The sequence below is a fragment of the Amblyomma mixtum genome, chromosome 3 (genome assembly GCF_055824585.1).
Source record: "Amblyomma mixtum isolate Tamu chromosome 3, ASM5582458v1, whole genome shotgun sequence".
In the NCBI taxonomy this organism is placed as follows: domain Eukaryota; kingdom Metazoa; phylum Arthropoda; class Arachnida; order Ixodida; family Ixodidae; genus Amblyomma; species Amblyomma mixtum.
In genome coordinates this window covers 343,247,145-343,318,990 of record NC_143014.1, presented here as the reverse complement: position 1 = coordinate 343,318,990, position 71,846 = coordinate 343,247,145, and the positions used below count along the sequence as shown (strand labels likewise).

General features: G+C 48.4%; 3 protein-coding genes and 1 long non-coding RNA gene across 4 annotated transcripts in view; 1 reads left to right on the top strand and 3 right to left on the bottom strand.

Annotated features, from left to right (window-relative positions):
• LOC149356183 (uncharacterized) overlaps positions 1–969 on the bottom strand; it is an 8,177-nt gene extending 7,208 nt beyond the window's left edge. Inside the window, exons 1-2 of the mRNA XM_089576274.1 lie at positions 884–969; positions 701–800 (exon numbers count right to left, since the gene is read on the bottom strand). The gene's annotated coding sequence lies outside the window, so the exon portion shown is untranslated. The remainder of the gene's footprint in view (positions 1–700; positions 801–883) is intronic.
• Positions 970–18,816: 17,847 nt separating this feature from the next.
• Positions 18,817–19,947, bottom strand: LOC149356182 (uncharacterized). Its single transcript, XM_089577754.1, has one exon. The coding sequence runs from the start codon at positions 19,930–19,932 to the stop codon at positions 18,817–18,819; it is 1,116 nt and encodes a 371-aa protein (XP_089433880.1). The 5' UTR covers positions 19,933–19,947.
• A 9,377-nt stretch (positions 19,948–29,324) lies between these two features.
• Positions 29,325–46,291, top strand: LOC149356181 (uncharacterized; the record flags this gene model as incomplete). Its single annotated transcript, XM_089576273.1, has 2 exons — positions 29,325–29,487; positions 45,885–46,291. Coding segments are annotated over 2 exons (570 nt in total), but the record flags the coding sequence as incomplete, so codon positions are not given.
• A 6,937-nt stretch (positions 46,292–53,228) lies between these two features.
• On the bottom strand, positions 53,229–54,505 carry LOC149356180 (uncharacterized). Its single transcript, XR_016289795.1, has 2 exons — positions 54,225–54,505; positions 53,229–53,353 (listed from the first exon to the last, which is right to left on the bottom strand). It is a non-coding gene; the product is annotated as an uncharacterized LOC149356180 (long non-coding RNA).
• Positions 54,506–71,846: the final 17,341 nt, after the last annotated feature.

The following is a 71,846-nucleotide window of genomic DNA, read 5'->3' as shown; positions in this document are numbered from 1 at the left end:
GAAAGACTGAATGTCTTATAAAAGGAACAGTGGATGTTATTGGTTAGGCACCGTAATGCTTCACATTTCTCACAAATGAGACATGTGCAGCCTCGGTAAAGACAAATTATTTGCACCCGCCCAATCTACAAACAATCAAAGACTACCCTCTGGTTGCGATGCACTGAATTTGTGAACACAGACATCTCACTGAGTTTGTTAAGACTCGCAACTTTGAAGCATCTTTGCTACAAAATCTAAGTATGATGGACCAGACAAGGTTATTTCTTTTAGCATATTGTGATTCGCTCTTACAGATGCTCCCTCAGTGCCAACTATTCCTGAATGTGCTCATACCCAAACTATAATCTCAACTCAGCATCTAATGCAAACCTCCAATCCACTTTCTAAAGCTGTAAAACACACACTGCATTCAAGAGATCTGGAGATGAAATGATGTCTCTGTGCAGTTTGTTCTCTGATGCTCGGTAATAACCGTACTCGTATACATGCACACTGTCAAAATTTACTTGTGTGTAGACCGTCTTGTTGTCCCTAAAACAATGACATCAGTACGACATGTGGTTTTATTTGATCCATTCAACATTTACTAGAAGGGTACTTGTATTGAGGCACTGAAAAGTTCTATAAAAAATTAATTCCTAACAATGGCTAATTATAATCTGCCAATCCAATACCAAAGATTGAAATGAGTACCTACTTTTGCACTGCAGCTCTCGGGCAGGCACTTCATCAGTCTGTACACCTTTATCACTGTACGTTTTATAATAAGTGTGGTCCCCTGTGGATATTTCTCCAAGCTGAAAGCAACATAAATCAGTGCAACAGAGGGTTAATATGATTCCTTCTTCTTTAAAGTTACTCTGCCACTGATCCTACGCACCTGGCTTGCATCAGGTGATTGTGAACATGCGTCACGGCTTGATATATGGTCCGCTGCAATTTCCACATTGGCAGCAATACCCTGGTCAAACGCCAAGGAAATCTCAAGGCCACTTTCCTGTTGGAAAAACAACATGATGCAAAATTGTATTGCTCTAGAAATACCCTCTCATAGGATAACTCACATCGTCAGCTGGTGACATAACAGCATCTTCATCTCCATGGAGTTCAGCTGCCAGGGTGTCCTGCAAGGTGACACCAAAGGTGTTGATCAACCACACCATCCAGAATAGCATGCGTAAATCTCGACACTTCAATCTTGAAACATGTGACCAGCACGTTTCATAATGGTAATAAAGTTCTCAAAGATTTATCATCCCTTAAAATTAGCCTAGAACAATGTTCTGTTCCTGAATTATGACTTTAATATTAAGTTATTCTTATTAGTACTTTTATTTTATACAGCTCATACTGTTAGTGAAATTTCTGGGCATGACTGAGGGTTTCAAGCAAACTACCGCAAATAAACAATAAAAACTACATGCTTAATCTACGTCGCGGTCTTTGCGACTTCTTGTGAGAATGAAGACTTCAACCTGCGCTCTTCCCTAAGGCGGCGCACAAGCGTATCTTTATAGCGCCACTGTAAATTACGTTGTTGCCTCTGCACCAAGCATTACGAAGAAATCGTAATACAGACCCGCAGCTCGGCTACTGAGCCAGAGTTGCCGGGTTCGAATCTGGCCGTGGCGGCCGCGTTTCGATGGAGGCGAAACGCAGAGGCGCCCGCGCGGTGTGCGATGCCGGCGCACGTAAAGATCCCCATCTGGTACAAATGAATCCCGAGCACTCCACTATGACACCTCTTCCTTTCTTCTCTCATTCCCTCCTTGCTCCCTTCCCTTACGGCGCGGTTCAAGTGTCAACCGAGATGTGAGACAGATACCGCGCCATTTCCTTTCCTCAAAAACCAATTCTCAATTTTTAACAATCATAACACATTGTCATCTTAATACAAGAGCTGAGTACTCACCTCGCGCGCTCCAGTAGGTTGCTCAGCAGCAACAGCATCAGGTGGGCCTTTCGTTGGAGCTGCGTCGCAACGAAGCCGTCGGCGTTTTGTTGCGGCATTTACGAGAGGACTGGGCGCACTTTTGAAGGCACTCTGGTCAAAGTGGAGGGAGCAGACCCTGCGCGCAGTTAGGCTGGGCGCACCAAGGGCCTCTAGCCACAGTCTACGTTGCTCGCCGCAAGCCGGGAAGCGATGAAACGAAACTCCCTCCGAATTGTCGGTGCTCATACAGCCCGGGGCTGCGCACCGCCTTTTAGACATCGCACGCACACGTAGAGAACCACGTATGCGCTATCGATGAAACAAGAAAACAACGACGATAACGAAGAGCGAACTGCGGAGCAGCGGGGATGGATGAAAAAAGAGAGCCGAGAGAGCTCAGAAGCGTCAGTGTATAGATCAACCACCTCAGGTACTTTCGAAATGCATAGAGAAATATGTGACCTCTACTGATTGAAGCGCTTGAAGCAAATAATAGATCAGCGCAGGTAAAGTCACGTGAATTTTATTGATTTTTAAATATGTCTGTGTCAGCAATAAACGAGCGCACACAAAGATAAACCATCCTTTGTTTATTTTTCTTTCAACACCTTGCAGAAAGTTAACTTGTAAAGCACAGGGAGTAACTGAGCCAGCGCCCAAAAGAAAATAAACGTCACATCCGTTTCCAAAGATTGCCGTTGGATGCCGCACGCGTCAGTGCAAAATGTCGACTTCTGGGTCTGAATAAAATATTAAGCGTCACAATTTCGCCTTTCTCACTGGTCGTTGCAGCATCAATATGAACCATCCACCGCAAATAAACAATAAAAACTACATGCTTAATCTACGTCGCGGTGCCCCTTTAAGACGAGAAAAATGCGTGATTTTGTTGAAATAAGCGTGCTAAGCTCAAATTCACTTGTCGAGCAGACGGGTACACCAGACGAAATCTGCCGATGCGTGGCCCCAGTGATCGTATTAAGACGAGAGAAACGCGTGATTTTGTTGAAATAAGCGTGCTATGCTCAAATTCACTTGTCGAGCAGACGGGTACAACAGACGAAATCTGCCGATGCGTGGCGCCAGTGAGCGTATTAAACGAGAGAAACGCGTGATTTTGTTGAAATCAACTTCTCTGTTTTTCCGCATCTTTCCTTGCTAATAGCAATAACACTAGATTCTCTGAACAAAACTATATGCTTCTACCAAAAGTGAGTACAAATTATGGAAAACAAACTGCTTTTTTCTCCGCCATCAAAACCTGGAATTCATTACCACTAGCAATCAAATCCGCACGTTCGCAGTCCGCTTTCTACACTTTACTTAAAAAACATCTCTCATCAACCCATTCAGCTTCATGCCATGCTTAAGTTTGCCTTAATCTTATTTTCTGTTCCCCACTCTGACAGCAAACGGTCATATTGTTACTCATCTGGAACCTCTTTTTTTTTTCCTCCGCCTATGTTTTATATCTGCATTTATTCAATGACCATTGCTATCCGATGTCTTTTTGTGTTCTTTCTCTTGCTCTTATGCTTTGCTGTTTTATGGCATTTTTGTTAAATTATGCCCGCTAACTATTGTATAACTTATTCATTGGCGCAAATTACACTAATAGGTTTTAACTTAATTGTATACTTTTTTTCCATCTCCCCTGCCAAACTTGTGCACTTTTCTTATGTATTCCTGATGGGAGGTCCCCCAGACAGTTTTCACTTTGGGACCTCCTACTGTACTAACTTTTTTATGAAACTTACAACTCATTTGTATTTCGTTTTAATAAACCTTTAAAATCTGCGCGAAAAAAAAAACCGTTCAAGAGGCGACATGTGGAGTCATGGCACATCCGGTTCACAATGGCGGCGATGAATAGGACTCCAGGAACGCTTCCCTCCTCGTGCGTTAGTGCACTGCGCCACGGGCTAACAAAGGCAGAGCGAAGGCAGCACCCCGCTGCTGCTGGCACACTGTAGTCACCCCTGAAGAAGGGACCAAGTTGGTCCCGAAACGGTGGGCAAAAAAGTAAAAATATTGGTTGGCGTCAGTTTCCTCTCAACTATCTCAAAAACCCATCAAGACGGACTTCGGTCGAAGATGTTTTCGTTCCTACAATTACTGTTCTGAATGCGGCTTTCAACGCAGCACGAGCTGCACAGCATTCTTAACTGCCAGAAGAAAATATCTAGCCACTACGAAGTGACTGGGCAATAATAGGATGCGCGCGCATGAAGTAATTATTTCTGCAAGGCTGCTTCTGACGACGCCCGAATTTCGCACTTTTTTCGAAGCTCACCAAGCACAGCCTACAATTTCGTTGTTATCAGTTATTCAGTTCAACACTGCCTACCCCAATTAAAAGTGTCAATGTTGCGTGAATCTGAGCACACGTCGTTGGTACCTGTTAAGCTAGACGCCTACGGCGCCAGTAGGTTCCTTCCCCCTCTCGACGGTAACTACCGTGTCCATCAGAAGTCTAGAGGGGTTAGGAATGGTGACAGCGCGTCGCGCGCTTCGGACGCTCTCCAAGGCCGCGGGAAACGGGGACCAAGGGGCCGACGACCGTTTCCTATTAAAAAGAGATTAGCTCTCAAGTGGGTGGGGGTCAGTAAGGTTGGCGACTTCTGAAAACCCGGACTGTCTAGCTAAGGAGCGGACATTACTGGCGCCTCTAGAGTCGGGTTCTGGCGAGCACTGGCCGCCGCCCACTTGTACCTACAGTGCCACTCCAGCAGTATTGATTGAAATTGCGCGAGAGCAGATTTAATAATGCTCCGCCCAATTATCGACGGTATTAAAACCAGCTGCAAACAAAGAAGAGGAGCGCGCCGAGTCCCAATCTCGGCCGCTTTTCTACAGCCCTTTTTCAAACCGCCTTTTTTTAACCGCCTTTTTCTCCTGTTGCCTTTATTTTTGTTTCCATCTTCAAGAAACTAGTTTTGCTTCTCAAGAAGTTTGGAGTTGCTGCCCCAACCGGCAACGTGTCGCCGGACGAGTGGACGAAGGCGCGAAGCAGTGGCGGTCCGAAGGGCGGAGGGGGCGCTCGCCCCCCCCCCCCCCCCCCCCCTCCCCCTTCCCCAAAAGCCTTTGCATATCTTCCCGAACGTCCGTTTTCGGGCTCTCACAGGGCGAGATGTGATTTTTGACGTAAATCAGCAAACCTTTTTCGTCTGTGATATGTCCAGTAGTCCCCTACCTTGTACGTTCAACGTGTTAGCGGCAGTTTTATTCCACACAATTCTAAAATTCGTTAATTATTGTCGAGGCATCGGGGCCCTGCCATGCCCCGCTGTTGTCTTGCCTTGGCGCCGGCGCGGCGACGACGGCGGTGCCATTCACATGCGGTTGCGGTGGCCAGCAACCTCGTCGGGGCGACGTGGAGCCACTCATTCATGTCTTTATCCCACCGTGGGCGAGCAGGCGGGCTTGACTTCCCGCTTGCTCTTCGCTAGGTAGTGCACGCGTGGCATGCACGCTCCTTAGGTGATACCTCGGACTGTACGAGGCCGGGCGCCCCACCCCGGCCGCTCGTGCAGTGTGCCACGCGCGCGATTAGTTAGAGACAGGACGCTACGTAGAATTTGTCGTTTTCTGTAAACGATTGTGCACAGTGGCCGCTCGCGCGCTCTTGCTTTCGGACAGAGCCCGGACATTTGCGTGCGAGCGGCGCGAACTTCATTACTTTTTGTATTTTATAAATAGCATACAAAGCTCTTCCCTGTCCTTCTCCTCGCTATATTTTCCCTTTCACCTCCGCCGGCTGCAGCTCGCGTGCTTACGATACTAGATGGCCATTGACGCGGCCGGCAACCTTCTTTTCCTTCGCCTTTTTTTATTTTTTCTTTAAAATAAACCGCTACCACCTATCCCACCATGAGACGCAGCGACGCCAGCGTGGGGATCGTCCCTTCGGTTGGCTTCACAAGACGCACCGCCCAGCCGCCTTGTCGCAGGTGACCAAGGGCGGAACAAAGCCCCTTCCCCGAACTGGGTAATGAGGGCCGCCAATCGCACTCGTGAAATGCCCGGACAGGTGCATTGACCTTGCTAGACCCACCGTGGCGGGATGTCTCATCCGACGACCTGTTTCCCCCTGGCATCGAAATGAATATTGCTCACGTAGCCGTTAACATTCAAGGCAAGAGTTATGGTATAACATTTATATCGTTCATCATTTAATTTTCAAAAAAAAACGCGCAAAAGTTGTACAAATAAAATGTAGATAAAAAAATTGTTGTGTTTATTTTTTTTTTTATACGAAAGTTCGTCCGCACCCCCTAAAACCAATCTCTGGGACCGCCACTGGCGCGAAGTGCCCTTCGAACTGCTAACCACATGCATAGACGAGCCGGCCATTCCGACGACGATCCGGAGGAGAAACTTAACTGGCGCCGTGACCAGGAGGATCAGAGTTTCAAGTTAACTGGTGCCGTGACCAGGATGAGTATGACCAGTGTTTCAAGTTAACACGCTTATTTCACCAAAATCACGCGTTTCTCTCGTCTTAATACGCTCACTGGGGCCACGCATCGGCAGATTTCGTCTGGTGTACCCGTCTGCTCGACAAGTGAATTTGAGCATAGCACGCTTATTTCACCAAAATCACGCGTTTCTCTCGTCTTAATACGCTCACTGGGGCCACGCATCGGCAGATTTCGTCTGGTGTACCCGTCTGCTCGACAAGTGAATTTGAGCATAGCACGCTTATTTCAACAAAATCACGCGTTTCTCTCGTCTTAATACGCTCACTGGGGCCACGCATCGGCAGATTTCGTCTGTTGTACCCGTCTGCTCGACAAGTGAATTTGAGCATAGCACGCTAATTGCAACAAAATCACGCGTTTCTCTCGTCTTAATACGCTCACTGGGGCCACGCATCGGCAGATTTCGTCTGTTGTACCCGTCTGCTCGACAAGTGAATTTGAGCATAGCGCGCTTATTTCAACAAAATCACGCGTTTCTCTCGTCTTAATACGCTCACTGGGGCCACGCATCGGCAGATTTCGTCTGTTGTACCCGTCTGCTCGACAAGTGAATTTGAGCATAGCACGCTTATTTCAACAAAATCACGCGTTTCTCTCGTCTTAATACGCTCACTGGGGCCACGCATCGGCAGATTTCGTCTGGTGTACCCGTCTGCTCGACAAGTGAATTTGAGCATAGCACGCTTATTTCAACAAAATCGCGCGTTTCTCTCGTCTTAATACGCTCACTGGGGCCACGCATCGGCAGATTTCGTCTGTTGTACCCGTCTGCTCGACAAGTGAATTTGAGCATAGCACGCTTATTTCAACAAAATCACGCGTTTCTCTCGTCTTAATACGCTCACTGGGGCCACGCATCGGCAGATTTCGTCTGTCGTACCCGTCTGCTCGACAAGTGAATTTGAGCATAGCACGCTTATTTCAACAAAATCACGTGTTTCTCTCGTCTTAATACGCTCACTGGGGCCACGCATCGGCACATTTCGTCTGGTGTACCCGTCTGCTCGACAAGTGAATTTGAGCATAGCACGCTTATTTCAACAAAATCACGCATTTGTCTCGTCTTAATACGCTCACTGGGGCCACGCATCGGTAGATTTCGTCTGTGGTACCCGTCTGCTCGACAAGTCACTAAAAAATTCAGGGGGCACTTTGACTGTCTAAAGTGCGTAGAGGCGAAAGCGTTTTCCGCACCACTTTCAGTGCTTCTGCGGCACTGGTGGCGTCACATGTAAATGAGTACTGATTACTAAATGATGACAAATCACTAATTAATGGTTAATTACTGGTTAATACCTGAATACTAATTAACTGCTAATTAAGCTTAAGCTTCGCCTTTAGGAGTGGAACGCGACAGCGTGTTGTAGCGCTGCCAGGGAGTCCACGGAACGCCACCACCCGTTCGGCGCGATGCCTTGCCGTTTCAGCGCAACGGTTTTTGAGGAAAGGAAATGGCGCAGTAAATCTCTGTCAACTCGGTGGATACCTGAACCGCACCGTATAGGAACGGAGGAAGTGGGAGTGAAAGAAGAAAGACGAAGATGGCCCGTAATGAAGAAAATGAAAATTGTATTTGAGGAAAGAAAATTACGCAGTAACTGTCTCACATAGCTCGGTGGACACCCGTCAAAATTCAGGGGGGGGGGGCACTTTTTTGACCTAAAGTGTGGTCACTGATGTGTGGTTAAGATGTTAAGCTTCGCCTCTAAGAGTGGAACGCGAGAGCGTCTTGCAACGCTGCCAGGGAGTCCATAGAACGCCATCGCCCATTCGGTTCTACGCCTCGCTCGTCGTTAAATTGTTTTTTGAGGAAAGGAAATGTATTTCTCTCTCATATCTCGGTGGACACCTAAACCTCGCCAGAAGGGAAGGGAGGAGTATGGCAGTGAGCGAAGACACCGTATTCACTAGACGTGCCTTTGTTCATTCCAAACCATCGAGCAGGCATGGCGGAGTGGATAGCATGCTCGTCTCGCACTCCGAAGACCGGGGTTCGATTCTTGAGCTCCACCAATTTCTTTCTAGGTTTTATTTATTTATATGGCCTGACTAGAGAAGTTATTTAGGCTAATTTGGTAATTAAGCAATTAACTAAGCTCAGTCCCACTTACTTGGAGCATCACTATATGGTTCCTTCAATTGGTTGCATGGTTACTACCCAAAGTACAATTGGCCCCGTTTGAAATTCGCGCACTGTGACGTCACGACCGTTTTGACCAACTGAAAAGCGTGACATTCTCTGTCGACAACTGCTGCTTACAACGATGAGACATTAAAGGCTTTCGCCTTAAAAAACAATTTCGTAACCGCCGCGGACGTGCTCTTTCGCTTGGCGAACAATCGGCGGCCACTCTGGGCAAGGCTGCTCTTACGAGCTGGGCTGTTCCGGCGCGACAGCGTAGCTGTAGGCGGAGGAGAATGTAAAAGGGAGAGGGAACAAATAGTCTGGCCACACTGGGTTTTAGTTCACAATCTGGCAACCTTATAGCCTGGCAACACTGGGAGTCGCGCAAGTCTGGCAACACTACAGTATGGCAATACTGGGATAGCAGACGGCGGGTACGTCTCACGAAACTCTGCCGAAGCTTACAGATCTGCCAGTTCTTAAAATATTTCGATATGTGGACGATTACCTGATATTCTTAGATTGTCAAAATGATGCCTTTCTGCCTGGTCTTGACGCACGAAGAACCAGAAAATGGCTCTATCCGCTTTATCGAGCTACAGGTGCTTTTTTCGCCGCAACATGTCTGCTGCTTGTTCCAGCCTAGGGCGAACAAGCCAGTTCTGCCATACGACTCCGCACATTCGAAGCTTTTTAAGCGAAACATAGTCCAGTCTGCTTTTAACAATGCGCTCACCAAGTCCTGTGAGCACTGTCAGGAAACCAGTTTTCGGAACCAGGTGCAAAGACTGAGTCAATCCGGATACTGTCACGATATTGTGGGCGGCTTGATTTTTGGTTGGCGCCGAAATTATAATTAATCGGGCCAACCTGCCCACCACTGCACTCTCCGTAAGTTAGGAGGGGGTGGAGCGACAAACTTCTCCACCCCGTGTGCGGAAGATGAGGTTTGACTGCTGACCGGCGATAGGGGCCACGCCTGATTAGGCGTTGACCGGAGGCATGAGGCGTATAGGCAAGTTTCTTTAGCAACCCTTTTACTTGGGTAAGAACAAGAACCAACGGTTACAAAACAAACCAAGCAATACTGCGAAAATACACAAGCGCGACGCAAATTACAAACACAGAATGAGAAAGCAACACAAACAACTATTAACAAGAAGAGGAAAACAGCAGGGCGAGACTATACAGCAACGCTACACAATTAAAGCAATGTACAGAGAATAGGACGAGAACAGCGACAGAACAAAGAAAAGAGTAGAGCGAGTGGTGACAGACGGTGGCTTAGCTGCGTAGTGGCAAGGTCCGGTCGCAGGGAGCGTCGGGCTGCGGAAGCGCGCGGTGCTGATGGGGGGTTGCGGATACGGGCGAACTTGGGCCACGGGTCACGCGTCTTCCACGCGTGTTTCGGGGCCGCCGTCGCCGCGCTCTACGCGTCAGACACCCGCCTAGGCTCGCTTGCCGACCACTTCCCTGGCTGACCACACACACGTCCGCACGCACCGAAATTTCCAGGCCAACTAACTAGGTCGTAATTTTCCCGCCACCGCGTTCCCGTGACAAACAACAAAAAAAAACAAAAGCAAACGATTCCTCTCGGCCCCGTGCACCAACGATTTACAGATGTTGAGAAGGGGGAGAAGAAACACGGAGAAACTGAAGGGGACGTGAAGGAGAGCTATGGTCCTAACGAAAAGCCTTCGAAGGTCGGGAATAGGGGGTGGGGGCATTCAACCGGCCGCTTACCGTCTGTATCTCGTGAAAGCACTCGCTTCCCGGCGATAATCTTGAGGAGGGGGCGGCGTAGCCTTGACCCCCCACCGTCGCGAGGAGTCAACCGCTCACGCGGGGGGAGGCAAAATCATCGCCGCTGCGTCGCGACATGCCCGCATACAACCGGCACCGTGGCCAGCCGCGGCCACTTTGGTCGGAGAAGAAAGAAGAAAAATAAGGCATGCGCGCACTTTGTGACAGATACCCACCGTTGCTTTTAGTCTCGGTGGCTGAAAAAATTAAAAAAAAAGCAGTGTACAAACGCTTTGTGCACAATGGTACACAATGGTGTACACAATGGTGTACAAAATACCCCTCACATGTGGGAATTGCTACATAGGGCAAATTGGACGTTGCCTGAATGTCAGACTTCAGGAGCATCGCGCTGCTTTTGAATCATTGGCGGGGGGCGGGGAACTGGCAAAACATTGTCGTCATTGTAGTAACTCCACCCCCAGGTTCCGCGACACTATTGTCTTGAAAATTTGCCGACCCAGCTTAGCAGGGAAATTTTCGGAGCCTACTGCATAAAAAAACAAAATCACCGTTGCATTAGCTCCACTTCAGTATCTTTATCCAAGAAAGAATTTAACTATCTAGATGCCAACTTGTCCCACGCGCGCCCACGTGCCCGTGTTATTTGATGGTGTCGGCTGTTTATCAGGTGTTATTACGATTCCTGTATAAATGTGGTTTTCCTGTAGTAAACTTTAGTTGAAGTTCCGCGTCTTGTCCTGTGCTTTCCTCTCTTCGTCCTGCGTCGTTTTGCGCGGTTGCAATATGCACTCCATTATTATTAGTTGCCTTGACTTGCGCATGTGCCTTACAGTCACGGATTTTTGGTGCGGTATAAAACGTGCGAATCGTCCTCCTTCGAAATTAAAGTTGTTAGTTCAGCGCCCTGTGTGCGTCGTCTCTCCTTCGTCTCTCGTCTGCCAGCGCTGCATGTTCAGGATGTCAAACCAACTTGCCCAGCAACACACCCTGCTCACGTTAGAAACACTTTAAAGGACTGTAGACCTCAAATTGTTGCTTATGTGTTTTCTTCTTTCAAATTATGCGTTAGACATTCCTGTACGTGGAGGAACCTGTGGTAATTGTGTACGACCGCTAAAAAATAATTTATTGTTGAATTTCTTCGTGACGCTGTTTTGATTTCATCAGTCGAACGATGAATGTGACGTGTAGTTGGTGTTCAGGTCACATGAGGCATAAAATCGGCTATATAAATGCTGACAGGTTATTTTTGTCATTCCAGGTCTTGGAAGAGGCTGGATTAAATGCCGTAGAATGAAAACTATATATCAGCGATTATATTAGCTTTTCTAGTAGATCACGTGACAAAAACATCAACTTGACGTCAGTTCGTCGTTCGGTCTAAGAAATCGAAACAGCATGAGAGAAGAAATTAAATTACAAATTATTTAGTCGTTGCAGGCAAATACTGCCGGTAATTCATGTATTTTAATGCCTAATGCATCGTTTGACAGAAGAAAACGTGCAAAAAATTAGTTGTCTATAGTACTTTGAAATAAACATTTCGCTACCTATCAGAAGAGAGAGGACCATTACCTTCAATATTTTCATAACCATACCTTAAAACATTCCAATATTCAAAATGTTTGCCCAAGAAAGCTGGATTTGAATCTGAAATAAGGAAGCTATGCCCAGTGCATTATCGTGCCGCCTGCAACTTAGCGTGCAGGCCATCTGGAACCAATGCACAGTGGCTTGGCGTCGACTCCAGCGGCCACCGCAGCAAGTATCAGTGTATCACGAACTGTTCAGCGCGCTTGTTTCCCGAGAGTCGAAACGAGAAGACCTTGACGCTACCAGAGGGTTATTAGACAGCTCGCGGGGAAGTGAGGGGCCAGGAGGGTAGGAGAGAGCGGTCTAATCTTGCACATCTCCAATGGTGCAAAGCTTCTTCCACAAAGCCGGGCTGGGGGAGATGCAGGGACAGGGCGAGGGAAGGTTGTCGGTTGCGGCATCCCAAAGCAGACGATATGTTCCAAGCGCAAAGGGTTACGGAGCACCACGCAAGCTGTTATCTTTCCCGACTTTCAGTAGGCGCGCTCCCAGCTGCAGGGTGGGTGTCTTGTCGAACACTGCTCGTATTCTCCGGTGCGTGTGTGTGTCAAACGCGGCGAGCAGCGCGCGGAGAACGGTTCGGTATAGACGTCTTTGCGGGAGCGCCCTTCCGGAGTTGAAGCTTCTTGGCTCGCGGCTCGACGAGTATTTCGACGGTCGCAATGGACAGCCTGCCGCGATATCCGTACGAGCCTCTCAACGAGGAAATTATTAGGCTCCTGGGTACACCAAAGCCAAGCGTCAAGGGTAAGTGCTCTACTGCTTTTATTGATGTTTGGTGCTTGTGAAAAAGTGCTTGTCATAGCAAATTCATGGGTGCAATTTCTCACGTCAGTGGCGCAGACGGCAACGCCGCGAAGTAACGCGGGGGGGGGGGGGGGGGGGGGGAGAAAAAACAACACTTTATTTAATATTTCATGTTCCGAAAGCTAGGCCCATTGTCAATAGTGCCTGTCCCGTTATTTTTAGCCCTGCTGTAGTTGTAACGCCCGCCTAATGTGTTTAACCAAAATCGGCCGGTCTGCCAGAGGAGCTGTCGGTACAGTCCGCCGCACAGGTCCGAAAGCCAAGACTGACCTTCCCGATTTTGGCAGTTATGTTCTTCGATTTGGGGTAATACCGTAAAATATGTTACGTGGGAAATAGCTCATTGAGCAATTGACATTTTAGAAAGTTCTTGAGAAATGTATGCAAAGTTCTCTTTTATGCTTGTACCAATTATGCTTGTACGTCAGTGATGTTATAGATCACATGAGACATGGAAAAACTGCAGTAATAATCGGTGCTTCTACATTCGTTGTCATTCCGGCTCTTGAAGGCTGGCTTCAGCACTGTAGTGAATTAACACAATGAAGCAGCGAATATATCGGCGTTCTTCCATGCCTCAGGTGACCTATAACCTCTCTTTGACGTCACAGCCATCGTTCGGCTGTTGAAACCAGGGTGTCGAACCGGAACTGAACCCGAACCCGAAACCGGAACCGGAACCGAACCCGAATTTTCGCCCGGAACCGGAACCGAACCGAACCCGTATTTTTTTCGCCATCTTGGAACTGAACCGGAAGCGGAACGATTCAAAGGAACCGTTTCGAACCGGTTCGGGACCCGGTTCAGCCCCCCTTTTTTGCATCCCGGCATACGTCTTGTTTTCCGACAAAAAGAGGTGATCTATCGCATAGATTTACCCACCCGTAGCTGTCTACGCTGGGAAGTGCGAAAATGGTACAAAGTATATGCGACAGCAAACTTACAGGCGGTCTGGTGCCTGGGAAGAAGCCTAATTGACGCTTTTGTGATGTACTACCGCCAATTCTAAACACTTGTACGTCAGGTTTATGTGAAATCTTGAGTTATTACTCCTCCCCTTTTACATATTTGCGTAAATCTTTAACCAAATGTCAAGACTGCTCTTACTCAATAAAGTACTATAGACACCAAACTTTTGTTTGCGTGCTTTCTTCTTTCAAACAATGCGTTAGACGTCGGTATACATGGAGCACCGCGTGGTATTCACCACCACATAATAAATAATTTATATTTGAATTTCTTCTTAACCCTGTTTCGGTTTTACCAACATTACGATGGCTGTGACGTGTAGTGGAAATTAGGCGGCGTGAGGTGCTATAAAACGGCAATATAACTGCTGATACGTCGTTCGTTGTAACTATAGGTCTTGAAGCCGGCTGATTTAACTGCTACATTGAGTCAAAACATCGTGCCAGCGTTTGTATTACTTTTCCCGTACCTTATGTGACCTAATCTTGAACTCAGGTCACCGCCATCATTCGGTTGATGAAACATTATGAGAGAAAAAATTATTTTCTAAATTATTTAATGGCAGTAGGCGAATACCACACGGTGATCCATGTATTCTAATAGCTATGGCGTCCTTTGAAAGGAGAAAACACGCAACAAAACTGGGTGTCTATAGTCATTTTAGTACCGATTGAGAATGCCTTCATTTTCTTTGCGTCATTTCCCACCAATAGGCGAAATATTAGCGCGAGGGCCCAACAATGTTGTGATGGTGGTTTTTGAGGAAAGGAAATGGCGCAGTCTGCCTCATTTCTTGATGGACACCTGAACCGCGCCGTAAGAGAGGGAGGAAGGTGGGAGCGAAAGAAAAAAGAGAAACAGGCGCAGTAGGGGAGGGCTCCGGAATAATTTCTACTAGCTGGGGATCCTTAAAAGGCAATTGCATAGGTTTTAGAAGTCGACGAGCTTAAAAGGGTAGAATGTGTGAAACTTCCAGCAAAATTATGCGAACTCCTTTTTGTCTAGCATTTGAAACGGTTACGTAATCACCAATTAAAATTGCGACGGCCTTCAAGCTTCTCCGCAGGGCACAACGCTAAGGGGGGGGGGGGACGCATGATGGCGTCATCGAAAGTATCCGAACATTTCCAACGCATAAACGCCTGCTTTGAAGGAAAAAAAACCTACGCGACCGAAGTCTAAACCCGCCGAACGTTGTTTGGCAGCGTCCAACGCGGCCCGGCAGGGTGTGGCTGACGGCAGCAGTAATTTGAAATCATTTTTTCCGTGACATCACACTGGACTTCCCCGCAAGCCTTTGTTGCTTTAAGGAGAAGTGCAAAATTTAATCGTCGATTACGTCCTTATTTTAAATGGTAGTGCAAAAAACTTAGCATGCTTTACCTACAGCCTGTATAGATTTAAATTTTTGAGTATCGCGAAATTCTCAAGAAGTGGCGCAGTTGCCCTTTAACGTGCACTGAAATCTCGCAGCACACGGTGCCTTTTGCGTTTCGCCTCCATCGAAACGTGGCCGCCGGGGCCGAGTTCGAACCCGGGTACACCGGATAAGTAACCGAGCGCCTTAACCACTGAGCAACCGCAGTGGGTGGTGCAGCATTTACTTTTGTAGGCGCTCATTGTCTTAGACAGCAAGTTCTAAATAAAACTCCTTACGATGGGTCTGTAGGGCAGTAAAGAAAAAAAATGGCTTAATGGCTGTGGAGCTCGGCTGATAATTCCAAAAATACATAACCAGGGTGCTCTGTCGCACGTCGAAAATCCCCAGCTGGTCTGGAGCCCCACTACACCGTCTGTCATATTGTCACGTTGTAGTGACGGCAGTCCAGCGGTCAGGAAGACACCAGAAAGACTTGCAAACGAAGCTCTTTATTTGGGCTGACTTGCGCCCGCAAAATAACTGAATCACTCGGCGGCGGCGTAAGCAACAAGCGTGCTTGTCAATCGTCGAACTACGAATGCCCGCTGCTCGTGGCATCGTTCAATTTAAAGCCGGCTAGGAAACTTCGAGATAACCGGTCGGGATCATCTAGAGTAATCTAGAAACACGTAGGCGAAGCTGTTCATGGCTCTGAACAATCGAGATAAGTCCGGTCACTTCTCGCGTCAGGAACAAAAATGTTGACACCCCTTTTCTGCGGCCTTGCGCGAACGAACGGACGCTACAATGATACGTGGCATTACCCCCCTCGCAAAGAAGCATCGTCTCGATGTTTTAAAATGAAAATAAACGCGGAGAATGCGAACTTTGAGTCTTTTAGCGTTCGTAATACGGTCTAAGGGCAGCGGTAAAAGCTTCAAGTCTGGCTGTGTCGTCGTCGTCGTAGTTGTCGTCGTCGTAGGGGTCGGCGTCGTAGGGGTCGGCGTCGTAGGGGTCGGCGTCGTAGGGGTCGTCGTCGTAGGGGTCGTCGTCGTAGGGGTCGTCTTCGTAGGGGCCGTCGTCGTAGGGGCCGTCGTCGTAGGTGTCGTCGTCGTCGTAGGGGTCGTCGTCGTCGTAGGGGTCGTCGTCGTCGTAGGGGTCGTCGTCGTCGTAGGGGTCGTCGTCGTCATAGGGGTCGTCGTCGTCGTAGGGGTCGTCGTCGTCGTAGGGGTCGTCGTCGTCGTAGGGGTCGTCGTCGTCGTAGGGGTCGTCGTCGTCGTAGGGGTCGTCGTCATCGTAGGGGTCGTCGTCGTAGTTGAGGCATAGTCTTGTGTTTTCGTCGATGGACGGTCTTAGTTCTTGCGCTCAGAAGCAACCTCACCACCAGAGGCTGCTTTATTCAGTTTAACCTTCGGGGGCCGGGGGGGAGCGTCCGCGCACTGCGTAGCCTCGGCTAGGAGATACATAGCGCGGTGACGATGGCGACGGAGAACGAGATGGGCGGCTCGGCGATGAGTATTCTTCCCGACGCAAGAAATCTTCGATTGCGGCTGGTCGCAGGCCAGGTCGGGGTCGTGGGGCGTCGTAAGAAAATTCTCGGATGCCCATTCTCCTGTATGGGCAGTACCGGAGAATGTCACCGGCTTCTCCGCAGTGGAAGCATAGTTGGCGGCGCTGGTCGGGTGTTCTCCACTCGTCGCATTTTCTAGGCCGTGTGCGACGCTCGTAGGACGGGCGAGTTGGGGCGAGATGGCGGCGCTCCAGCGCAGCTGGCTAATGGCGATAGGGGCTTATGTGCCGTCGTCGAGGTGCAGGACGGCGCACTGCTGTGGCGTAAGTCATGGCTGGAGGCTCCAAGAGGCTGCGTGGTAGACTGGAGTCAAGTCCTCCGGTGAATGACTCGAAGGGCTGGCGTCGCGACTTGCTGGGGGTGTCCGGTACATGGAAGGCTACCCCGCACCTCCACCAGATGTCACGTTGTAGTGACGGCAGTCCAGCGGTCAGGAAGACACCAGAAAGACTTGCAAACGAAGCTCTTTATTTGGGCTGACTTGCGCCCGCAAAATAACTGAATCACTCGGCGGCGGCGTAAGCAACAAGCGTGCTTGTCAATCGTCGAACTACGAATGCCCGCTGCTCGTGGCATCGTTCAATTTAAAGCCGGCTAGGAAACTTCGAGATAACCGGTCGGGATCATCTAGAGTAATCTAGAAACACGTAGGCGAAGCTGTTCATGGCTCTGAACAATCGAGATAAGTCCGGTCACTTCTCGCGTCAGGAACAAAAATGTTGACACCCCTTTTCTGCGGCCTTGCGCGAACGAACGGACGCTACAATGATACGTGGCAATATAGCCCCAATGTCTACTAGACACGTTAAACCCGAGATATTACTACTAGTATTAACAAAACAAGGATGTATAAATTTGGTGCAGCTTCTTTTTTTTTATAGAATCCGCATATTTTTGTTTGCGCGCGACGGAAATAAGCAACGAAAGGCGGGTTCTTGGCAACGGTGGCGATGTATTTAAGAAAAAAATTGGCATGGATCCGGCTAGCGTAACTTAAAGATGGCCGCCAGTTCAGTACCGACGTAGCCAGACTGCATGCGTCCGAAAGTGCAGACGAGTTTGACGACCACAGTGTTGCTCTCAGCGACCGCGCGGCGTCCACCCCCACTTCCTCCTCTCCACCTTCCTCCTCATATACCATGTTAGAGACTACGTAATGAGCGCGCCCGCTCCCTCCTTTCCCTTTCAGATACCCCGTTGGGCCATGTTGGGCGCGCTCGCTCCCTTTGAGATACCGTGTTGGTCGCTACATAATGGGCGCGCCTGACTCCGGCCCCCTTTCAGATACCGCATTGGGCGCACTCGCTCTCTCCGTCCCCTTTGAGATATCGTGTCGTACTCTACGTAATGGGCGCGCCCGGCTCACGGCCGTGTCCGGCTGGCGTTGCATAATTCTACAACGCTTCCGACCGCCTTGGAAGCTCAGAATTTCGGCTCAACTGCTCTGCCACGACTGAAACACTGCCTATTCGCGGCCAGTACAGTCGGCATGCATAAGTGTCCGGCTGGCGTTGCATAATTCTAGAACGCTTCCATGCATGCCGACTATGCCGAGGCGTTCTATGCAACGCCAGCCGGACACTTATGCATGCCGACTATACTGGCCGCGAATAGGCAGTGTTTCAGTCGTGGCAAAGCAGTTAAGCCGAAATTCTGAGCTCCTAAGGCGGTCGGAAGCGTTCTAGAATTATTCAACGCCAGCCGGACACGTATGCATGCCGACTATACTGGCAACACCCTCTCAATATACTAAGGCCTGTCCACGAGCCGCGTGATGTCACGCCAAGGGACCGTGCCGGCGCTGCGCTCCGCGATTTCAGCGGGGCCGCGCGCCGCGCCCACCTGCACTATTTGGGTACTGCCGCACGTAACTGCTAAGAAGTTCCTAGCTGTCTTATAAGTGATTCCTTCATTGTTATTTTTTTCGTTACTGCAGGAAAGAAATGTGCGAGTTTGTGCGCGCCTTAGAATATCATTTGATCAGTTCGTGAACGTTAAAAAAAACACCGTCTACTGCGCATTGTGATAGTTTTATTATTTATTATGTTTTGCTTAAAACTTTCACATACAGGTATAATGACGCTCACAATAAAGTTGCCCTGTTGAAGAGTATTTGTACAGCTAGTCTCACTCCTACAATAACAAACGACGAGACACCAGCAATGAAGTGTTCGCAAAGCATTTTTATTGCTTTGGGAATAAAACTTACTTCTTCTTAAGCGTTGCTGCTTTCCGGGCGGCAGCCTTCTGCTGCGCATTGTCTTGTATGGCGTCATTTCTCAGTTTGCAAAAGTTGTTTAAAACAACGTTGGTTGCAACGCGAACCACCAAGTGCACGAGAGTTTGTGCAGTGTGGCCATTTTCACATGTCTCAATGTCATGTTCTTCCAGGAGGGAAATCGTCTGTGAAATCACGACACCGCGTTGATTCCTACAGGAGAGAAAATGTTCCGCGTTTGCTCCCAAAGACAGCTTCTCTGCAACTAGTTTTGTCATCAGTACCATGTGAACTGTGCATGGCTGGGGAAACTTCAGCCCTCCTCTTGACGGGTTAGCTATCATGGCAGTGTTTTCCGCTTCGATCTCTCGATTTTCAATCACCAATGTGCTGAAGCAAGCAGAACATGAAAGCTTCTTTAAAGCAGCATGAGCAGCATATCCTGCAATATAAACAATAGCATCCATGTCAGAGTGGGCGCGTGTAATATCGTCGTCGCTGACAGCCACAGAAAAGTTGCACGCCACAGGATCCTCATTTACGTCTTCAGATTCTGTTTCCTCGCATGGAAATGTCAGAAGTTTTTGAAGACGAAGCTTCTTTTCACATTCGTAGAGCTGACGCACGGAAATGTGGTACTGTGCTCCTGCCAGCTGGCGGTAGCGGCCGAACCGGTCTTCTAGCGGATCCGTCTGAAATTTGCCCAGCAGCACGTACTTGAAGTGAAGCTCTTCTAAGCAGTATCGCGAGAGTTCTACCAGGGAATAGCATGTCAATCGCAAAGCACTGTGTGTCTCTTTCGTCAATGAGCCACTGGTGATGTTGATTCTCGCCCAAGCGTCCAACCAGTCGACAATGCCACTCAGGAAAGCCAACTGTGTGTCATCAACAGACCTTACAGGGTCTTGCATGCTGTCCCTTAGCCTCTGGCCTTCGCAAGGGGTCTTAACATTGACTATTTGCCACCATCTGAGTATGATGTCAATGAAGAGAGCGGTCGACTCAGCTTGAGGAATCTTGAACGCGGAACCATGTGTTCTGAGGGCATTTGACACAAATTGGTTAATGACGTCGAGAACGAGCTTTACATTTTGCCGCTCCATTGAGGTTGGATTCACGGCTTTTGCGTTCAGTCTGTAAGCAGCCTTCACAAGCGACGTCTTCTCTGAAGAATAAAGCTGCCGCACACCTGCGACAGAAGCAGCTTTCATACGAGTAGGCCCTTCAGGCATTGCTCCACTCAAGTCCATTTCAGAGAAATAGAGGCATGTTCCAGGGTTTTTCTGGTTAATCCAATTGTTACTGATGCACTTCAAGAGATGCACAGGATCGACCACGTAGAAAAGAGGGCGAGCGTTATCGGCTGGATGGGGATAGACAATGCTCACCTGAGGACTTGCAGCAAATAACGACATCATCTTGCGGTTCAGAGCATTGTTGTCGGTTATCACAGCGATAATTTTAAGCCCCATTTTCTCAACGTTAATGATGATGTTTTTAGCATGTTCGTGCAAAATTTCTACGCTCAGTTTGCTCACAGGTAATATGTGAATGACGTCCTTGTTTGCAGAAAGGAGTGATTGCACCATGAACACATGGGCTGTTGTCGCTGGTTCCGTGGAATGTGCCGACGATCCTACGATTGTGCCCCCTTTGTAGTCGAAGTATGGTTTTATGTGGATCTCATCGATCATCAGGGTCACTGTCTTCTCGTGGTCTTTCATTGATTTGACTCGTTCTCGGATGTAGGAGAGAGAGTGCGGTTGATTTTGCTCCAGAAGAGGGTCAGCTTTGTAATTTGAGCAGACACGGCGCAGTGTAGAAGGATGGGGCAGAATGATTCTTGATGCAGCTCTCGTGAAGTGATATGCGTGAGGAGAAATTGAATTCAGAATACTGGCGAATACCAGCAGCTCTGCGCTATACACAGGCTGTTTCGCGAGGAGAAGATCTATCTGCTCAACCAGAAATTTCAGCAAAGCAGAGTGCTCTTTCGTCGTATCACTGTCCTCAATGAGGTCTGCAAGCAGTGAACTGACAAACTGCAATACTTTAGTATGTTTCGACACTTTCGTCACCTCAGGTATATTACTCAAGCCTTTCTCGAGTTCCTCCAGCAGTAAGGACAGGCTGGAGATGTCACATACTTGAATTGGCAGAATTCTGCCCGAAGGAAGCGAGAGAAGCTTCACTCCGTTCAGGAAAACAGAAAGTGACAGATCAGGGAGAATTACGAAGGCGCATTTCACATTCGGTGAAGGATCATTCTCGATGAGAAGGAACCTAACGCACTGCTCATCGACAGAAACGGTCCAGAATTTCGTGTTGCAGATCCCAGGCAGCTTAGATTTGAAGTCCTCGTAAGATGAAACTTTGTTTTTTTTTTCTGTTCAAGTTCATTAGACACAAGTGACTTCCTCATAGCCTCCTGCAAAGCAGCGTTTTCCCTTCTTGCTTTTTTTGTCTCTGGCGATTCACTCCGTCCTGGCGTTGAGGACAAGTATTTTGGACAGTTTGCAAACACAGAAGGCACAGCATGATTCTTCAGCTGCAGTCTATCACGCTTCACCTCTATTGTCTTCCCTGTCAATTCATCTTGGTGAGACAACGTCGTAATGAAGTCGCCTGCGTGGAAGTGCTGTTCACAAACCTGCACGAGAAAATGACGCAAGGCCATTCGCCATGACTCTCCATTGCCTAAAACACTAAGTAAAAAGAGTTTTAACAGTGCACAGCTTTTACACATTTGCCACACAAACAAGAAAAAATCGCAGCGCGGAGGCCAAAACAGGAAAACTTATACCAAGCAGGACAAACATCAAGTTATACGAGCTAAAACATGAGAATGACGTTCGTCTAAGCTACGGCAGCGAAAATTTTCACATCCCTGACCAAATGCATCGCAAGCCTTATGGACATCCACAGAAATAAATGCTTCCTCGACAATTAATACATAAGTTAAAGTGCTATCATTGCCTATAAAGCCAGCATGCCTTTCCCGGAGTCACAGCCTTTAACAATCGCGAAAGCTCACAACTAAGATAATTACCAGCGCCTACTAAGCAATATTTCAGAGTCTTACCCTCGAATGCACTGTAGGAGTGAAATCCTTCCGTGGAATGGCTCGCAACCAAGCTTTTCTTCGTGCTTCGTCTCTTGGGAAGCAATAAACACGTACTTTTGGGCCATTCTGGTAGTTTCCGCGGCACCCGGGAACACGGCACCGGCCCATGTTTCACGAAATTGTACTCACAACACGGCAGGCATTCAGCGATTAACTCCAGGCGAGAGCTAGCACTGGTACGCATGCCACACAAGGAACGGCCACACGGAACCGATACAGTCGTGCGAGGACCGAAAACAAATAAAATCAACGCCAGACTGAAAGACTCTGGCAGCAGCTAGACGCTCACTGCAAGACCGCGTTCGTGTCTGTGCTTGCCCGGGCAAGCGCGAGCACATCGAGGGAGACAACCGAGCGGAGCCGCGCTCGGCGAGCAGCCGGACACTTAGCGTGACGTAGCACGTGTGGAAAGGAGGGCCTGGAGAGGCCTTAAGAGTTTTTGAGGGTGTTGATACTGGCCGCGAATAGCAGTGTTTCAGTCGTGGCAGAGCAGTTGAGCCGAAATTCTGAGCTCCCAAGGCGGTCGGAAGCATTCTAGAATTATGCAACCCCAGCCGGACACGTATGCATGCCGTCTGTACTGGCCGCGCATAGGCAGTGTTTAAGTCGTGGCAAAGCAGTTGAGCCGAAATTCTGAGCTCCCAAGGCGGTCGGAAGCGTTCTAGAATTATGCAACGCCAGCGGGACACGTATGCATGCCGACTGTACTGGCCGCGCATAGGCAGTGTTTAAGTCGTGGCAAAGCAGTTGAGCCGAAATTCTGAGCTCCCAAGGCGGTCGGAAGCGTTCTAGAATTATGCAACGCCAGCCGGACACGTATGCATGCCGACTGTACTGGCCGCGCATAGGCAGTGTTTAAGTCGTGGCAAAGCAGTTGAGCCGAAATTCTGAGCTCCCAAGGCGGTCGGAAGCGTTCTAGAATTATGCAACGCCAGCCGGACACGTATGCATGCCGACTGTACTGGCCGCGCATAGGCAGTGTTTAAGTCGTGGCAAAGCAGTTGAGCCGAAATTCTGAGCTCCCAAGGCGGTCGGAAGCGTTCTAGAATTATGCAACGCCAGCCGGACACGGCCGTGAGTCGGGCGTGCCCATTACGTAGCGTACAACACGATATCTCAAAGGGGACGGAGAGAGCGAGCGCGCCCAGCGCGGTATCTGAAAGGGGGTCGTGAGTCAGGCGCGCCCATTACGTAGCGAATAACACGGTATATGAGGAGGAAGGTGGAGAGGAGGAAGTAGGGGGTGGACGCCGCGCGGTCGCTGAGAGCAACACTGTGGTCGTCAAACTCGTCTGCACTTTCCGACGCATGCAGTCTGGCAACATTGGTACTGAACTGGTGGCCATCTTTAAGTTACGCCAGCCGGATCCATGCCAATAAATTAAATACCGATTACACAAATGGGCAATGCGGAAATACATACGCTCGCTGGCATGCGATAGTGATTACGCCCATAGAGATGCTACTGCGATGAAATGTAACTACGATGAAGTGATTTCGTTATGCCGATTCGCTGAAACCGTTCTGCTTCTAAGAAAAAATTGCTGCCAGTCGCCAGCGTGTGGCTCCATCTGCTGTTCTCGCACTGCTCGATCTTCAATTCTCTGTCTGGCGGCTTATATCTACTTCTCGCAGTCATATTTCCCGTTCTTAGTGTCTGACACGACAGGCATATAATTGTTAGCGTTTTTTTTTTTCGTGGAACGCTTGGGTGACTGAATACGTTGAGCCTTCACAACAATCTGCCTCGGCTATACCGGGTACAGGTGGGTGATGGGGGGTGGGGAGATGGGTGAAAGTTTTTGAAGGTGCACTTTTACCAGTGAATACCCTGATGTGCACCCACGTGAGTGTGCATCAAGGATGGAGACTGCACGCACGCAGCGCGGTTATTTTTGGGAAAGCAGGCTATACTGCTTACGCAGTAAAAAGAACTAAAAGAGTATGCATAGTCGAACCTCTGACTCCGAGCGGGATTCGTACTAATGGCGGCGCAACAGAAAACTCTGTTTGCAGGTGCTTTAGGCTATTTGGCTATCTTGTAGGCTTCTTTTTATGGTTGTTGCATGGAATATTTGGAACCTCTCTGACCCTCCTCATGCCTTACTTGACCGCTTCGAATTCAGCGATCTCGGCATAAGGCCTCATGCCACCATAACTCCCTGCCTCCGCCCGCGCATGAAAATTCCAGACGGTGCACAGGCCATGAAAGGGGAACGAGTCAGGAGGTTGAACTTGCGCAGCTTATTCCTCCTGCGTTCAAGTGCACTGCTGTCTGAACAGTGACCTCGTGGAACGCAGCGGTTCTGCGTCCTATGAACACGAAGAGTTCGCGCGGAATTCCCGAGTTTTTCATCGCAGACATAAATGTTATAACGAAATGTATGATTTCAATGGGTTTTTTAAGAGACTGCTTAAGTATGTCCCAAAAGAATACAGCATCATGACAAAAATGTCATTTTATTGCTGAAATTGCTTCTCGTTGCTCGCACAGGTAGAAATGCACTGACCACAGCACAAACGCCCCTTTGGCGCGGAGGTACAGTGGTGAGCAGCCTTGTCTAGAGAGCTCGGGCGGTCCACTTCCTTGCATACAAATCCAGATTTTGTGGCAGCCTCTAGGGTCCAGCTGGAACGATTGCACGGAAGTAGCGCCAGATAGCCTCGTAAACAAAGCAGGCATGAAAACTTTGCCCTGTAATGAGGGGCTGCTCTCTAATTTCGGTTTTTGTTACCAAGTGCGCACTGCTCAAGCGCTCTAGACAAGGCTGCTCACCACTGTACGTCCTAACATGTAAGGTGCATGTCTGAAGGGTGAAAAAGGTTTTTTGCGGCCGATTGAAACTACAGTCGAGGCCACTTATAATGAACCTGACGGTCACGTGGGTTCCATTCGTTATATCTGATGTTCGTAGCAAGTGGATTCTTCTTACAACAGCCAAAAATACTAAGGCCGCTAAAAGTAGCAATTATTTCTTACAACACTCCGTTATGCGTGCCTACTTGTGCAAAGCAGAGCCTGCCGCGGCTGTTTACAGGCTATCTAGGGCGGTCATTTAATCATCGTCGAGACCTTGCTGCCAACTATCAAATTTAGGGAGGGGTATAACTAATCGTGGTTGAAGTATACACGGGAACTGGTGGCAGGTTGGCCACATAAATGAGATTGCTGGCAGTAGGGAAAGCTCGCACTTGGTGTTCAACGTCTCCGTCAGAGCAGGCGCTTCTGCGATTTTGTGGTCTGCAGGAACGTAGTTATCCGAGGAAACATTCGGTCGGCTATGGATCAACGAATCGTTGCCAGAAATCGGCAAGCATCTGGTCACGCGTGTTTTCGAGATTCTTCTGCCGTTACTATGCTTATGCAGCGACGAAGTAGTGCAGCGCTTGTAGCACAGAATGGGTCCGTTGCACTGTGCGCTATATAACAATGCCTGCACATGGCAGCGCTGCAAAACATGGAGACGACTGGGCAGGCTATGCATACCACGTGACTGGCATGGCCAGCAAGGATTTCAGAATTATCTAATCGCTGCTGTTAGTTGATCCGCGACCATGGTCAGTAGCTTCGCTTTTGACGATGCCCCTTTCTCACGCGCACCGCGCTTCTTCTACTCGACATGCTTTGCCGAGCCGGCGAACGCGTAGGCAGTGATTGCCCTCGTTGGCCATCGACGCGGGCTTGGCCAGCGGTTACTTACCATTTCAATAGAGAATTATAACATATCGTTACCGTGTTTACTTTAGCGTTTACAGTGTTACCGGAGGACGGCTTTCCGATTAGCGCTGCGCACAGCAGTACCGCTTTTTACTTCCAGTTCTGGGTTGACATGTTCTTTCCGAGGCGGTGTCGTCAAGGTTGAGAGGCGCTATTTCATCTGCGTGCTGAGCGGAAGGACGACCCCTACAACCTCGTGGTAGTTCACCAAGCCACCTCGTTCGCTATAACCAAGTGGTGTGGCCAGAGTTGTTCGCTGTGTCTGCGACGAATTTCCGTTGCCCTTATGCATATTTTCACAGTAGCACCACACCCGCTCGTAATAAGCGAGCGTTCGTTATATCTGTGGCCATTAAAGTGGGCTCCACTTTACATCCCTGACTTCGCTGTAATACACTAGTATCAAGAAAGTCTAAGTAAGGCTGTAGATGTATGGGTAGAGGAAGTAATGACCGATCGCAACATTTGTCATCTGCCTTGTGGAGAGGCCGTACAGGTAAGTAAAAGCCAGTGCTCCCACGAGGCTCTCGTTGGATGGGGGATGGGCGGTGGAGGGATTCTCGAACATTTTCTTACCATGTAGTAAAGGAGGAGGGGATGGCTAGTCGGTTTCGGGTTGACGCTAAGGTATCTGTCTGTATGTATACGTGCCGATACATGACAGTTTCATTTCTCAGTAGTGCGCGGGAACGTAGAGGGCGCGTGCGGCAGGAATTTTGGGGCCCCGTAAGTACACTGCATACGAAAAAGTCCCAACTGACTAAAGCTTCAAGGGAGACCTATTACTCGCGCTACGGGGTCTCCCTAACTGCTCAAGCAGGAGGGTCTTGTAGATGCAAAATCCATCGGCTTTTCGTCCTACACCTCATAAGGTGTATTATAGCGTACATACATAGCCGATTTTAAATAATTTCGAGTTCATTTCATTTTGCTGCTCTTACCATAAATTGGTATTTTTGCTGCGGACAATAAAAAAAATTGGTAAAGTGAGAACATCTCGCATTAAACAATTTTTTCCTGCTCAAGTAACGCAGTGAACACAACAAAAGGAAGCCGGGAGACTACACGAGCGCTGACTAACAACTGGTTATTTTATTCTGGGAAAAGTATATAAAGGCGCAGGACACAGGAGACAACCCCAAAAAACAGAACAAACGTGAAAACTTAAAAACCATACTGCGCATGCACATCACAGTCGAGTCGTGACGTATTTTTCAACGAAATTCGAAGAGTATCTTTCATAGTAGATGGCACTCCCCTATCTCCTGGACCTCACACAATGCCACGAAAGCCTGACTCCTTATGGACCAAATTGATAGATGGTGAAGCAACCCACTCATCTGCTTCCTTCCTGATCCCATTGGCCTCGACCATTTGCCTACAAATGCAAACAAGGTTATTAAACAGGACACTTGTCTTATCTACTGGAGGAAGCAATCGTTGCACTCGCTGCGATGGAAAGCCAAGTTTTACGACACCGCTAATTTTTTCACCCATCTTTGATGTTCGAACAAATGCTCATTGCTTCCCCACTTAGAAAGACAAGTCTCCTGTTTAATCACCCTGATTGAATTTGTAGGGAGACGGTGGAGCCTTTTATGATCAGGAAGGATGCAGATGAACGTGTTGCTTCACCATACATCAATTTCGTAGATAAGGAGCCAGGCTTTCTTGGCAACTGTGTGAGGTCCAGGACAAGGGAGTGCCGTCTACTGTGTATTATAGTCTTCGAATTTCGTTGAAAAAGATTTCATGACTCGACTATAATGTGCATGCGCAGTATGGTTTTTTAGTTTTAATCTTTGCTCTTCTGTTTTTTGGATTGTTGACTGTGTCCTGCGCCGTCATATAATTTTCCGAGAATGTAATAACCAGTTGTTAGTCAGCGTCTGTGTCGTCTCCAGACTTTCATTTTCTCCTGTTTACTGCGGTGCTTAAGCAACCGTTACAAACTAGCCTAGTTTTATGTTCTCGTAAACAAATCTTTGCATTTTTTTATTTTGTATAGAGATGTGCAAGAAAAAAGAAAACGCCTAGCAAAGTTCACTGAAACCCATCTGCGTTCTAATTTTTTTTTGTCCTGAACCCGTTTGAACCGGTTGGAGACGGTCCGAACCGGTTCGAACCGGAACAGAATGGCCCTCTGGAGCCGAACCCAGAACTGAACCCGAAAGGCGTGAACCCGAACCGAACCCGAAAAAATGCCGGTTCGACAGCCTGGTTGAAATCGAAACAGCATGAGAGAAAAATTTTATTATCAATTATTTAGCGGTCTTAGGCTGATACGACATGGTGATTCATTCATAGCAGTGTCTTCCGCGTCATTATAGAGAACAAAACATCCCACCAAAATGTGTAGTCTATACGGCTTTAACACTTTTGCGTGAAAAAAAACAACATAAATGAAAGAGAAAAGGAGGCTGGACCATCAACGCTTTGCCAGGCTTACCTCCAGTTGAGAGAAATGAAATGGAGCTAAATGCACCAGCGAAAAAAAAGGAAAATCAGAGGAGTAAAATAAAAAACAAAACCAAAAAGAAGAAACAAAAGGCGCAACATAATCAAAGTCACAGGCAAACAGACAAAGCAGAGTGTGCAAGGCACGACGCGAAAAAAAAAACATGAGAAAACCAGTCACATTATACACAAGATCTCAGTAACAATCACAAAGCACAGTGAGCAGGCCAGGACGGAAATCAGGGAAGTAAAAACAAGATCAAAACAAAACAAGTCAAAACCAAAGTCACAACGCAGTCAAAGTCACATCCAGAGCACAGTGTACAAGCCACGACGGAAGACGCCGATGCTATGAGCGCGTTTTCGGTGCGATGGGATGGCGATGGGTCGGCAGGGCGAGACCGTCGACTCCTCGCGTTGCGTCAGCCTGTTCCCAGACAATACTCGGCGTCATTTTAAGCTGTTCGATGTTTTCTGCCAACTTTGAGGCCCTCGCATGAAAGCTTACAGACGGTTACAATCGTGAATATCTGCTTCTCTATAGTGCGTGGATGGCGAGCTTGTCAGCAGAGCAACTGGAGGAACACAGTGCTCCTGTTTGGAGCGGTCAGCGCAGAATATACCTGCCCACAGGGTGGTGGGCAACCTGTCCACGAAACCCGATTTTACGAAGTTCTCAATCTAAGGAACAAATTTTGAATCCCTGACAAGCATGAACCCCAAAAAACGAAACAACGACCACTAAACACGATTTAACGAAGCTTTCTCTGCAGAAACGAGCAAAATAAAGAGCTTACTTCTCACCTTATTTGTCCACGATGTCTCGCAGCCTGTTGGCAGCGTGCCAGCAGTAACATCTAGGCGCACAAGTCACGCCCCCGATGTCGATGACATCACTGCAAGCTGCGTCGCTGCATGGTGGCGCTTCCCACCTTGGCTGCGAATCCGTTTTCCCAGATGCAACTTTAACGCACAAGCGATTCAAGCCGCGTTCGCAGATTTTGCGTACGCGAAGGCGCAGGTAGCTTTTGGCTGCCGCTACGTTACGATTCTACATTTCAAAAGGTGTAAAAATGCCTTTCTCGATTTTACGAATTTGCCGATTTAACGGAATAATTCGTAGCAGCTCTTCGCTTCGTTAAATCAGGTTTTATCTGCAAACGTTCTAATATGTAGCTCGTCCGTAAATCTGCTCGTTTGATGACGCAGGATTTTTTGAACGGCCGCAAGACGGGAGTGCTGCAGAGGGCGCCGCTGTTCCCGAGCAGAATCTGCAGACGCCCAGTGCCCGCGCGATTCGGGGTTGCGGTGATCCTGGAAAGCAAGAGGCTGCCTGCCTGCAGATGGAAGAGAATCCGGGTGAATATATGCATGCGCATACATGTTCCTTTCCTTACAGTTCCAGTAGCAACGTGCGGACATCCGAGGTGAACTCAAATTATCTCTGCCCCCTCCCCTCTCCCTCTCGACCAGGGGCGTAGTCAAAAGGGGGAGCCCCCCCCCCCCCCCCCTGAAATTTTTTCAAACTGACACCGACCGCAGCATGGCCCCAGTACATATCGCGACTTCTGCTACCATAGTTTTGTTCTGCCTGGATCGTCTGTCTTTCCGTGTGTAAAGTTTACTATCTGTGATTGCGCAATATGTTTGCCATGTTTGGCGCATTATATAGAGTGACTTTTGCTTAGTTACGTAGATTTAATGGAGACGTATACGTGTATTTAAATATCTTGTTGCGAGGTTTTGTGTATACATAGAGTGACCTTGTTTCCAGTGACACTTTTTTGTCCGTTGTATTTTGCACATTTTCTCATTTATACATGTGCTCTCTCTTGCGACTAAAATTTCGGTCCAATTAGTCGCAATACATGACCGGTGACAGCTGCTGCTGCGCAGTGCACTGGAACGAAGGACAGCATTATTGAGATCTTTCCCTGGCCGTTGCATATGTGCAAAAATGTGGAGGTTCTTGAATGACAGAGATAGATTAAAATATCTGTCATCTACTTGCTCATGTCATGGCCTCTACGTTTTTCATAGCAGCGGCATGCACTGCTTTCCTGGTTTCGGACTGATATAGTTCTACACCGTGTGATATTTTCTAGACTTATTAAATGCGCAAAAACATGGAAGCATTGGTATCAGTTATTTCTGCCACGAGTTTTAAGATATTTGATCCCTTCACCAATTCTATGAAGAGGCTGCGCTGCAACGCTAGCCCCCCGCCCCCCTTAGCAGGACAACGCTATCCAATTATTGTTCGCAGCAAAAAAAAAAAGATTCTCTGTCTCTTTCTGGGTATGTCAACGCTCCACCGGACGAAAAAGACCCATTCATGACTGAGAGACCTCAATTCGAAAAATTTTCCGCCACGTCTGGGATACAGCGTACTCCCTGTTGTCCTCCCCCAGTCAGCGGCGAACATCACAAGGCGATCCGCGTGCGCCACCAGGGAGCGATGGAGGACACACCCGCCTACAGTTACTGTATATGCTACCAAAGGTAGCAGAGTTGCGCGTAGGTCCGCCATCTTGCCTGTCAAGCAACCGAAGTTATGCGGCGAAGCCGCACTCCGTTTCTGCAGGCGACATGCCTGGCGCATCACCGATCGACCATGGGCGCTTTTCCGAGGTTCTTAAACCACTTTTTCGATGGATCGCAAACAAAAAGCATCTAAAAAGCTGACCGCGTAACCTAGTCGAAAAATATAGCCAAGAAAAAACGGTGCTGTTTCTAGCGCGCGCCGTGAGCTGCGGCAGCATGCGATTCCCACAATCACCTTCCCTGAACTATTTACCTGATAACCTAAGGGCAGACTCAGTATTCTAAATACGCCGTGCAAATGCAGCATTCATTCATCTTTGCGGCAACATTTATTCACCGGACCTGCGTTAAAAAACCTGTTTATAGTCTCCTTTACTAAATACGAAACCCTGCAAAAAGTTATGAGCCGGAACTATAAAACGTTACCATCTGAAGTAAACAATCAGATGCCTAAACATGTTTCCCTCGATTAAAAATTGTTTGCCATTCAGGATAAGCCAACAGGGATAAATACGCAACGCAGAGCTCTATTTTAGCGTTTCAACAGTGTACACGAAAAAGCGCAGAGCCGCAAGTCAAGCCTGTTTTCGGTAAAGGAACCTCCATGCAACTTTTAGCAAAAAAAAAAGGCGACACCCCACAGCAGCGAACGTAAACAGCCGTTGGATAGTGGATCCGCTTCGAACTTAGCCGGCTGTCAATCCAGTTCGCTGCCGGCCTACGTCATCAGCGCACATGTTTCTGGTCCGATGGGCAAAACATGCACCGTACCGAGGAGGCTCTCACAGGGAGAAGAAAGGCTGCAGGGTGTCCCGAATCGGGGAACAGAGGCGGCGGGGGAGCCCTCGACACCGGAACCAAAAGTGGAGGATTTTGCCCATCGAGCGTCGTCTTCTCCGCAGTACACGGTTGCTTGGACACCACGTGATGGCGCTCTACCAATGGAGTCGCGAGCGGCGTTTATCAAACAGACGCGCAACTCTGCTACCTTTGGTGGCATATACAGTAACTTTACATCCGCCTCTCCTCCCCCTTTTCCTGGATGCCACCGCGGTGGCCGCCCACGTAAGGAGAAAGGGAGCAAACACTGCCCAAGGGACAGCGAACGATTGCCACCCGAGCAGCAATCGGGAGGCATCTCTATTCACCCTTCTTTTCCCCCTCCTATCTGCACGCCGGCACATTTTTTTTTATTTTCTTAACAAAACTGCAGCATTGCGTCGCCTCTTTGAGTGTACGACTAGAGTTACTGTATATGCTACCAAGGGTAGCAGAGTTGCGCGTCTGTTATTAAAACGCCGCTCGCGACTCCATTGGTAGAGCGCCATCACGTGGTGTCCAAGCAATCGTGAACTGCGGAGAAGGCGGCGCTCGGGACACTTCTGAAGTAAAGCCCCTGGAAATTTTTAAAGTAACGACAACCTTTGCAGAACGCCGCCTCTCCGCTCCGGCGGACGCAGTTGTTGCTGCGACGCGCGTCTTTTCTTTCCTTTTTCTCTTTCCTCTGATCTTTTAACTCTCCTCTATCTGCACGTGGCAGCGGTGGTGGCTTGGCTCGAGCCAGTAGGCAGGCCCGTGCAATTTCCTTTTCATCCTTCTCTCAGTCACAACAACACAACACTGCGCTTTTGCTTGCTGTGAAGAACAGCGGCTTTTGTTTTGCTCGGAACGTGTGTCAGTCACCTAACTTCAAGCCGTCTATCTGTGCGGCGTGACGGGCTGCTGCGCCTTCGGGTGCGAGAACCGTCACGACAGTGCAAAGCGGTTCTTCGCGATCCCATCATCGAAAACCGACGCGGGCCGGAGGAAGGTTTGGTTACACAGAATTGGCCGCGCGAATTTTAACGCAACGCCATAGACCAGACTTTGCGAGGTCAGTGACGTGCTTTCAATAGCTGCTGAGTTTTCCTTTTTTTTTCAAGCTACGCTGTGCAGTGGTTTGTTCGCAATCGAGCGTATGGCCGCAGTAAGCTCTACATAAGGGCGCTTGCGTTGAGCGCATCGTGATTGCTCGCACGCAAACGTGTAACTGACGCGAGGCACACGTCTAATTGTAGAGTGACGTTCCTTAAATTTGAACGCATACCGCAGTTAGACATACATGCGTACTCTATAAGCACAGATCAAACTGCGCTCTGACATGGTGAAGCGCACGCGTGGACGCGTGCGTGCTTGTATATTATATATAGATATATTACAGAAAAAGACAAAAACAGAATTATCGCGCCGATATGCATCGTCAAGGCACCGTAGGCACCGTTGGTGGAAACACCAGCTAGCGCGCGCTGGCTTGCGTTTACTCTCGAAATATGACCAGTAGCTGTGGGTATGTGTGATAGTGCCCATCGTAAGTGGGTCGCGCGTTTCCTGTCACATACTTTGTAGCATCACTTCCGCGTTCTCGCTTCCCCTTGACGCCTAACTAGTTAGGAGGAGGCTAAGAATACGAGAAAATCTGTGATAACCTTTTTTATCAATGCTAAAACGTTTTATTTTTTTGTTAACGTTGCCCACAGTGAGGCCTCCATTATCTCCATTTTTAAAAGTTTTGTAGCCACTTTTTTTTAAATGAGATCCGTATAACAAAAGGCTTCGGCTTTACCGATGTGCATTTAGTTCTCGGGCTGTTTCCGAGCCTTAGACGGGAATGTCTACCTCGCAGGCCGGGCCGGGGTTCGGGCCTGTATCCAAAAAATCAGGCCGGGCTGGGGCGGGTAACGAAAAAGGTTGACGGACTCCGGACGCGTGAATAATTAAGGCCGGTGCAGTGCTCTAATAGCAACTATACGAATATGGAAGATTATCGGACAGATGTGTTAAAAGCGAGCTAGGTTTTGCTCCTCACTAAATGACTGATGCCGATGAAACATTTACGTAGAGCTTTATTACCCTTTGCTGGCAGGTGAAGGATATTTGCGAGGTAGGTTTTCTCCTTACTAAGTAACTATTCCAAAGAAAATTTTAATGCGGGAGTCTATATCGTTACAGTTCATGCACGCGAGAGAACATTAGGGGAGGCACAGATAAGTACACACGTAGCGTGGCCTTCATACCGTATTTCGAGCACTCCCTCAAGCGTCTTACCTGGTCCGCGATACACTGCAGCCGACCAAAACCTAAAGCCACTAGGAGAGTGGATGAACTACGGGCATTTAGAATGCCTTCACTTGCAGGTGTCTTGTCGAATGTCAAACCTGTGCATCCGTTGTAGCACGTCCAGCGTTCCGGCGGGGGCGGTCGTTCTATTTGCACACTCCTCTTCACCAAAACAGATCACCGCAAATTCATTATACAGCCTCGTGGTTCACGGTGACGTTCAATGCATGCCCCACTCTCGATATCAAACTTGGCATGCCGCGTAAAGCCCGGCGCACCCGTACACGGTGCGCGTGCGGCTCTACCAAAACAATCGATCTATGCGTGCTCATTTTTGCCTTTAGACGATTCAGTGAAGCATGCATATGTTTCTCCTAAGTCACCGATGTATTTATGCAGCGGAACGCACGGTTAAGGCCACATTCTCACAGCCGTTTTTTGGCTTGCTCCGTCGCGTCCGTCAAGCCGGTAGCCGACGGAGCGGGCTGCATTTGGACCGTTTTCCCCCCCAAATCGGGTGGCCGGTTCCGCCGGGTGGTCCTGCTCTACGTTTGCGTCGAGCGGCGGCGACGGAGCCCCGCCCCACGGAGAACGCACCAGTCACAGCGCGAGCTCGCTCTACGTCACCCGCGGCTTGCTTGCTGCGACCAAGAGATGGCGCTGGTGAGCGTCGGCGGCGGCGATGCGCGGGCAGGGAGAAAATACAAAAAGCCTGCTCATTTTTTTGCTCTCCGTCGGGAGATGCACGCGCCTTGCGCCCCGAAAAGCGCGGGCTGTCGAGGAGCAGAGAGCGGATGAGTTTTATTTCATATGGCAATATGCGAGGTGTTCGAGCCAGAACGGGTCTCCGAATGAGCATTGTGGTTGCACTAGGCGTGGGATATACGATAAATGATCGTTTTTTTTTTGGGGGGGGGGACGCTCAAGTAGCACCACTGTTAGGCCTCATTCTCACAGCCGGTCTCCTCTCCGGCGCGGCGGCGACGGAGCCGGGAAACGCGGCCGCAACGGAACGGATTTGTGTTTTAATCGAATGAGGCGCCGGACACCGGCAAACCAGTTTGGGCGGGCGCTCGCTGCTCCCACGTGACTCTACTTCTGTGCCTTTTTTTTTCTTCCGCGCGAAAAAAAGAAACGCTGCTCGGTGGTGTCCGAGGGACATGCCGAAGTAGCGGTGAAAGTCGTCTGTCCTCTGCTTGCGCTGTGGTTCGCTTGGCTCTTATCGCAGAAAAAAAAATTGCTGAGGCTCAGCTTGGCTAAGCCTGGGGAATGCGAAGCGTATTAGTGGCTAGGCTTGGTAATACATGGCTTTCCTTGGTTGAATACTTGGCCATTTTAATACAACCACTAGAAGCCTTCGTCGTAGGGGAAGACAACGGCATGGCTACAGCGGAACGCCGACTAACCCCGAGACGCGCGTTGGGTGAGCGCCTGGATTGCCACGGAAGCCGCGTCTGCCTGCCCGGTGGAGCAAGCGTTTCACCTACACCGAGTATGAACGCGCGTTCGAAATGCGCGGGTGTGACGGCTAGGGGTCCCACGGCGACGGCGCGAGGTGGAGGCCGGCTCTCTCATCCGATGTCACGTGGTGTGACGTCACGGAGTCACGTGGGGGTCCCACGGCGACGGCGTGAGTGGTAGCTCTAGCAATATTCTTCGCATAAAAACGATGCGGTCTCGCAAGCGGTGGAAAAAGTTTGAAGTTAGTTTATTAATTCTACGCAACTCCCCTGTTTTTGCAACGAAACACCACGCGTACAGCACCAAAACAAATATATATGAGTATAGCAAGCTGCTTTTAAAGCCGCTGCAGAAATGAGTGCTGCACTCACAGTATTCAGGCCGATTTGCACGAAATTGAACATATGTAGGGTGGTAATGAACTCTGTTATCAATGGCTTGAGAGATTAAGCTGGCAAAAGAATTTAAACGGCTAATAAAAACAATGAGGCCTCAAGAGCTAGCAACGGGTGAACAGAATTTTGTTTTTTCTGCTCTTTTCGTTATCTCTGCAGTTACCTCTCTCGCCCCTTTCTCCTTTCTTCACCTGGATGGTTCCCCTTTGCATCAGCCATCCCCTTCACTTCGCTTTAAACCTGGCAACAGTTTTCGTCCCCCACATCGTAAACTCTCGAACTCCCACTGTTCGTCATGACCCACGGGCCATGTTTTTTTTTTCAAGTTTTTTTCTACCTTATGGCTCGCCTCTGAATTGTTCAGCCACATGTTGAGCCACCGTTTCAACCTCCCAGGCTTTTCCAGATTTGGGGTGTCTTAGGTTTGCGAGCTTCTTGTAGCATGCAAGCGCGGTGCTGCATTCGGCGCTGTTTGTGAACAGGCTTTTCCTTCTGGGCTAAATGTGAACGAGTGTGTTGACCCGGCGTGCCGTTTTCTGTATTTCTCTGTGCGTGGAGTGAACGTCAGTTGTTTGCCACAGTGCGGCTGGCTGGTGTTCGGTGATAGCGCCAAAGCTCTAAAGTCGGAACATCAGCGGTTCAAAAAAAAAAACGGGCGGGCGCAGAGACGCCACCGGACAGAACGAATACCGCTAGCGGTATTCAGGCAACAAACACGGCAAGGCTATTTCGCGTCAAAAAAAAATGATTGCTGTCCAAAAAAAAAGAAAACATGCACGTCAGGAAGTTCTCATGGAAAAGGTTTTGGTGCTGTCTTTTCATTCTTCTGACTGATTTCTTGAAAAAAGTGCCAATTTAAAAGTTGTAGATCACTTGGACAAACGGCCGGCTAGAGTGTTCGCAACAAGGTATCGTCCGAGTAGTTTTTTCTTAAAGCTCTAAAAGATAGCGCCTGAAATTCAAATACATAACAGTGGTGCTACTTGAGCGTCCCAGAAAAAAAATCATTTATCGTATATCCCATGCCTAGTGCAAACACAATGCTCATTCGGAGACCCGTTTTGGCTCGAACACCTCGTATATTGCCATATGAAATAAAACTGTCATCCGCTCTCTGCTCCTCGACAGCGGGCGCTTTTGGGGGCGCAATGCGCGTGCATCTCCCGACGGAGAGTAAAAAAGTGAGCAGGCTTTTTGTTTTTTCGCCCTGCCCGCGCACCCGCGCAGCGCTGCCGCTGCCGCCGCCGACGCTCGCCAGCGCCATCTCTTTTTCGCAGCGAGCAAGCCGCGGGTGACGTGAGGCGAGCTCGCGCTGTGACTGGCTCGCTCTCCGTGGGGGGCGGGCTCCGTCGCTGCCGCTCGACGGAAACGTAGAGCAGGACCCGGCGGCACCGGCCACCCGATTTGGGGGGGAAAACGGTCCAAATGCAGCCCCCTCCGTCGGCTAAAGGCGTGACGGAGGCGACGGAGCAAGCCAAAAACCGGCTGTGAGAATGTGGCCTTATGTATTTGAATTTCATGCGCTATCTCTTAGAGCTTTAAGAAAAAACTACTCGGACGATACCTTGTTGCGAACACTCTAGCCGGCCGTTTGTCAAAGTGATCTACAACTTTTAAATCGACACTTTTTTCAAGAAATCAGTCAGAAGAATGAAAATACAGCACCAAAGCCTTTTCCAAGAGGACTTCCTGACGTCCATGTTTTTTTTTTAAGGGGGGGGGGGGTAAGCAATCTTTTTTTTTGACGCGAAATAGCCTTGCCGTGTTTTTTGCCTGAATACCGCTAGCGGGAACGAAGCGCACCGCGCGATATTTTGAAGCTGGAATATCTGGTGCGATATTACTTTGGGAAAACGGCACGGAAAACGTAGAGTGAATGACACAACACGGGACGTGGCTAACAACTGAGGTTCACTCCACGCACAGAGAAATACAGAAAACGGCACGCCGGGTCAACACACTCGTTCACATTTAGCCCAGAAGAAAAAGCCTGTTCGCAAACAGTGCCGACTGCAGCACTCCGCTTGCATGCTACAAGAAGCTCGCAAACACAAGGCACCCCAAATCAGGAAAAGCCTGGGAGGTTGAAACGGTGGCTCAACATGTGGATCCACAGTTCAGAGGCGAGCCATAAGGTAGAAAAAACCTTGAAAAAAAAAACACGGTCCGTGGGACATGACGAACAGAGGGAGTTTGGGAGGGTAACGAAGTGGGGGACTAAAAGACTGTTGCTAGGTTTAAAGCGAAGTGAAGGGGATGGCTAATGCAAAGGGGAACCATCCATGTGAAGAAAGGAGAAAGGGGCGAGAGGGGTAACTGCGGAGATAACGAAAAGAGCAGAAAAAAACAAAAATTCTGTTCACCCGTTGCTAGCTCTTGAGGCCTCATTGTTTTTATTAGCCGTTTAAATTCCTTTGCTAGCTTAATTCTTGAATGGTTGTATAAAGACCAATCTCCCAAGCTATTGATAACAAAGTTCATTACCACCCTACATATGTTCAATTTCGTGCATATCGGCCTGAATACTGTGACTGCAGCACTCATTTCTGCAGCGGCTTTAAAAGTAGTTGCTATACTCATATATATTTGTTTTGGTGCTGTACACATGGTGTTTCGTTTCAAAAACTGGGTAGTTGCGTAGAGTTAATAAACTAACTTCAAACTTTGTCCACCGCTTGCGAGATCACATCGGTTTTTTTCTGCGATAACAGCCAAGCGAACCAAAGCGCAAGCAGACGGCAAACGACTTTCATCGCTACTTCGGCATGTTTCTCGGACACCGCCGAGCAGCGTTTTTTTTTTCGCGCGGAAGAAAAAAAAAGGCACTGACGTAGAGTCACGTGGGAGCAGCGAGCTGACGCCCAAACTGGTTTGCCGGTGTCCGGCGCCTCTTTCGATTAGAACACAAATCCGTTCCGTTGCGGCCGCGGTTCCCGGCTCCGTCGCCGCCGCGCCGGAGAGGAGACCGGCTGTGAGAATCAGGCCTAATGCGGAGGCATAGAGAAGAACTCGGCAAGTACGGGATCCAGCGCAACCAATTGAAAAGGGGCGTTAGTTCCTTCGGAGCGGGCTAGAGGTCGCCACCGCAGTCACATCAAATCACAAAGAAAAGAAAAGTCGTTCGCCCGGCGCGCGGGGGAGGAGGAGAGAAGAGGGAGGGCGTCGTGTCGCTACTTTAGTTTTTTTAGGGGCTTTATTCTGAAGTGAAGAGTTTCACTTCGCTAGTCAACACGCGCTTCGCGTGAGCCGGCCTATGTCGAAGCACGAGTGACGTCACGCACGGTGCAGGCTACTGCGCATGTGGCTTTTTGATGTGCGCCGCCGCTTCTCCTCCTCGCCACCGGGCGCATTTGTTTTTCAGTCGCGGACTGTCCGGGACTACTTGCGGACTCGAGTCCGGTATTTGTTTTTCTCGGGCAGCCCGAAAGCTCCGCCCACCTGCTTGAATCGCCATAGCAACGCGTTCGTTTTTAGCCTATGGCAGTCCGCGGGCTGCTTGGGGCTGCTGAGAAGGCAGCAGACGATAGCTGCGCGCCGCGCTGGCAGCCATATTAAGTTAGACTCCGTGTGCATTTTGAGTGCTTTTCGTGTCCCTGGAGGTCGATATCATGCGTTAAACCTTCACATGAGCTCCGTAGCTCCTCTCTGAGCCATCGCAAGACTTTTTGTTCTTGCATCTTCGTTTATTTTCTTGAAATCCACCGCACATGGACGCGTATTGTTTGCTCGTGTCGTCAAGAGGTTCTTGTTCGCTTGTTTTGCCACATGCTGTCTGTACGCTTACCTGAAAGCATCGCAGGTGAACCACTCGTATACTGGAGCAGCTATAGAGCTTGTTGTCAACATTTTTGCGGAGGCTTTCGTCTATCCGCCTTTCCGCAACGAGTTGGGCTACTTTGTGCGAACTTCGCCGCAAGCAGTAGCGGCGAGCATACCTCCGAAGCTGAGTTCTGTAATGCACCTACGCTAAGCTGACAGTACAGTCTTTAAATCGACTCAGTATCATAATCGAGCGCACGGCGTTGCTTCGGCGTCGTAGTGGCCGTGGCTTGCATCGTCTGCTAGCAGATGACAGCGTCCTTGTACGGTAACCGAGGGGGAGCCCGACTCTGGAGCCGTGTTCGAAAGCAGCCTATGGCAAGTAGGTCATGTGACCATGACGCTTTTCCTGTCCGAGCGGAAGCCGAGACCTGCCAGCAAGTAGTCCGGGACTGGAAAAACAAATGCGGCCACCGTTTGACGTTTCACCGCGGCCGTGCGCAGAGAGGGTGTAGGTGCAGTGCACATTTGAAAGGAGGAGTATATAAGGCGCACTTGCCCATAGAACAGGCGCACGCTGCCGCGCACTATGCGTCGTTTGACGTTCGCCGCAAGCGCGTGTTTATCGTGGAGGCCGGCTATATAACCGCTTGCCAGAGATTACGCGTGCGCATTCAACATGGAAGGAGAAGAGAGTGACACTACCGATACGGAAGTGCTAAGCATCACCGCAGCTTTTCGCTTCCAGATATCCAGGCTTAACCTTAGCTCAGCCCCAGGCAATTTTTTTTGTAATTCCCGATGCCCCGCTGCAGCGAACTGGATTGAGAGCCGGCCAAGTTCGAAGTGTATCCACTATCCAACCGCTGTTTACGTTCGCTGCTGTTCACGCGCGTAGCTCTCGCGTTTTTTTTTGTTTTTTTGCTACAAGTTCCATTGAGGTTTTTTTACCGAACACAGGCTGGACTTGGGGCTCTGCGCTTTTTCGTGTACGCTGTTTAAACGCTAGAACAGAGCTCTGCAGGTGCCTCTTCTGAGCACCCAAACCACAAACGACCCATTGGCGCCACATCGCGTACCGATCAGCCATCGTACACCTGCGTCTTCACAGTAAGCTATGTATGAGCAGAGCGAATGACTCACACGTAGGGAAACGAGAAGACACACAAAAAAAGTGTCCACTGGCCACAAAATTGACGACTGCAGGCATTCAAACACCGACCAGTGCACAAAGCTGCGCGCTGGAAAGATATCTGTGGTAGGAAGGCAAGACAGAGACGGAACGAGCGCTCTGGCTGCCGTGCCGCCAGCAACAATAGAGCAGCCACCGAGCCTCCGTCGAGCGTCCGCGGTCCCACCAATTTGGTAACCCTTCGACCGGGGACAGGTGCACATCTCAAAGTAGCTACCTCACGCCGGACACTCTGTGCTGGAGACTGAATGGCGCATCAGAAAGCTCAGCGAACTTCACACTGCCCTTAAGTTATCAGGTAAACAGTTCGGGGAAGGCGACTGTGGGAATCGGCTGCCCCCGCACTTCACGGCGCCCGCTAGAAAGGGGAGTGCTTTTTCTTGACTGTATTTTATGCGTAGCATATTGCAATCACTCAGTTCAGCCCTTGGGCGCGGCCGGGCAGCCACCAAACCACCTGACGTGACGTCCGATGGTTTGGTGACGTCACGTCACCACGTGACGTGACGTCACCAAACCACGTGAAAAACAATACAAAACAAAGAAAAAAAACAAAAAAAGAAAAGAAAAGAAGAACAAAAAAGGGCTCAGCATGGTGGCGGTTGCCACCGCCCCGTTTCAAAGGGGGCGCTCCTATCCATCCCTCCATCCATCCATACGTCACGGAGGAAAAGCTGCTGAGAAAATCGAGTGCCGCCAAGCAATACCTCGCGCAAAAAGACCGCGCAATATGCAACGCATTCTTGGCTTAACCAAGCTAAGCCTGGGCATCATTTTTTGACTGGGTTACGCAGTCAGCTGTTTCGATGCTCTTGCTTTGTTTGCGATCAAGCGAAAAAGTGGTTTACAAACATCGGAAAAGCGCCCACGGTCGATCGATGATGTGCTAGGCATGTCGCCTGCAGAAACGGAGTGTGGCTTCGCCGCATAACTTCGGTTGCTTGACAGGCAAGATGGCGGACCTACGCTCGACTCTGCTATCTTTGGTAGCATATACAGTAACTCTACGTAGGACGCGAAAGCGCTGGAGGTTCTTCACACGTGATGTCGCACATCAGGAAGCGCAAAAACGGCGAACAGCACGTGACGAGCGCGGAATTTCGGCGCGCCGTAAGAACGGAAGTAACACGCGGACGGATTCGAGGAAAGCGCGCATTGGTCTCAGAGCCTTGCCGCAGCGCCAATTAAGACGCCTTCGATAAATAAACGAACAAAAAAAAATTACCGCCACAACTCAATCGTTCTAAACGGCGCGTGACTGACTTACAAGCGCATCCGATAGCCGCCGCCGCTCCGGCCTGGCGACGAAGCACGAAGCTCCGAAAACGAAACTAAGCAGCCAGGCTCTCAGTCTATCGCCGGGTGCCTGCCGGTCGTCAAAACACTTGCAGTTTCGAAAATACGCAGTTCAAAGCACGAATATTTGGGCGATCGGTTTGTCGAGCATGTCATACCGCGACAAGACACCACTTCAGGAACCCGTCCATATTGACCGATTCCAGTCCCTCGGCGTACGAATAAACGAGCTCCGGAGGTCACATAGTCACGGACGGCGGGCCGGACTCAGGCCGCAGTCCGGATTATCTGAATTAACGTGGGTTGAGGAGTAGGAAAAAAATTAGAGATCACTGCGGGGACCCGCATTGGGAGAATGCGGAAGCACTGACGCCTCCTCGGCACTCGTCGCCTCTCTATAGTTTTTTCTTTGCTAACTTGTGTTTGTTAATTTAACTACTTGAGTAGCGTAATTATCTTATGCTTTAATAAGACATCGATTTATTTACTCTGATTATACCTTCTTTTATCTCAATCAACCATATTGGTTTGCAAATTAGGCGCCATGGTTGCTTTCCCATACACTTACTATATCTCCGTCCAGCCTAGTCAACCGTCCACTGTTTCTTGTTGATAATTAATTACCTAATTTATTTATTCAATGAAACTTTTTGTTCGTATATTTATCACTCATCAAACACATTTCAATTCATTTCAAACTTTATTTTCACTCCTTTGCCTGCTTTTCCACTATTTTTCTGTCCACGGCTGTTTTCCCGTCCTCTCACTATATCGACGTCCGCTCTATTTCGACATTTTTGCCTCAAATAATTAACTAATCATCCTATCGACAATCTCTTTTGCGCAGCATCCTCACACCGTCCTCTATCGATCACAACCATTCGTTTGACGCTACCTCTTCTGCATTAGAATGTCACACATGCTGTGTGCCCGACCCGGCCGACATAGCCTAGAAATTTCTTTCGCATTAATAAGCGTTTATACAGTTGGGCCGAATTAACCATGTCTTACTGTACAATGCTTTAGCTCCTGGTGCTAATTTCGCAGAAGGTATATATTCCTCTCTCACGGTGGCGCAAGGTACCGCCGGCAACAGTGTTTTTTTTGACAGCATTTCAAGCGATCTTTGCAAATTGTGTTTAATTTGCACAAAATATGAGGCAATATTCGTAAAATTATAATGTGGGTCCAAAGTTTTTGCATTTTACTGAAAATTCATAAGAGCTGGCAGGTATGCAAGTTTATCTTAAGCAGAAGCAGGTGAACACGTCATACAAAAGATAAACGTTATTTTGAGATAAACGTACTGCAGCATCACTACTGCAGGATCATTGATCTAACAAAAATAGCGCATCAAGCACAGCTTGAAAAGCACCAATATAAATAGTGGGAGTATAGATTATGGAGCAATAGGTATCTGAAGACAAAGAAGCTATAATAAGAAAATAACCAGCGTCGAAAACCATGCGCATTTCAATATGCAGAGCTGTCCTATAGATACAGCATAAGCGAAAAAATAGTTGCGTGATACTAAAACCTGCAGAGAAAGTGATTACAAAGCACATCAGCAGGTACACAAGAGATTAAAAAGACGACTGATTTACAAGTGCATGCATGAATGGAGCATTCAGTAGCGTCGACGCCTAGCGCATTCCAGTAATGTGCTATCCAGGGGAAAAAAAAGGGGTTCTTGGGTATGTTGGTTTTACATGAAAAATCTCTAACCTTTCTGCTGTGGAATGATCAGGTCATATGCACAATTGTACATTGAATGCACAAGCTTCTGTCTATCCCTGTTTTATTATTGTACCGCAAATAAAAATTTTATTCCCTCACGGTATCGACTTGTTTCCATTTTTTCCAAGTTAGCAGACTGCAAAAGACAGGTGGGGGACTCCTACAAGCCTTAACAGTTGCAAAAAAAACTTACAGATTTGTGCTAAACATTTGCTAGTTACGCTATGTCCTTCAGCTTAAAAGTGCTCCATACAATGGTAGCATATTCTAATATTGATCTAATGTACGTTTTTTATGGTAACAATTTTAATTTGGGCAGGGACTTCCCAGGGTTCTTCAAAGATATCGAGGCATCAGGATTGCGTAATTTTTAATATTATCTATATGCTGATTGCAACTAAGATGACCACTGGAACTTAATTCTTGGTGCTGCGACTAGATATCTGAAGCTTAGGGACTGTTCTGAGTTAGTCAACGCAACATTTTATTTTTTTTTTGCATTGATGGTCATTTGCCTCATAAAACACCAAGTTTGTATTTTAGTGAGTGACGTTTCTAATGTTGCTCGGTGATCTAAAGTAGATATCTTGTGGAAGACTGTGCAATCATCTGCAAAAAGCCACATTTTTAGAGGTATGTAAGCAGTGATGTCATTAATGATAACCAGAAACAGGACTGGACCCAGGACTCAACCCTGTGCCCGATTCTACTGGAGTAAATCTTGAATGCACATTGTTGATGTTAATGGTATGGTATCTATAAAAGTTATGCTTTAATCCATGCAAATATGGAGTCATTTTAAAGGAGTGTAAACATGAAATTTCTGTTTGCATGTTTTCTTCTTTCAAATGATGCATTAGACATTGATATACATGGAGCATCCAGTTCTATTTGCCTACGACCTCTAAATAATGTACAATTGAATTTATTCTTGCTGCTGTTTCGATTTCATCAATCAAATCACGGCTGTGATGTGTAGTTGATGTTTATGTCGCATGAGGCATGCAAAAACCAGAGCAGTATAACTACAGATGCATTTTTTATGTCATTCCAGCTATTGAAGCAGGCTGCTTAGAGTTGTAGTGAATTAAAACCACGCATAAACGATTATATTGCAGTTCTTTTCACGTCTCACGTGAACTACACATCAGCTATATGTCATAGAGATTGTATTGTTGATGAAGCCAAAACAGCACCAAAAAAATTCAATCATAAAATATTTAGCAGTCCTTAGTGAACACTATGTGGTGAATTATGTAAATTTTAATGCATCATTTGAACGAAGAAAAATGCAACTAATAATTGGCGTTTATAATCCTTTAAAGATTGCCTTTAGGAAATAGATTCTTTTGGAATATGTGATCAAAGGCTTTCACAAAGTCCAGGAAGCAAGGTCATGGACTGTTTCTAACAGTTGCGTTACAGTTGACAGGCCTCGGCGGAAACTGTGTTGCTCGCTGCTGATATGGTCATGTTCAATAAAGACTGAAATATGTTGATATAAGTTCAAGCATTTTGGTGACGTGCCCTCTGGTGTTTTTATAGTTATGTTTTAACATTAACATAACATTTTTGAACACAGCATCACCATTTTGTATAATTTCATGTTTACGATGCAAGGTATAACATTGTTAATTTTGACATAATTTTATAACCTTATTCTATGCTCGCTGCTATCTGGTGTGTGCTCCGTGTTCAGTTGCACTAAAGCCGGTCGAGGCTCAACCTACGGCATGTTTGCGGGCTCTCTCCTAGCGGCAATGTGCAGTATTTGAGAGGTGCTTCAAAGTGTTTTGGCGGCGCCTTACGACTATTCGTCCCACCCGATGGCAATGGACATTGGTTGCTTGAAGCACGAGGCTTGGGTGGTGCAGGGTGCTTCCAGAGGTCCGTCACATGACCACCCGAGAGTGTGCACCCCGCCCCCAAGATGAAGGTGGTAACATTGGTAGCACCTGGCTATGTGCAGGGGCGGTCACCTGATCTCTGACATCACGGATGCGTTCAATCGAGCAAAATCCCAGATACAGGTCTGGCAGTACACCTCACTTCTGACGCTGTTAATGTTCTGACTTTTAGAGACATAACCTTTTCAGTGTGTAATGTGTAGTGTGTACAATGCCCATCTGAATCATCTTCCCATCAACACCTCAAGAATTAACTATTTAAATGACAGCACCTCAAATAAAAAGCACGCCATTCCAAATGACTGATTTGTAATATTCATGACCGATATATAGACGCCATTCTTTACCTGAATCATTGATACCTTGCAGGTGAGCAGCACACGGTCGAGATGGGCGCAAAGGGCAGTTCTCCAGAACAAGCAACATATTTGCCGAAACCTATCGGCAGTGGCAGGCCGAAGGCCACTTTGCCAAGACGACAGCATCACAAGAACCATGGTGACCAGAGGCCTGGCGAGCTGAACCATGGTGACCAAAAGCAACAAGAGCAGGGCCTGAGCGAGACACACCCTTTCACCCGCACTCACGTGCTACGTGACCCGCTGACCAACGCCGTGGTGTGCCTCATCCCGCGCGAGCATCACTACGAGATCTGCGGTGCTACTGGTGACAACAGCCACACGCGCTCCTACTGCCCCCAAAGGCCGAAGGACACGTACAACATGGGCCTTCTCAAGAACACACCGCGCAATAGCACTGGCAAGAGCTCCAAGTAGAATGCTCTTGGCAGTGTATGCCTGGGCAAACGCTGCTTAATTTTACCGTTACAGCAACAAAGACGCTGTGATATGCCAATATTAGCTGATTAGCTGTAAATCCTAGGCTATGCAACTTCATTATAAGATCTCGTTCAGGTGCCAGTTTTTTCAAGTTAGTTCAGCTTCAGAACTATCGCATTGCTTGGATAATTCAACACTTATTGGTTAATTTCACTACAGTTGGTTCCCCCACGCTAAAATCTTTAGTTAAATTCTAGGTAAAACCAGCAGAGTACCATACTGCCCGTAATCAGAAGTGCACATTAGCTGAATCATAAGGTAGTAGAATAAGGTCTACACAAAATAGTCTAACACACTGCCATTAAAGTTGCTGCAAGAACAGTATTTTGGCTGGGTCGTTGCTTTTTTGCATTATTTGATTAGCCAGAAACTGCAGGGAAGCTTAGGGGCATAAGTGTACACTGCAAAGGCATGTATGTCTTGCATCATGTAAAGCCATTTAAGCCTACCACATAGCTTGTCAACCTTGTAAGTGCATGACCTTTTTACACTAGTGTGTCAGCTGATGTCAGAAATTAAAAACCTTTCTGAAATACATTTCACCAACTTGGAGGGGTAGCACTAATAACATAATGCTACTTCCATGACTATTGGTAGGAAAAGTCAACTGCTCCAGCTGATGTTAGTGCACTACCTTAGATATATCTAAGTTATGCTGAGAAAAGAAAAAAAATGTGCCACACATGATGATTAGCTAGTGTTTTGTAAGTCTTGGCTGGCACAGAACGAGTTTTCTAAATTTACATGATGTGAAGACAGTGCTACAAGAAAACCCTGTCTGATTAGATGCTCTTCATGATAACAAGGCTATTCTTTGACGTTTTTGAGCTCCGTCAATTACTCCGCAAGCAAGTCATATCAGCTCCATTATAACAGAATTGTGTGGGCAAATGGTACAGCAGTGTATTTATTAGGCGAGTTCATTGCCACAGTTTTACTTTTCAGAACTTAGATCATCATGTAGGAAAAGAGCTTCACTCCTGCGACTGCACTCTAGTCCTACTTTTGTGCTCACTTGCATTTGTTTGTTCCATTTTTTGTGTGCGTATTAGACATCTCAACGACCCCATTTTCTACGTGTTCAGACTATCTCCTTTTTCCATCACACTATTCTTGGACCACTTAGAGCAAAAGTAGGAGGCCCTACCACCCTCTCCCTCCCCCAATAAACAGTGTTTTCACCCACATTATAACTGTACCAAAACAAATCAATATAAAGCAAACACGAATAGTGCCAACAGTTCAAATGCAGCTCAAAATGAATCGAAGTTGATTCAAGTGTGCCTCCATAAAATTCGGCTTCGATGTACATAACTTCAATTCTCAAACTGCCTTTCAGATGCTCCTAGATGTGTTCAGATTGAATAAAAGCTGCAGAAGAGGAAAAAATAAAAAGAGGTGAAGTCATTCTTTAAACTGTTTTTGTTATACTCTCACCAAGTTCACCCACAGGCAGCAGGCTGACTAGCACGCTTGGTACCACCGCTGACCCTTGTCAAATAATTTACCCATTGGCGCTTGCGAAAATGGACCGGCAGTGTTCACATGCTGAAACACATGCGACGACGGAACACGCACATACGTCTCTCGACACTGGAAGCACACGCATCACACCTTGGGAAAAACCCCCGATAACACACACATAGAGCAACCACAGAGCACAAAAAAAATCTAGTACAATGACTATCCAGAATAGGCAGATTTTACGGGTGCATACTAGAGGGACATCAGACAGCGGAGGTTCCCGAGGAACAAGATGGGATGTTAGCAAGATGAAAACTTTTACCTGAGCGTGGCAATGGAAATGAACATTTACGTACATGAGTAAAGCTAACAAAATCGGAGCTTAAGGGAAGAGTTGTGCAAGCCACCGATTACAAATTTGTGCAAAAATCACTGTGGGTCATGTTGCAACGTTCCAAGATGCACCCAGGAGGTGGCAAGATGTTTTTTAGGAGTCAGCCTGGCCAGCTACTGGCAGATTTCTGCAGCTAACACAGCATTGCACATTTTACGCAGAGCAAGCTCGAGCTTAATGCACTGATATGGATTCATCGATAGGCAACAGCTTATAACACTCTATACTTTGTCTCATTAAAACCATGCAGTGCTCTGGAAACAAGAAGTGGTGTTTATCAATTATAGGCTCAACGCACAAAGCCCTTCACAGACTGGAAGAGTCCAAAGCACAACAGTTTGTGATTGGCTAGTTCGTCGCCTGATTGGCCATCAGCAACCAGCTCAACAATCATGGCAGCAAACTATACAAAGCTATACTACAACAAGGAAGCTGGGTAACTGTGAGGTGCTCTTGAGTAGGAACAATTTGTACTAAGCCCGGTAAACGGGAACTAACTCGTTTCCGCAGTGCTGCATGGCTTTAGCAATGCTCAGTTTTAATGCTGTAGCTCTCAACTAAGGATATCCTCTCACGGCCAGTTCATGTTGCTTTAGTCAGGTCACGACAGGGCCCCTGACGTTCCTTATTCGGAGCTCCAAGTTTTGAGAGCTCGGACAAGGCTTGGAAACAGTTTGTGGAATGGACGTGCTTTCACGCGTCTGCTGTTTTAACAAGCCTATTGCACAGGTCTGCAAGTTGGCGGCTTGCACCCGTGGATATTTCTTCGTGGCCAAGAACAGTTATTCTCGAAGTACCGCTGATGCTGTGCATGGCAGATGCTGCAAAGTGGGCTTAACTTAACAAGAAAACTAAATATTTGTCTCATAAGTGTCTCCCCTTACGAAAATGGCAGATATGGGCCGGATATATTTTATATATGGCTGTATATACTCACATATGGGATCATATACAGTTATATAGGTCCATATATGATCGTAAATACGGCCAGATGTGACCATGGGAAGCCTGATATGCCGCATATACTGCTATATAAAGGGTGTCCCAGCTAAATGTAACCAAGATTGTAAAAAAGAGGATGTTCTCTAGCCCAGTGAGACCAACTGAGGGTTGTTGACAGTCGCGTGTCCTAGTCCGCGGTAGTTTTTCATTATACAAAAGTAATTAATTAGCAGATACTAATTAGACAACTTTTAATTATTGCCTTCAGGAAGAAAGTGTCAATGCAGGAGTTGTAGATCCCATAGAAAAATGACCATTTGCCGTGTTTGTAACCAGGTACCGCTAATACAGCTTCATTTATTTGCCTTAAAAGAAAGCTCGCGAAATACAAAAGGAACCACGTGATAGGGAACCAGTTTCAGCGCTCCCAAATGACCGGTCAAGCAACGACATCCGCTTACGTTTGCAACGCTGCCCCGTACACGGTTCGGCGTTTTGAGGCAGTGGCGAGATATGCGCCAGGAACTGCTTATGCGTCGTGGAAAGTAAGCGGGCGCTGCTTTTCAAGCATGTGAAGCGCGGCTCGCATGGAACGCTTTTTCATGCGGAGCCTCGCCTCGAGTGATAGGTATGTGGCCGTGCCGCCGAACTTGCACTGTCACGCGCTGAAGAAGCGGTCGCCCTCCTTTCAGCCAATCGCATGGCGGCTTGGCGCTCAGCGCGTATAAGTTGGCGAGTCATCATCGCTTGACAATGAAATTGGCGACATCATTGGTAAGTACGCAGGACTTGGGCTACACCATGAAATATTGGTTGCAGTTGTAGCCATTTTTTTGCTTATTAACTCATTCAGGCTCTTTCAAAGCGCAATTTCCTGTAGCGAAAAGAAGCTCCAAGCGTTGCATTAACTTACAGCATAGCAAGAGCTCCCAAAATTGTCTAAATGTGCTCTGATATACCTGGCTTAGACGCAACCATTTCTTAACTGGAGAACTGTAGTTTCCTCCTACTTTCACTTGTTCTGTAGCGTGCAAGAAACTATCGGGACACGACCGCAGGTGCACCTGCAATGCCCGCAACGCTTGTCCAAGCACTCGCAAACGTCCTACGCGCGAATTCACTTCCTTCAACATTACGAAGTGAACGCTCCTTGTTGCGTGAACAATGCATGGTGGCAAGGAGTGGCATATTCGGTGTAACCTCCCAGAGCTGCGCGTTGGCGGCAAGACACAATGTACTGGAGCCATCCGGAATAACGTTGGCCACGGAGTCTTTTTGCATGCGCTCACCTCCCGCAGTAAACGGGCATTCACTTCACCTGCACCAAAATGCCGACTCCCCGGACGGCATTTTATTATGCGACCTTCTTCTCAGCAGGCTCACGCAACTGATTAGGGACACAGAGTTTGCCACGGTGCGGGTATCAAAGTTTTGTCCATTTTTCACGCACTGGCATCTTTACTGAGGTGCGGCTCCTTTCATATTCGCCCCTAGCCGAAATAAGTCTAATACCCCTTTCTTCACGTCAAGTCTGACTTCGCACTGAACCTTTAATACAATGACTTGAACTATGAGGTGCGGGGGTGTAAAGTGCCGCCCACGGCTGGTGACTAGGAATAGCATAGAATAAAAGCACTACATTACTGTGGCTACACCCTTTCACGTTTCAGGCAATAATTGGCAAAAAAAGGCGTGGTGTCTTGAGTGGCCTTCATCACGCAACCATGACTGCTGCTTCTCACACGTGATGTTCAAGTGGTCATTGCATTGTGAAGGATATAAATCAATAAAAGAAATAAATATTAACACACACGAGCACACATTCATGCGGTCCTTGTGGAAGCCGATGTGAAGAAAAAAAGAAGAATACATAGAAGAAAGAGTTCTTAGCGAGCTTCTGCAGCGCCTGTGGGTCGGTGAAGGGCAGAAGTGGCATGCATCGGGCGTCCGCTGCCTTTGATGTTCTCCAGTGAGCTGGGTGAGTCGATGCTGAAGCACATCAGGATGATGTCCGTGTCCTGGTAGGACAGACACCGCAACCTGTCGCAGCCATCTAGCCCCGCTCTGTCCATCAGCCCAACCGCTCAACCCTCGACCTCGATGCTGATGACGTTCTTTCTAAGGACTACGCGCGTAGACACCTGGGAAGTGATGCTTCCTCAAAACTATAAGGAGGCACGTTTTCCCGCAGGCACCCTTCAGAATATTAATGTTTTGTCCCGGATCGCCGACATCGGTGGCCATTTTTACTGCAAAAGAGAGCAGTTTGGCGACTGGCGGGGCCTCGGGACTCTGCTCTTCTTGCCACAAGGACGAGTGGACAACGAGGAAGCGTGTATTCTGAGCATGACCCTCCTTCATGGTGGCAGCGAAGGCGACAGTGTCACAGGGCAGATTATTCTGGGAGAGAAGGGGAGCAGAGGTTTCGTCCGGGTGCTGCTGACATAATTTAAGGAGGTTGTAGCGGCGCTCGGGTTTGAGGCTGATCTTGCGAAGCGACGGACGCGGTTCGAGCAAACCGATAAGCTCTTCGCAGGAGTCTGGAATGAGGCTTGGTCTGTCGACCGCGACTGCCTGCAAGGTGTTACCTTCCAGGGCGTGGACCACTGCGCTGACCTCACTAGACTCCACGATGACTTCCGGAAGAAACCCCTGAGTCAAAAACGTACGAAGAAAGGGAAGGACAAAACAATAAGCACTAGGCCTAATCAACCCTTCTGACAATGTCCGTTTTAGAGGCCAGCTGAATATTGCTCACTCGAGTGAATTTTATCCTACTTAGTTGCAAAGTTTCCGGCATCCCACTGTTTCAGCTATTTCAGCGTATGGCCTAAATCGAGAAATGTACAGGTGCACGGCGCTTATTTACCTCACTTGTCGCAGGTATGTAAGTGGATGCGAAACACCTGGTTTTAGCTAGGCGCTCTGGCATCGAGTACACTTGTACGTCTGATTTTTACTGTGCAATGTCAACACCATATCCTGCAGTCCATTCGGAACTTACAATCGGGGAACCGCCAAGGTGTACTCTTGTTAAGCTTCATAAAATAGTTGCTTTTTTGATTTTTTTAGTTTTTAGCGGCTTTCAAAATGACGTACAGCTGCTCGAAACGGTAGGTTATTCCACATGTCTGTTAGAATCTGCAGCAAACTTTCTTAAGAAAAGGCTCCGCTACGCTTGTGCCATATAAATAGAAAAATAGAAAAAAACTGCACTGCTGCAACGCATACATATATTGTCCCATAACCTAACAAGGGTGGGACTACATGCTATGTGATCTATGTGTTGCCTGCTATGCGTTCTCTGCGGTCGGGAAGCCGTAAAAACTCTGAAATACGCTCAACTCGTGCATTAAAATCAAGATAACCAGAAGAAACACCGAGAGCACGTCGTGAGTTGCACCGTGTTCTATATTCTGTGCCTTTGTCATGCGGCAGGAGATTCTCATGGGCAAATGGGCAGATGCGGAAAGCTTCGATTGCGAGTGTTTAAACATGAGCAGTGCGGTTCTTGCCTATCTAGACCCAGTATACACCATTTTACGAGGAGCGGGCAGGAGAGGGAGAAATACTCTCAAACACGTGCGCTGCGCGACACCCCACTGTTGCCGTCCTCCCCTGGGCTGATAATCCGGCGCGCGGAGCAACGTCCGCGGCTGCTTAGCTACCGGTCAAGCGCGTGTTTGCGTCTGTACAACAAAAGCAGCAATGTTGTACGAAACACCAACGTCTTCTAGACATTGTTTTATTGTCGGTTGCGGAAATAGTCGACGAAAGTAGAAAAAAACAGAAAGTAGAAAAAGTATTTACGTGCACCATGTTATGTGAAGGTCTCAGCATGTCTGCGGTATCCATTTCTTCACCGCTTTTCCGCCGGTCCCGAGTTGCATTGACAGTGGGCGTAGCTGAACAAAAAATACTTGCGCCAACAAAAAGCTTAAACGTTAGCGCACTTTGTGAACGAAATGCAGACAGAAACAAACCCACTGCCTGTGCCTAATATCGGGCGCGGAACGAAGCGCAGCGCCTGGATTACCAAACTGTAATCTGTGCATAATTTTAAGAGATCAAGTATTTGGACGGCCTTGGCAAAGTTCTTTTAATTCAGCAGTGCACTATGTGAGGACTTCACAAATTTGGCCACTTCGTTTCGCCGCCCCACATGATCGTCAATATCGGGAGGGTGTGGGGATCGCCACCTGAAAAAAATAAACATGTCGTTAGTGCAAAAATACTAATTTAATTTGCACAGCATGGCATGAATAGAAGCGGCGACATAAACTTTTACCCAACTGGATAAAGAGGAAAAATGCAGCCATGGCAACGTAAGATGAAAAAATACACGGCATGCACAGGACGGTAAACTCTGCCACGCATTGTAATAAATTATTCGACTGAAATCGCATCGAATGCACTGTAAAAAAAATCCACACTATGCATAACCGTGCCAGAGATACAACAAATGCAGCGACTTGAGCAGTGCTCCGACCCGATTGAGATTGGAATTCTCAACACAGGTGCGGCGATTCTGCGTGTAAGTGTAAGTGGTAATAGCGTTCCATTAGCGTACCAACCTATTAGATCGTGTAACTGCACATTTTCTGGTATTTGTGCACCAGTGAGTACTGGCGGGAGCGGAGAAGGCGAGAATGCGAATTGCTTTCAGTCAACTGGCTTGTATCGCTCGTAGTACGAACAGCCCTACGCAAGCGGCAGGAGGGGCCGAATTTCAATTTCATCGCGCGTATCTCCGCAAACAAACATTCTAATCATCAGAAGTGGATTCGTTTCGGTCATGTACTCGTTGTTTCCAAAATGTTCAGTTTGTAAACGGGGTACTCTGTCGCAAGCTCAGCATCTAAACTGTGACACTCGCCATGTCCAAGCAGGCAGCGAAAGCGTTCATAAAAAACTGCGCTCCACGAAAAACTAGATATTCATTGCTCTCCGCGATCTTGTGTTTCAACACATTTTGCTTTCGTTTTTTCTAACATGCAACACCGTGCCGCATTCGCCCTACAGGCAACCGGCGACAAAAAAGCACGCGTGAACTGCGAGCATGGCACTCACCGATGCTGATCGTTCGCTGCGTCGAGGAATGGTCGCTTGCTCCCAGTTGGTTATTGCAGGAGCTAATGGCATAGCACACACGAGGATGGACACGAGGCGAACGCCCACCCAAAATTTCTAGGCTTGGCAGGAATAAAACGGGCGAATGACACTTCCAGAGATCGCACGCTGCTTCGTCTGCAGCCCACCGGCTGCAAATTATCAGTCCAAGATGGCGTCGGCGGTAGGCGGCGCTGGAGTAAAACAAACATGGCGGCGCCCAGGTATCGAAACTAAAATCATGTATAAAGTTTTGGAAACCAGCTAGCTCTTACAAAACAATCAAATAAGTAATCGAGGCATGCATACTTGAAAAGCACCAAATTGGGAGTCTGATATAATAATAATAATAATAATAATAATAATAATAATAATAATAATAATAATAATAATAATAATAATAATTCTGTTTTTGAGGAAAGGAAATGCCGCAGTATCTGTCGCACATATCTCGGTGGACGCCTGAACCGTGCTGTAAGGGAAGGGATGAAGGTGGGAGTGAAAGAAGAGAGAGAAGGAGATGCCGTAGTGGAGTCCTCCAGAATAATTCGACCACCTGCGGGTCTTAAACGTGCACTGACAGCGCACAGCACACGGGTGCCTTGCGTTCCGCCTTCATCAAAAAGCGGCCGCCGCGGTCGGGTTCCAACCCGGGTACTACGGCTCGGTAGACGAGCGCCTTAACCACTAAGTCACCATGGCGGGTAAGTACTGTGTTTTCTGTCGAGTAAGATGAAGAACTGTAATTTCTGAGTGGCAGTTTCTAATAACAACACAAAGTTTTTATTCATGCGCCATTGCTGTGATAGCTGTCTTATCTTCTTTATGCACGTGTACTGTCTAGGGTGTTTAAGGGAAGACTAAGTAAGTTTTAAAAATAGCCTTTTCACGGTAACATTCTTCGTGCGCGATCAAGACCGTATTGTGTAAGATGTTATCAAACGGGTTCCGAATGATAACTAGTGGACTAATTGGCTGCCATGTGTAATTAAATTTTATTAATGGCAGTTAGACGCTTTATTATAATGATTTATTGGTTTATTGGCGTTTAACGTCCCGAAGCAACTTAGGCTATGAGGGACGCCGTAGTGGAGGGCTTCGGAAATTTCGACCACCTGGGGTTCTTTAACGTGCACTGGCATCGCACAGTACACGGGCCTCTAAAATTTCTCCTCCAAAGAAATTCAGCCGCCGCGGCCGGGATCGAACCCGCGTCTTTCGGGTCAGCAGCCGAGCACCATAGCCACTGAGCCACCGCGGCGGGGCTGATTATAATGAGGAAATTGTAAGGATGCTCGGTGCGCCCGATATGCGTTGTTAGAACTAGGAAATATAATTGCCTGCGGCGGCATGGTGCTCAGAATTCCAGCTTTCCAGATGCGCACACCGGACATACCGCGGCCGCAGAGCCGCGCCCACAGGGCGACGTCACCGGGAAGTGCACGCGTCACACGCACCCCACGGTTTTTCTCCTGCTCGAGGAATGGCATGCGGCGTGCCGCGGCCACCGTCTGCTGCAATCTCCTCGGCTGCCGAAATGTGACTTTCGTCACCTCCCCTTAGCGCGACCGCGAAGCACGAAAAAATAAAATTGAAACCCTTTTTAGGCATGAAAACCCGCGCCATGTCAATCTCTTCGAGTGCAATAGTATCGGCTGCTCTGTTCTTTCCGCCAGTTACAATCAATGTAGCTGCGTCGGGCCATTTTTCGACGGCTGAGAAAGTCGACACGGTTGTTGGTTATTTGAACGCGGGGGAAAACCCCACCTAAATCTATTATTGCGATGTAACCCCCCCCCCCCCCCCCCCCTCCTTATGTAATGCCCCACCACCCAGGGGTCTCGAAGGGTCAATAAATGCTGATGATGATGAAGTCGACCGTTTCTAAGCAACACGGCGTACCTGTCGGCGCGTACCATCACTTCGTACTTTCAAAACGGTGTTCAACCGCCTTCGCAGTACCGTATCTTTTCAGCCAAAAAGGAGACGTGGCCATGCCTTGGACGAACACTTCGTGACCGGCGTCAGGGCTTACAGCGACTGGAAACCACCGGGGAGCGTAAGAGAAGTCACTTACGCATCTCAGGCTAGTGTCGGTTCGATTCGAAGTATCCTCTCTAAGCACCAGTTTTACCCCTATGACAGTATATTACTGGCCTGTGTTTCACCGACAGCGACTTCCAGCGGATTCCGGAACTGATTTTCCATTCAGAGCGACGGAGGCGAAGATTTCTAAAATTATGTGTAGTCAGACACGAATGAAATACGACCAGCGCCTGCAAAAATAAAATATTTTACCTGTGTACCTTAAGCTGCACTGTACAATGAAATAAAGCAGCGCAAGGAACGGGACGAAACACGAAGGAGCAAAACACAGACACGTGTCTGGGTTTTGCTCCTTCGTGTTTCGTCCCGTTCCTTGCGCTGTTTTATTTCATTATGCAATACCAACTAGCCCGGCATCTTGCACTTCTGCACTGTACAGCTAACCTGAGTCATGTTTCTGGGCAAACGGTCTGCCAAGGTACACATTCAAAATTGGGTGCAACGGAATACATCGCTGCCGGGTAGAAAAGCACGGCATGTGCGGGTGTTGGGTTTCATTCCGGCCTCACTGCACTTTGGACCGACGAGGCGCAGCTCGACAGAGGAGCGGTAGTGAAGTTGCACAAAGCGCATAGCTGGTCAGTCGGCAACCCGCACTGGCTGCGAGAGCAAAGGGCAAGAAGCCATGGTGTGCAAAAGTGCAGTGCGGAAGGTTTCGCCGCCGCATTGTTGGTCAATAATTTTTTTTTCAAAAATACTTTACAGGAAAGCGGTACACAAAACGCATTTTGAATGCTTGCGGTAGGGAGACGCTTCGACACAGTATTGTGCATTCGATACAGTAGCAACGCGATTGAGCGCCGTCCCATTCGCCTTCCGCTACTGTGCGCTTTCTGGACTCTAACTTTAGTTTCCAGTAGATGGGATGCGCCGGGCCAGTTCCATAGGGGTAGGTAGGGGTAGGTAGAAGCGATGCAGTAAATGTAACAATGGCGGCTGAGCCCAACAAAATGGCCATTAGGAGGCCCAGAAAGAAAACTACGAAAAAGAAATTTAACGCCAGGATCAGTTACATAAACACGCAAGGGAGTAGAAAGAGAGCGAAATGGCTAGAAATAGAACAGCAGTTAAAGGACGAAGCAGTAGGTGTGTACGCTCTATGCGAGACACATCTGAGGGATCTAGAGGATCCACTTTTAATCGATGGCTATATCTGGGAAGGGTGCAACAGAACAACAACGGAGAAGAAGGGAGGAGGAGTAGGTATGCTGATACATCAAGGAACAAATTGGCAAAGGATAAAATCAACTTGCAAAGAACATGTCTGGGTATCAGGTACAATTGCTGGCAAAAGCACATGGCTAGGGGTAGTTTATTTAGGGACCGGGGACAAATGCAGGCAAGAAAACAAGGATCTACTTAAATGCATCAATGACGATATAAAGCAGATTGGAGACGGTGTCGATATTATTTTGCTTGGAGACATGAACGGCCACATCGAGGATCTGGATGGATACACAGATTGTAACGGGAAGTTAATGCTAGACTTGTGTGAGCGGCACAACCTAGTTATTGTCAACAGAGAAACTAAATGTGAGGGACAAATCACGTGGGAATCCCGTAACAGGCAAACAACCATTGACTACTGTCTAATGTCGCAGGGCATCTATAGCAAGCTCGCAATAATGGAAATAGACGAAGAGGGGAAGTACAGCCTAGGAAGTGATCATAAACGTATTAGTCTACAGTTGGGAGCCCTAGTCAAAAGAGAAATGCAGCGAAGTCAAAAAGACAACGCAAAATTAAACGATGAACAAATAGCGCTAATATCAGCCGAAATAGAAAAGCAATCGAGAAACGCCCCATGGCAAAGTGGGATTACAATCCGTTAGAACTGCTCATCGCTACAAAAATGAAACAAGTGAAAGGAGTAAACCGCTGGAGAGGAAAGAGGAAGCCACGAGCTGGTGGAATATGGAAATTAAGGAGGCCATCGAACAACGACGCGTGGCTTCAAGGGAACACAGAGAAGCAAAGAAGCCGAAGTTATCTGAAGAGGAAATAGGCGAAAAATGGGAATCTTATCGACAAAAGAAACAGCAAGTTCAGGCCCTAGTCCAGGCTAAAATGAAGCAGTCCTCTGATAAATGGCTGGCTGAAGTTCGCGAGGCAAATAAAGGGGGGCCAAGAAAATTCTGGAACCATATAAGCTGGTTGGGAAAAACAAATAAAAGAACGCAGGAACAGATTATAGATGCTGAGGAAAAATGTTTAGAGGGAGACGATGCTGTGAGCTACATTACATCATTTACAGCTGCGTCTTTTAGCAACGACAATGGGGTAATCTTCCCAAGTGAGGCGGCAACACAGGACAGCACAATAGAGAACAGCTTAGAGCTGACTAGTCTTAACTGGGAAAAGGCGGAAGCGAATATTCCTAAAACCACATCCGCAGGGATAGACGAAATTCCAATTAAGCTGATTAATGAACTTGGCCCAAGAAGCAAGGAAGCGCTGATCAAAGCATTGGAGAGAGTCATAACAAATCAGCAAATTCCGCACAGCTGGAGACAGAGTAAAATGAATTTGATTTATAAAGGGAAAGGAGATAAGATGAACATCAAATCCTACCGTCTGATTACGATAACGTCTGTTATGTACAGGCTGGCCATCCAGGCGGTGAAATTAAAAATGCAGGCATGGGTAGAAGGTAATCGGATACTCGGAGAACTTCAGAATGGGTTCAGAAGGGGTAGGCGTTTAGATGATAGCCTGTTCGGCTTACCCAATGCATAGATATAGCTAAGGCGGAAAACAGACCTCGGTTTTTAGCCTTTCTGGACATAAGCGGTGCATACGATAACGTGAACAGGGAATTCCTGTGGAGCATATTGAAAGATTTAGGTATCGGTCATGACGTAATTGATTTTCTACAGGAAATCTACCGAGATAATGAAGTTGAAATTACATGGGAAGGGAAAAAAAGTACCACAACTGTAGGGGTGCACAAAGGATTAAGGCAAGGTTGTCCTCTATCACCGCTGCTGTTCATGCTTTACGTGATAAATATGGAAAGAAGGCTAGAAGAAAGTAATCTAGGTTATAATCTGTCGTGCAGATTAGGCGGAAATGTAGTTGAGCAGCGACTCCCGGGTTTAATGTATGCGGACGATATTGTACTGTTAGCAGATAGCCAGGAAGATTTACAAACTTTGGTTAATTGCTGTGGAGACGAAGGAGACGCTCTAGGATTCAGTTTTAGCGCAACTAAATCAGGTGTGATGGTTTTTAATGATACAACTGACCAGGTGCTTACAATAGAAGGCCACGAAATACCCAAAGTGGCCACATACAAATACCTCGGGATATGGCTAAACGAAGGGCAGATATACACGGAAAAGCACGAACAGGCTCTTAAGGCAAAAGGACGAAGAGACGCCGGGATAATGAAACATAGGGCATTATGGGGGTACAACAAATATGAAGTACTAAGAGGTATTTGGAAAGGAATAATGGTGCCGGGACTTACTTTCGGCAATGCGGTTCTGTGCTTAAGGGCAGAAGTTCAGTTGAGATTAGACGTAAATCAGAGAGCTGTTGGAAGATCAGCACTAGGTTCCCACGGCAAAACCACAAACGAGGCAGTACAAGGGGATATGGGCTGGGCATCGTTCGAAGCACGGGAAGCTAAGAGTAAAATTCTATATGAAGAACGCCTGAGGAAATTGGACGACAACAGGTGGGCAGCTAAGGTACTTAAATACTTATACAGAAAGCGTTGACTCACAGTGGCGGAAAAGAACTAGAAAACTAACCAGTAAGTATGCAGGTCATGAGCACGGAGAAAGAAAGAGCATTAAACGACAGGTTAAAAACGCGGAAGTTAAAAATTGGATGAATTCAATGGAAAAGAAATATAGTGTAGAACTATATCGATACTGGAAAAGGCAGATCACGAAAGAATTTTTCTATGATAACTCAAGAGGCAGTGCCCTACTTTTTGAAGCTAGGTCAGGGTGTCTTAGAACGTGCAGCTACAAAAAGAAATTTAACGAAGAAGATGACACATGTGCAGTGTGTGGTAGATCTGTGGAAACAATTGAACACCTCATAATCAAAAGTGACGGTATCCATCCGGATGTCGATGCAGGCGCAGTCACTCTTCCTGAGGCCCTAGGGTTTAAAGATAACAATGGTCATGTAAATAAATCTGCAGTGGAAGTCAGCAAAAAGCGATTGGAGGATTGGTGGCTGAAAAGCAGAGATGTGGCATAAGGTTAGAATTGTAGGAAACCGTAGGTAAAGATGGTGGCGATTCTTAATGAGAATTGCCAACACAGCAAACAAAAAAAAATAAAGAAGAAAAGCTGAGCATGGTGGCAATTGCCACCACCCCGTTTCAAAGGGGGCGCTTCTATGCATCCATCCATCCATCCATCCATCCATCCATCCATCCATCCATCCATCCATCCATCCATCCATCCATCCATGGCTTCCGAGGTCACGAGTCTCCACCGTGACCCCTATGGACTTTTTACTTTGGTGTTCAATAAAAAATTATGTGTATCACAGAGTGCCCACAAGGCTGCAGGATCTCAAGGACAGAATTACCACAGCGCTAGCCAGTATTGCAGACGAAATGATTTCCTGCTGTGTGCGTGCAGTGAAATTGTGGGAGCAGATATGTATCGGCATGCAACGACACCATTTTAAAGAATTGGTTTGGTTTGGTTTATTGGGGTTTAACGTCCCAAAGCGACTGAGGCTATGAGAGACGCCGTAGTGAAGGGCTCCGGAAATTTCGACCACCTGGGGTTCTTTAACGTGCACTGACATCGCACAGCACACGGGCCTCAAGAATTTCGCCTTCGAGAAATTCAGCCGCCGCGGCCGGGATCGAACCCGCGTCTTTCGGGTCAGCAGCCGAGCGCCGTAACCACTGAGCCACCGCGGCGGGGTGTTTTTAAAGAATTGGCATTCGAGTTCGTCAGGAGTAAAACTCGCCATAAAATGTGCTGAAATTTCCTGGTTGGTTGACAGAGGTCACGTGACCCATTGACGTCATCACAACCTGCCCACTGGACGGCGTCCAACCTGATGCCCCCCCCCCCATTTTCTCATTACAACAAAATACGTAACTGCCATAATTAAAAGGTAAACAGATGCTGATAACATATTATGCTAATTTTCCGATTTTATAATGTCAAGATGGGCCACGGTCACGACCACGCAAGAAGAAAAATGTTGCCTCAAAAAACCTTTCCTTTAACTAGCCTATAGATTCCCAGACACACCCTTTGTGAAATGCGCGAATTTCTAAAAAAAAACTTAGCTCATAATTTCAGCGTCGTCCATCTGTGCTTCGGATGTCAGTGTCCCTGCGCTTTTTTCGCAAGCGTGAGGTGTTACCTTCCCTTCACATCAAAAAAGAGGAACATAATTAGCTTGCAGTAATATGCCAACCTTTTTATGTTGAAGCCCACCCAATACATAGTTATGAGGTTAAATCTTGCTTTCAACAATTAGAACATGATTATAAGTAGGTATATCTACTGTGGGGCCCACTCGTGGTCAGCGGGATTGAGAAGACTAATAAGGTTGTAATCTTATTAAGCTACCATGCTCGAAACGGAGCACCCGGAACTGAATCAGCCGAACCCAGATATATCAAGCTCCAAGGGAATCACAGAATAGTGCGGCGCGTCGATCATATGATATACTAGCGACTCAGCCTAGAATTAAGACTACCGTGCATCCACGCAAGTGACGTGCTTCTTGCACCTAGGTGCAGCCCACCGGCGTGCTTTAGCGCAAGTACCGCTCGTTAGGCGTTGCTAGGCCTAACCTTTTTCGCATATAAGCCGCAGAGGACACTGCTTTGTGACCAGCCACTGCCGATCATGAGATGGGGGATCCTGTTACAAGTAGAGTGTAAATAATGTAATCTCATTACAATTAAAGAAGAGCTGGTTTCCGCAATGGCTTCGGCATCGAAGGACGCCATGCGAGCGTCGCCGCGAGCCTTTGATAGTTAGGCAGGCTTCACTGCATGACCACTATGTGGCTTGAAAAACGAGTACAAAAGCCGGAAGGCCACCCTCAGGCAGATCCCACGTTCACCTCGCCATGTGGTTTCACAGCGCTAGGGCTGCCAGCAGGCGCCCAAGGACTAGCAGCCTACCCGTCTCCGCGCTCGAAAAGTGAGTGAAGAACTGCGTCACTTGCAGAGGTGCGGCGGAAGTTCAGAATACTCTGCGACTTTCCCATGCTTTTAAATAAGATTTGCAAGGGGACAATTTCTGTGTTTGGTATAGCGAATAATTCTGAATAGACGGGTTCTATATATCCGGGCTCGACTGATTACTAAACGACCCGTTATGCTTTATAGTGTATTAAGGCAGCAAACAGTCAGCGAAACCAAATAGCATAGCTCTAATTTCCTGGCTTAATTATTGGGAGAATAATAGTGTAATTATTGTATCGCTGAAAGATAACCGATTATAAAGCAGAAGAAAAAACAACCATATACGCCGCAGGTGGGATCCGAGCGCACGACCTCTCAGCCCTACGCAAAGGCAGATGCCCTACGTTGCTTCGCGTTCTACTGCGTTTCGTTGCTACGCCCGCGTACGGTGGAAATACGCTCCTTGGGAGCGAAGCAACGACACGAACTTATTTGGGTGGCCGGCAGACAGCAGGTAAAGTCGTTTTCAAAAATACACTGCCCACGGCTTCAGCCGGCGGAGCGGCCGCGGGGCAGCGCCGCGGCACGGCTGTCTCCGACCGGCGCTTGCTGCGAGAGTGCCCCGCGTGACGACAGCCTTCGCCCTCTCTCTCGAGCTGTTACGTAACGCGCCTGATCAAGTCTATGTGCGGCGTTCGCCCGTTTCGCCGCTGGGGCTCGCTTCGAAACAGGGTGCCTGGATATTCGCGGGTGTCTGCGCACGCCGTGTGGGCGCTAAAATCGAGTGTCATGGCAAGGTGCTCCCGCTTTGCCGCTGCTTTTCAACAAGTATAGGCTCGCGCAGCGCTGAAATACGGCGGTTTGCGGCGGCGAGGCTTTGCTTCTCTGTTCTAATTGCACTTCGCACGTATAGTTGTGCCAAAAGCATAGTTTAAAATTTAACACTACATAGCACTACATAATATACCATAATCAAACCTAATCTCACATCACCCACTCCTAATTACCCAATTCAATGTAATCCAACCTAATCTCATAATCGAGCCATAATCCATTGTGGTCCGCCAGAATTCACCGCAATACGCCCGTAATGCAACTTAATCCGTAATTCACAGTAGAATCCACTGTTCCAAAGCAATAAAACATAACCCACCCTAATGCAGCTTTACTTTTCTCATGTAGGCAATGCCGATGAGGGCACCCTCCCTTTTGCACCATCTGCCTACACAGACGCGACCTGCTTTTTTCGTAATGGGACATTAAAGCGCCTTAAAGCGAAATGAAAAAAATTTAAACCGTACTTTTGGCACAACTATACGTGCGAAGTGCAATTAGAACAGAGAAGCAAAGCCTCGCCGCCGCAAACCGCAGTATCTCAGTGCTGCGCGAGCCTATACTTGTTCAAAAGCAGCGGCAAGTGAGCGCGGCAAAGCGGGAGCAACATGCCATGACACTCGATTGTCGCGCCCACACGGCGCGCGCAGACACCCGCGAATACCCGGGAATATTCCAGCGGCGAAACCAGCGAACGCCGCACACAGACTTTATCAGGCGCGTTACGTAACAGCTCGAGAGTGAGGGCTGAAGGCTGTCGTCACGCGGGGCACTCTCGCAGCAAGCGCCGGTGGGCGACAGCAGAGCCGCGGTGCGGCCCCGCGGCCGCTCCGCCGGCTGAAGCCGTGGGCCGTGTATTTTTGAAAACGACTGTACATACGTAAAATGGCTGATCGCCCTCGCACACGTAAGGTCAATACATCGGCTACGACGGCAACAGCATTAGGCCTTCGGTGCGTTGTGTGCTGTCGTGAATTGTGCACGCAAGCCTCGACATATCCTCAAAAGCGTGCGGCCAGCAGTCAAACTCATGTGTCTTTCATTCGACACCATATTAGAGGGGGAAACTCTGCGAGCATTGCTCCTCAAACTACTCGCCGTGCTGTCAGATTATCGACTATCGCGTATGATAACTATACGCTGTAAGTATGGCCGCAAACTATCGACGCATCCTGGCTATTTAATCTGCAGTGGTCGTTGCGATTTCTACTTAGTAAACTGCTTCCTGTGGCGTTGACAGCAAAGCATCCCCGGAAAAAAATCAGGGCATACGTTCCGCCCCGTAATCTGTCACCCGGCGGCTATATAGCTTTTTCAGGAAATGCAGCGCCACGCCATCCCCTGTGTGAGCACTTCGCGCACTCAAGCGTGCGTTCTCAGATACGCTTAGAGCGTGTGGGGGTAGCGGTTTCGGACACAAAGGAGATGCCCTCTACTCATCGTGGCAAGCTCAGCCAGAGATCCGCTACCAAGTGACAAGGGGTTTGGTCGTTTGGTGCCCAGCTTTCGCCGGTCGCAACCCAGAGAATGGGTCGAGCCAAAGGTACACAAACAAACCAAAACTTATACAACAATCAGACGATATAGAGGATTTCATAATCACTCGTACGAGCACATACAAGGTGATTAACAAAACAATGCAACTCGTGCGAAGTTACGCTCTAGAGAGATTACAATACAAATGAATTATTGCGCCTAAAGTGCACCAACACAAGAGAGAGGCAACAAACTAAACACGCTTTGTTCAACGGGCGCTGCGACAGTCCGACGACCAGAGGTACACGAGGGTGCCGTCCCGCAGAATGGTTCGCGCTGCCTCGTTGGTCCGTGGCTGGGCGAGTGGTGTTGTCCCGGGAGTTGAGCGGGCGCCCTTCTCGGAAGCTTAAAAGGTCCCTGAAACGGTGCCCACGTAGGCAAAGAGAAGTCGAAGTATTGATAGACATTGAATGATCCATCATCCTACCCCAAAAATTTTTGATCTACCTTGTGTGGAACCAGAGATAATGGCTGTTAAAAATGACCACCAGCCTTTTCCCTCTCAACTCGTACACCGGAGCGAACCATAAAAAAATAAAGATTACAGGCCGGGACCATGCTCCGCCCACAAATACGTCATCGACGAGATCGGTTTGTTTACTTCCGGTTGATGCGCTCTTTCACTCGCTCGCTCGCTTTTCGCTGTCTGCTGTGTTCACCTGTGTCTCGCAACCGTCGCTGCGGCTTCTCTCGTACTATGGACCCCGAGCTGAAGGAACGACTTTTGCGGATGAGTGCCGAAATGGGATTCCAGCCTTAAGGCGGGGACATATGTGCGAAAAGTGTGTGCGATTCGCTGCGGCACGCCGTTGTGAACGACGTCGTAACGACCGATCGCAGCCCGTCGCCTGCGTCCAACCTACTGGATGTCAACGACGAGCCGCGCGCGGAAAACGCAGCGACGGGAAGCGGGAGCCGATACGAGCGCGGAGAGCGGCAGCGTCATGATGCCGTACAGCGCGCTGCTCAGGGCGCTCGGGCCACGCCGGACCGGCCTGCCAGCCGGCCGCCGGCGACTGAAAAACGCGCTAGTATTGTTTGTTCTCGTCCATAGCAAGCCCTTGGATAGATGCATGTCAAAAATGCATAATTTCTGACGATCGTTGGCCAATACCGAGTTGCTGGTAAAAGTGATGACTGCGATACAAGCAAATTTCATCCCACAGCCGCTTTGGTGCTGCTGCTACTTGGTGCGGTTCGCCTGCCGTCTGCTAGCTCCGTTGCTGAAGGCATCGTGGAAATCGAACATATCTTTTATTATGGGACGAGTTCGCAGTAAAGCGATGTGAATAGTAGGCCTTTTATTATAGCGCAGGCGACTTCCGAAACCAGATAGGCCTAGCGACGATTAGGGCAGCCTGGTACTAGCGCGCCGTTCGTCGCGCGGCGTTGCCGCAGGTGGTGTGGTTGCCGAAAGATCCACTTTTGCACAGACATATTTTCGTTGCTCGAATCTAGGAAGCATCCTCTCTGGTAACATGGCTGTTTTGCATTTTCTTGTGCGAACGTGATGTACGCCGAGCATGCCGGCCGGCCTGCCAGCCTGGATCCCGTCTGCCGGCGTCATAAAAACGAGCTAAAGTGTGTCCTTGACGTAAATAATAAACCCTGGGATAAGAAATGTGAAAAACGTGTCATTTTTGAGGATCGCTGACCAATACTGAGCTGCTGGTAAAGGTAAGGACTGTGATACGAGCAAATTTCTTGCCACAACCGTCTCGCAGCTGCCGCTGGCCCGACGTGGGGTCCGGCTCGCCTGGCGCCCGCTCGCTTCGCTGCTGAAGGAGTCGCAGAAAGTGACCATACTATTATTTTATTGTGAGATGATGCTGTTGACTGCAAAGCGATGTGTAGAGTAAGCCTTTTTTTATAGCTCAGACGACTTCCGAAGCGCCGGCCGCTGCAGCTTCGATGCCAAAGAGGCAATAGGCCTAGCGACGACCACGGCAGCCAGGCAGCAGCAGAGCTCGTCGCCCGGAGCGCCCGCGAGCGGTGCCGTTGCCGAAAGCTCGCAACATAAGCAGGCATGCTTTGTCGCGTGCTCGAGAAGTATTTCTGATAACAAGGCGATCTTGCCTTGTGATATTTGTAGACCATCCCAAGCAGCGCTCAGGCATTGCTGCACGGCGGCGAAGTGCGACACCGGTTGTGAGCGGAGCTTGGGGTAGAGCGGCGCAGCGATGCTCACCGCTCCGTGTGCCCCTGCTTGTAGTGGGGCGGCAGTTCGCAGGCGACGATCGGTGCGGCGCGTCGGCCAAGTTCTTGGACACGCCGTTCAGAAAACGGGCGCTGAATCCTGACGACGACGACAGCTCGCTCACTTGCATCTTTCGGCAGACAGTGCCGAAGGGCAACATCTTGCCGAACCCTGGCTTTGCAACCAACGACACAGCATGGCCGGTCCATTTTGATTCCGCATGCATGCGACGGAGGTCGCGACAGAAATCAGTAGTGCGGTAACTCCAAATCGCACCTCGATTCTCGATTCGGTTCGACGGTGGCGCCGGCGGAGTGACACAAGCGGCACGAGCAGACGAAAACATTGTAAACCGGAAGTGCAGTACTAATTTCTGACACCCAACACACAATAACCGCGTAAACATCCATATAAACGACAACTCTCCTTGTTGAAATGCGAAATGGTTCCGTAAAGAGTAAGAATGTGAAGTATCTAGAGCTTTTAGTTTGTTAAATATGCGATTTCACGTTGGCACCGCGAACCAATGATAGCCCGGCGCTGGTGACGTAAAGAGAACTAAAATGACGTAATGAGTACAGATTCGGGCGGAAGTTCACCGCCGCTGGTCGCCGCAAGGCTCGGGAGCAGCAGTTTTTGAAAATGTACGTATTATAAATTATCTACTCGCTTTTGATGTATTGTACGGGGCATGAACGTTCAGTAGCCTACGCTCTACATAATGCAAGTATTTTTTTGCCAACCTCAGACACCCCTTTCAGGGACCCTTTAAACGGCGGCTCGGGCAGGCATACAGCGGTCAACGCCCTTCTTATATGACCGAGCTCCGCGTCTGTTCGTTCTCCGTGCCAAGGCAGGCGCGCAGATACGCAAAGTATCTACGGCATGATCTACGGTATCTCCTTCTCGCGCCGGGCGCGTGTCCCCATTGGTCAGGCGCAGAGAGTGGCTTCTATACTCCGTTTCATACATCAGGTGCAACGCTGCCAAAGCTAGCGCTCCTTTTTGCGCAACCTGCATCCGTGACACAAAATAGTGCGTTGCTTGTGGTGAGCGAAAAATAACAAATGCTTGGCCGCCAGGCTTCGTGAATAATACTTTTGTCATCAGCGTGACAAAAAACGCTCCTATTGCGAGCGAATCGATCGAGATCTGTGATTTTGTATTTTGCGTTTGTCGTATTTTTCCATTTCACGTTTTAGCTGTCTCCGCAACCCTGGCTACCCTGGCCGTGTTTACTCTTTCCGTCCGGCTCGCTTTCACTTTTGAGAAAATGGCGTCCTGCTCAGCGGCCGCGGCCACCTCTCCTGTACGCATACCATGCACCAACTGGCCCAACAAGCTACGCTTCTTCAATCCTGTACGCATTTTCGCGAAGCTTCGTACATCCAAGCTGTCAAGGCACTCCCGTACCAGGATCCGTTTTCCGGAGAAGTCTGTTCGGGAAGTACTGAGTGCTGTGAGTGGGGACACCGGAGTATCTCCCCGTACCGTTGCCAAAATCAAGGCGGAGCGTCTGTGCGGGCCTGTGGCGTCCCCTAAGAAAAGACCTCGCGACGTGAAGATTTCAAGCTCGCGAACAGTCAAGAATGACAGCTTCACAGTCCATGCCATCCGTCTGAAAGTGCACAGTATGTACCAAGCCCAGCTTTGCGGGACATGGCCGTTTAGTTCGGCAGACTGCCACCACGGGCCGCTTCACCCTGAACTCCTCCTCTCTCTTTTCTTTTCCCCTTTCCTGCATCGCGTAGCCGCTCGCGGGCAGACGGGAGGGAACACGGCGTGGTGGGGGGGAGGGGCGGGGGGGGGGGCAGTCGGGTGAACCTTTGTTCGGAATACCTTCAACATTGTGGGAGGAGGGGGAGCAGGAAGGGCTCTGCGGGCGAAAGAAAAGTACCAATGCGGCGTGAAGCCCTCTCCGCGCCTGACAAACGCGTGCTCAGTAGTCGGATACTGAGAAGGGCGCCTAGTGGGAAGAGAAAGAGGGGACAGAAAAGGCAAGATGGTTGACGGGCTTGTTGAATGGCTTGAGGGGGCGACGATGCTTTCCTCGATTCTTTCTGACAAGTTGTAAGGTTTCCAAAAGGTGTCTCCAGGATGTCGAGAAAAGAAAAAGATACATCCCAGTACAAACATGCAGCAGTGGTACACAATGTGCAATGTCACTCCTGCGCCGTATTTTTCCCTACACATGCGCTATGCTACACATACGCACGCACCCACGCACGCATGCAAGCTGGAGCACAGAAAGCACACGTAGCGTGCGTCTCCATATCTTCGCCGTGTCATGTGGCCGATTGAGCAAATATCGCACTGGCAATATGCGCTGAATTTTGAGACAACAACTATAGTCGCAAAATCAAGAAACAAGAATGTAAGAGAAATATTGTTAGCCTTCTTTATGGCGACAGAGACTGAGGAATAAGTGACCACGCTGTCTGCCTCATCGACAAAGTAAAACTATAGTAACAGAAATCAGTGAGTGAAGGAGAACGAGGAATTCGTTTCCTACACTTCGGCCATGCGATGAGGTGATATATTTCGTTTTTGTGCGATGCTGTCCACTTGTGGCCATGAGTTTATTGTTCAAGCGTGTATTAATACAGGCATGCATTTCGAGGCTACACCTTCGACTAGACGCAAGAAGTCACCTGAAAAAAAAAGTACATCTGGAATAATTTTAAGTTTCATCGTGTTTCTAACCTTTTTTAAGTGCGCAACCATCAAAGTGTGTGGCTTTGTGAACAGCTCGACTATAACCATAAGTCACCAGTGCATGTCTCTAGGTGTTATTTATACTTGCAAGAATTAGCGCTCTACCCTGAGCGGCGGGAAGCGACTGCGTCATAGCAGAAAAGCAACAACAAAAGTCTAGAAACGGAGCCAACAGACATAAACACTAAATGGATGGCCTAGGCTCTACAGTAAAGCGGAGATGGCGACATGAATGAGAACAGAGGAGGAATTAGTAGTCCGAAGAGGCGCACTTTCGCCTGGCTCCGCAAACGGCACGACAAAGCGACAGCGGGCCGAGGCATCTGTCGCGGTGAGGAGGCACCGAGATCACCTTCGCAAACAGCGACCGAGAGCTGTGAAGCGACGTTCATTTCATGCAGTAGCGTTTGCAGCATGTAGTCTAGCCAAGCCATCACCACACGCCCTTGGACACTTGTTCATAGAAGCCAGAACACTAAATGAGGTTCCTCTTGAAGTTTCCCTCACGCGGAAGGCATCCTGGGCGACAGCACGCAATGCAAGCGAAACGAAACAAATTCATAAAGGTTTCCGTAGTGACAACGCTCGATATATATACGTTGCTACAAAACACGGCACACTACCCATGCATTTATGCAATGTGGTAGTCCAGGTGTAGCACGGATTGGAACAGTTTCTAATGCGAGAGCATTATACTCCTGCCATACTGGAGCGTTTAGAGCCACCTTCAACAAGTGACATTTGCTTAAAGTGTCATTTGCGCACTGTCACACGATGAGCTTTAGTGACACTCGCTGCAGAACGCACTTTCCTCGCAGTGAGTTTGGTGGGCTCCCTCAACTTGGTCCGGCAAGGCGAGAGTGTAGCCTCAACAGCAGTTCTCCGGCATTCAAAAATTTGCTCTGAGAATTAAAAATCTCCATCTTATTTTCATGATTGCGCTTTTTAATGAAAGCTTGTTTTAATTCATATGCAAATAAAGATAATGCGCACACTTGAACTGTACCGAAGCGATGGCGACGGCTGTTGTTCATTGCGGGTAGTGCTGGCTGTGTTCGAGCTTCGGAGTCATCCCAAAATCTCGAATGAATTCGCGCAGCTTCGTTGACTGGAATGTATCTCAGCCGAATGCTATTATAAATTTTGTCTAGCAGCATTATGCTAGTTTTATTTGTGTGCATCTTTTTTATAAGATAAATATTCCTCGTTCCACCAAAGAGGAAGAGATTAAGGCCCAATGAACGAAATCTGTTGTGGGAAGTGTCTGACGACGTGGACTGGTGGAACGAAAAGCTGAAAAATAAAATCAGCGCAAGAACTACTTTCGGAACTTCTTGAGGGAGCGCACGGAGCTACCGTTCATCCAGATTGCACCGACCACGAAGGTACCCTGAGAACACGACCAAAATTTCAGTCCAAGTTTTAAGTACCAACTCCACGGGCCCTTCCTGGGCGTACGCCAGAACCAATGTGCGTATGCGCACTGCAGGAGACACCAGCGAACCTCGGCGAGGCGCCGATATCTGTCCATGCTAGATATCAGCGCACGGGCGCTCGCGTACGCGTCGGAAGCCGGGTCCGGTTTGCAACAATCGGCGGACCGCGGGAGTCTCGGTGACTCTTTTCTTCATGGCTTGAGCCTCCTTCAGGTTCCCCGAACTTTTCTTCGCGGTTTAATTGGTCCTTTCAGCGCCCCCAACCCCTTTTCTTCACGGCTTGAAATTCTTTCCTCCGACTCGAGAGGGGTAACGAGCCAGCACCAGAGACATGGAGATGCATGGCCCTTTTCGACGCCAGTTCCGGCGTACGCCAAGAGCGCCGACGCTGAGCGCGTGCGCCCAGGATGTGTCGTTGGGGCTTTACACTGTTGCAATCCACTTCTCAGCTTACCCAAACACAAACACTATACGAAATTCCGAGACCTGCCTCATGCTTCGCGGAAACGAAATAGGGAACAAGTGAGTGCATGGTATGACTCACAACAACACAAGGCGTCGGCACGCTCCTTCAAGAGCCCCTTCTCCTCCCTCCTGCAACCGGTTGCCCCCGCACCACGTAACAATTGTGGCGT

Bases quoted from the DNA above. Each gene is read 5' to 3' on its own strand.
- LOC149356182 (XM_089577754.1), bottom strand. From the start codon at position 19,932: ATGGAGCGGCAAAATGTAAAGCTCGTTCTCGACGTCATTAACCAATTT.